We start from the raw sequence: 72,089 nt of genomic DNA, 5'->3' as shown, positions 1-72,089 counted from the left end.
TTAGACCCTAACACGGAAGGAGAAAGACAGCAGACAAGACATCCTTAAGTAACCGCTTACAGTAGTCTCCTCCTTTCAGCCCAATACCATCATACCGAAATCACAGCAGGATTCCTTCCAGACCCCAACACAGTAGTAACAGAAGGACTCTACTAACCCCTTGTACAGTAGTCAACGCAACAACTCCTTTCAGCCAACCCACACAGCAGTAACAGTTTTTAATGGGAGGAAGAGATCGAAACAGGATGCTGAAAAACTCTGCTTGCAAAACTTGAGAACTACTGGTCTAGATTGCATGTAAAGGACTAAGCTAATGAATCTCATAAATCTTAGTTACTGATAGACTGTTACAATGAGTTAGGGGTACTCTAAGGGCTCGTTCACACGGGGCAAGAGGGAGTATCTGAATCTGAATCCACCTCAGAATCCGCCCCCTCACAATAGAGGTCTATGAAGACCGCTAGCCCTGTCTTCAGGTGGATTCCGCAGCTGATTCAGCCCCGACATCCGCCTTGCGAGAGCACCCTCCGGACTAGGCCCATTCATTTGGGCCTACTCCTAAGCGGAAAGCCGCAACAGTCGCGGCAGGCGCATTTTGGTCCTATTCCGTATCAAAATCAGGACCAAAATACACGGTCCCATGCCCCGTGTGAACTAGCCCTAAGAAAAGCAAGTGAAGAACAAGGTGGTCATAAGGTGGCCATATACATTAGAACAATAACATATGTAGCATAAAGTGGCACTACTGAAATATGCACTAGCCAAAAGCTAGTGGTGATATTGTACGAAGTATCAGGGTGGTGCTCACAGTGAAAAAAAGTCCAAGTAATATCAAAAAGTAGAAAAACTAGGCGCTCACCCTTAAAAAGTCCAAACTTTATTGCAGATATCCAAGTAAAAACATACACAGGAGGAGGCACGCTCAGTGAGGAGCATGCCTCCTCCCGTGTATGTTTTTACTTGGAGATCTGCAATAAAGTTTGGACTTTTTATTGTAAAGTTTAAGCGTGAGTGCCTAGTTTTTCTACTTTTTGATACATTAGAACAATGATGGCTACATCTGCCATTCACATCAGGACTAGACAACGCTAGATAACAGGTAAATGAAGGATCAGGCTGTTGGATTTCAGCACACGTGATCATTTTTGTTCTCAGAGCCAAATATGCCAGCAGCAGTACCTCTCTCCATTTAGAACCTATGCATGTACACCTATGCCAAGCATGCATGTGTATAGATGGGTCAGGAGGAATAGCTGTCCGCTGAAGTGAAGTAAATGACTCGTTTTATTCCTTGCTCTTCAAATAGGCAAATACGCATTTCTTTGCTCTGAACAACGTTTCCAGGACCAGACTTTAAGCTCTAACTCTTTTGTCTGTAGACTGTTTGCATAAATTCTTGCAGTATATTACAATAAATGTACACAATAGATGATGATAAAGTCTAGAAGTGAAATGAGTTAGCGCACTGTGTGACAAGCTGCTATTTGCTTCCTTATGCTTTTATCTTACAAGTAAATGTAGCCTTATCTCTATAGCTAGGAAACAGTACCAAACACACATTTTCTATTGCTGTTTTACATATAGTACTAGAACTCTAGTTACAGGAGTATTACAGTCTCCACACAGTAAAGACATTGCTGTTCTACTTTTGTGAAGTGTTTTCTCCAGTTTGCAATAATAATCTTGCCATAAATCCATAATGCATAGCTAAAATACCTGCAGTATCCATTTTCGTTTTCTGTTTTCTGATTATAACTAGAGATGAGCGAACAGTGTTCTATCGAACACATGTTCGATCGGATATCAGGCTGTTCGATGTGTTCGATTTGAATCGAACATCACGTGTCAAACTCCAAAAAAATTCGATTCCCCTCCCACCTTCCCTGGCGCTTTTTTTGCACCAATAACAGCGCAGGGGAGGTGGGACAGGAACTACGACACCGGAGGCATCGAAAAAAATCGGAAAAAGTCATTGGCTGCCGAAATCAGGTGACCTCCATTTTAGACGAATAGTGGATTTCAAATCCGGGTCATATGAGAATGTGAACTTTGTGACTAAGAGACAGGGATAGCTGTACAGGCAGGGATAGCTAGGGATAACCTTTATTTAGGTAGGAATGTTATTAAAAATAACTTTTTGGGGCTCTATCGGGTGTGTAATTGTGATTTTTGTGACATAAACTTTTTCCAATAGGAATGCATTGGACAGCGCTGATTGGCCAGAGTACGGAACTCGACCAATCAGCGCTGGCTCTGCTGGAGGAGGCGGAGTCTAAGATCGCTCCACACCAGTCTCCATTCAGGTCCGACCTTAGACTCCGCCTCCTCCGGCAGAGCCAGCGCTGATTGGCCGAAGGCTGGCCAATGCATTCCTATGCGAATGCAGAGACTTAGCAGTGCTGAGCCAGTTCTGCTCAACTACACATCTGATGCACACTTGGCTCTGCTACATCTGATGCACACTCGGCTCTGCTGCATCAGATGTAGCAGAGCCGAGTGTGCATCAGATGTAGCAGAGCCGAGTGTGCACACTCGGCTCTGCTACATCTGATGAAGCAGAGCCGAGTGTGCACACTCGGCTCTGCTATATCAGATGGGCTGACCGGCACACGGTGTAGTTGAGCAGAACTGGCTCAGCACTGCTACCAATAGGAATGCATTGGCCAGCCTTCGGCCAATCAGCGCTGGCTCTGCCAGAGGAGGCGGAGTCTAAGGTCGGACCTGAATGGAGACTGGTGTGGAGCGATCTTAGACTCCGCCTCCTCCAGCAGAGCCAGCGCTGATTGGTCGAATTCCGTACTCTGGCCAATCAGCGCTGGCCAATGCATTTCTATGGGGAAAAGTTAGCTTGCGAAAATCGCAAGCTGACAGGGATTTCCATGAAATAAAGTGACTTTTATGCCCCCAGACATGCTTCCCCTGCTGTCCCAGTGTCATTCCAGGGTGTTGGTATCATTTCCTGGGGTGTCATAGTGGACTTGGTGACCCTCCAGACACGGATTTGGGTTTCCCCCTTAACGAGTTTATGTTCCCCATAGACTATAATGGGGTTCGAAACCCGTTCGAACACTCGAACAGTGAGCGGCTGTTCGAATCGAATTTCGAACCTCGAACATTTTAGTGTTCGCTTATCTCTAATTATAACTCTTCTCAGGCTACTCTGTGACTTCCTTACCATGTATTGGAAAGCTGGAAGAATATTAGTAATGAGATGGAATTGAAAAATATAATTTTTTTCCTTTTTATTTAAGCTTTTCAGATTTTGGTTTTCATAGTGTACAGTTATTTTTTTGTACCCAGATCATATAAAGTTTTCAAGCACGCATTGCATGATGATTGTCAATGCAGATATATTTCACTACCTGGCAATGTGTTTGTGCAAGTAGTTGGGGAGGGGATTGAAGTTATGGAGGGGGAAGTAACTGTGCATGGGTGTTGTATGTGCAGGGAGATTACCCTGAAGTGGCAGCTCAGTAAGACTGGTTCACAAAGAAAAATTTGCCACTGATTTGAGGGCAGATTTTGCCCCTGAATCAGGGGGCTGGTTCCTGGGAATCAGTCTCCCATTGTTTTCAATGGGAGGCAGAGATCTCAGCAGGATGCGAAAAAAATAAGCGCCCTGTTCAATGTCGCAGACCGCGGCTGATTCAGCCACAAAGTCCGTGGCTCAAGACTCCTTGCAGATTAGGCCCATTCATCCAGGTCTATTCAGCAGTGGGATGCTGCAACGGACTGCTGATGCTGAAAATGCCATGAATGTCTTATTATCTCTTTCTGTTACATAACTATTGCCCCTATATTTATTTCAATATACAACACAATAATCCCTGCTGTGATTCTTTTAGCACATTGTGCTATGAATTTACCTCTATCAGACCCATCAGATGATTTAATAAAAAGCCATCCTCCCAGTTTATTCCATGAAGTATCATCTCAGGTCGTCTTATGGAAGACGTGCCCCTGCACACTAGTCAACATACTCAGCATTATCACAGACCCATCCGAGACGAAATCTCATCCTACCGGCATATCGCATGAAAAAATGTGTAATGCTTGTGATATCATTGCACCATTCAGGAATGATCAGAACTTCTATGTTGGTTCTCTGATCAACAGTGTTTACTCCTTCAGCTATTCCCTCCTTTGTCTCCTCTAGTCACCACCACAATGTTCTTATATCTAGTGACCCACTTCAGGAAATAATTGACTATCCTGGGCCAAGGGAAAATGTTTGTTTTGGTACTGTGTTAGCCAGTGGTGATAATATATAAAAAAACAAAAAAAACTTTGCAAGTCTTCAGTAGGTGATACCTTTTTTAATGGCTAACTCATAATGATGACAGAATATGACGTTTAGAAGCTTTCCTCTGAGCTTCTTCTTCAGATATAACTAAAAAACACTCTGTAGAGGCTGCATATTTATAACTGGACACAGGGCTAGAATTACAGGAGGGAGGGGGGGAAGAGGCTAGTTACTATATACTTATAACAACAAACAATCAATTGCCAGATCCCCCAGTTCTTATCTTAATGGCTGTCTTAATGATGTGTATAAAAAGACATAAACCCACGTGAGATGTTCATCCCATTGTCCAACGTCTGGACAGCCACCAAACCTCAGGAATATGATTATTAGCAGCTCTCTGTCACCTCCAACTAACAAAGGAACATTCCCATGTGGACAGAAGAGGTGCAAAACCTGCCCCCACATACTGACCACTGACAAGATAGAGATACCAAACTCTAACAGGGAATATAAAATCCCAGGTACGTTCACCTGTAACACACCTAATGTGGTGTATTTGATCATTTGCACCAAATGTTCCACTGAAAATCTGTATGTTGGAGAGACTGGTCAGAAACTCAGAATGAGAATTAATTCACATCGCCATACAATCAAACAACAGAGAACTGATCTTCCCGTGCCAAATCATTTTTGCCAGGAACACCACAGCATCATCAATGACATGAAAATCTTGATCTTAAAAGGGAACTTTAAATCAAGGAAACAGCGACTGATTTATGAGTACAAGGCCATGACCCTATTCCAGACGTTGGACAATGGGATGAACATCTCACGTGGGTTTATGTCTTTTTATACACATCATTAAGACAGCCATTAAGATAAGAACTGGGGGATCTGGCAATTGATTGTTTGTTGTTATAAGTATATAGTAACTAGCCTCTTCCCCCCCTCCCTCCTGTAATTCTAGCCCTGTGTCCAGTTATAAATATGCAGCCTCTACAGAGTGTTTTTTAGTTATATCTGAAGAAGAAGCTCAGAGGAAAGCTTCGAAACGTCATATTCTGTCATCATTATGAGTTAGCCATTAAAAAAGGTATCACCTACTGAAGACTTGCAAAGTTTTTTTTTGTTTTTTATATTTTATAACCACTGGCTAACACGGTACCAAAACAAACATTTTCCTTTTACCAAATGGAGGATACCAGAATCTACCGGAAATTTAAGGACCTGAAAACACTTCTGAAGAAACGGGCACAGCTGGACAGCGATCTCTTTTTCCTATCTAATTGCAGAAAAGAGAAATTAATTCCTAAAGGACTCAGGCTCACAAACCCCATCGCATCTACATACAATACTCACTATGCACAAAACTTGTGTTATAGAACTTCAGAGAGACTGCGGAATCACCTCATACATCACTTCTACAGCATCAAGAGTAAAATCCAAATGGAGATTAAAACAAAATGGAACAATATCGAGGAGAGCTCCAGGATAACATTACTACAATACTATGAGAAACTGCAGAAATCTCTGATCCTCAATAAGCGAAAGAAACTCCACAGACTGAGACTTGCTGCAGGATTCTACAAAAATACACACAAAGCAAAATATATATCTAACAACAACCGGGACCACTCACACGTGGATTTGGAAACACAGAACTGTGTTATCAATCTCTCCACCTATGAACCCACCAAAGCAGAATTTGGGGTACTCTCCAGGGGACTCTCATTTTGTCCTTCTAAAACCATGGATAAAATTGAACTGTGCAGCGACATGGAGGATTTTTTCAGGAGACTGCGCCTGAGAGAATATTTTCATGACACAGATGACACAGAGGAGACTCAACCTACCCCTTCAGAGATTCCAATCTTAGCAAAAAAGGAGACATCTGATTGGACACCTCCAACTGGACGAAATTTTGATTTGGATAATTACATAGACTGTTTCAGACACATGGTCAAATCCACTATACTGGATACAAATAAAGCACTGCCATCTAACATCACTGCCCAGGAAAGAAGGGCCATAAAATCCCTGAGAAATAATAACGACATCATCATTAAACCAGCGGACAAGGGTGGTGCTATAGTCATGATGAACACATCAGACTACATACAGGAGGCACACAGACAGCTGAATGACACACACTACTACTCCAAGTTGGATTCAGACCCCACAGTGGAGTACTCCAAAAAACTAAAAAAGGTTATCTCCGGCCTATCTGATGGAGCAATAAGCCTAAGCAGCCTCATACCAGCAAGCCCTAGGACAGGGACTTTTTATATGCTTCCAAAACTGCACAAACCTGGGAACCCAGGGAGACCGATCATCTCATGTGTTGGGACTCTCACTGAACAGATCTCTGGATGGGTGGAGGGCACTCTGAAACCCCTAGTGAAGGATACAGCCAGCTACCTACAGGATACTACAGACCTATTAAACAAACTATCCACTATAGGTCCCCTTCCAGATGGAACCATCCTGGCCACCATGGATGTAGAATTCTTGTACTCCAACATCCCACACCAGGACGGTATAAATGCCTGCCAGTTTTTCCTGGAAAAGCGAGGTATGAACGCTGAATCGGTGGTGAAACTGACAAAATTCATCCTCACTCACAATTACTTCTCCTTTGGTGACTGCATCTATTTACAACGGACCGGCACCGCAATGGGGAGCAAAATGGCGCCACAGAACGCTAATCTCTTCATGGCCAAGCTGGAGAGTGACTTCCTCTCCACCTGCACCATTAGGCCTCGGGCCTACTATCGCTTCATTGATGATATCCTAATCATTTGGACCGGGTCTGAGGAACAGCTGAAAACCTTCCATGAACAGTTCAACCAGTTCCATCCCACCATCAACCTGACGCTCAATCACTCCTTCTCCGAAATAAACTTCCTGGATGCAGTCATCAAGATACAGGACAACAAAATTGAGACATCGCTGTATCGGAAACCAATTGACCGCCCTACGTACCTAAGATGGGATAGTTTTCATCCTAAACACATAAAGAACTCCATTGTATACAGCCAGGCCATCAGATACCATCGCATATGTTCAAACCCTGCAGATAGGGACGAACACCTTGGGGGCCTCAAAAACACATTCTTGAGGCAGGGTTACCATCCAAGAACAGTTGATAACCAAATCACCAGAGCCACCAGGATACCAAGATCGGAGTTATTAAAATACAATACCAAACAGGAGAACACTCGGGTACCCCTGGTTGTCACATACAACCCACACCTGGAGACGCTGAGAGGAATCACACGCAAATTACATCCACTACTGCAAAAAGACAACCATCTAAAATCCATATTTTCTGACCCCCCTCTCCTGTGCTACAGACAGCCTCCAAACCTCAGGAATATGATTATTAGCAGCTCTCTGTCACCTCCAACTAACAAAGGAACATTCCCATGTGGACAGAAGAGGTGCAAAACCTGCCCCCACATACTGACCACTGACAAGATAGAGATACCAAACTCTAACAGGGAATATAAAATCCCAGGTACGTTCACCTGTAACACACCTAATGTGGTGTATTTGATCATTTGCACCAAATGTTCCACTGAAAATATGTATGTTGGAGAGACTGGTCAGAAACTCAGAATGAGAATTAATTCACATCGCCATACAATCAAACAACAGAGAACTGATCTTCCCGTGCCAAATCATTTTTGCCAGGAACACCACAGCATCATCAATGACATGAAAATCTTGATCTTAAAAGGGAACTTTAAATCAAGGAAACAGCGACTGATTTATGAGTACAAGGCCATGACCCTATTCCAGACGTTGGACAATGGGATGAACATCTCACGTGGGTTTATGTCTTTTTATACACATCATTAAGACAGCCATTAAGATAAGAACTGGGGGATCTGGCAATTGATTGTTTGTTGTTATAAGTATATAGTAACTAGCCTCTTCCCCCCCTCCCTCCTGTAATTCTAGCCCTGTGTCCAGTTATAAATATGCAGCCTCTACAGAGTGTTTTTTAGTTATATCTGAAGAAGAAGCTCAGAGGAAAGCTTCGAAACGTCATATTCTGTCATCATTATGAGTTAGCCATTAAAAAAGGTATCACCTACTGAAGACTTGCAAAGTTTTTTTTTGTTTTTTATATTTTATCCTGGGCCAGAAACTCGTGGTTGATTTTAACAGTTTTCTGGATGCAAAATGCCCAACACACTGAGTAATTGGAATGTTCCATCCACTTTGTGCTAAAAACTGGCCAATCACAGCCTGACACATTTCACCTTCCCTAAAGTGCATCCAACGCTTATGGAAATCAAGTGCTGCTAACATAGAAGAAGGGATGTTCTACAACAAGAGTTATGTGAAATAAAGAGTTAAATTGTTAAAGAAGAAAAAAAATCTGCTTCATCCATAATCACTGTTATTGCGCCAATTACAGAACCCCAGGTGTGTACAGTGTGTGCTAGTTAGTGGTAGGAGACATGTGCTACTCATTACTGCAATTACAAACTGCTTACAGTTCTTCAGTAAAAAAAAACCTATCCTCGTATCACAAAAACCGTAGATTTAAAGGGAAACTACCACCAACAAAACCCTCTTCTAGACCCCTTACATCCTGTTGTATGGTTTGTTAGTGACATAGTGGACATATCTTACATTAGTAAAAGTGCCATCTTACTATTGAGACATAAACTTTTATTCCAGATGCAAATTAGCTTTGTGGCACACATGAAACCATGGACCGCGGTGGCCGGAGCACTCATTTTTATTGTGGACATTTATGGGTCACTGCAGGGTGGCAATGACAAACCAAACTGGATGCATTTCTCAAAGAACAAAGAACCCCCTTCAACAGCAAACTAATGGTTTAACCCCCTGACAGTTTTGAACGTCTCCTGATCAAGGTTTGCACAAAGTATACAACAGTTTACTTCTTTGGGTAAAAATCCAGCTTCAACCGAACCACAAGATATTCCAACGAATGTAGTATAAAATTCAATTCTTTATTCCATCCAAAAGTTAAAATTGGTCACATATCAGCTCATCAAGATAAGGCAAATGGCCTTATGTTGATGAGCTGATATGTGACCAATTTTAACTTTTGGATGGAATAAAGAATTGAATTTTATACTACATTCGTTGGAATATCTTGTGGTTCGGTTGAAGCTGGATTTTTACCCAAAGAAGTAGTTTCAGTTTGTCTTGAAGTCCGCAAGGCTTCCGTGCTTCCTGGACACAACACTCAGATTTACGGATATATGTGGTGAGCTGGATATATAATTTTTTTTTTTTTTTGTGGTTATACAACAGTTTACCAGCTGTGTATGCATTTGAGGCTTGAAAAAGCGCTCAGGTGAGTGCGAAACGGCTGTTGCCTTTTTCCACGTCACATATGCTGTCTCTTCCCTCCTTATGGTTGCTGTTTTTTATTGAAGCTTTTTCCAAATAAAGGATGCCTTTTATATGAAAACTCGTCAATGGGTGAGTGCCCTTCCTGCTTTCTTTTCTACTTCGTTTTAGGTTCCTAAGAGTGTTCTACACTATGTTTTATAGATAGGTTCCTAGGAGCCCTGAAAGTATTCTATACTATCTCTTATCTCTTCTCTTATATATAGACATGACGTCTGGTCCATCATTGAAGATGGCCGACATCAGCGGGGATGGGAAGTAACATTGTTTTTTTAAGTTTGTATCCTCCCCGGGTCTCTGATCATTATACTCTGGGGTCTGAAAAGATATAATAATTGTTCATGGGTGGTCCACAATGGGGCATAATACTGTGTGCATGGGCCACTATGGGGCATAATACTGTGTGCAAGAATGCGGTTTGTGTGTATGAGTGTGTGTGCACAGGGGGAGGTTGGGTCGGTTGGGTTGTGGGAGGCCATGTCAAAAGTTCACCTTGAGGCCCAGCCATTCCTAGTTATGCCACTGTGAGTTTTTGTTAATTACTTTTTTGGAAGGATGCTGGATGTTTTTAAGCAAAAAAGCATGTTTTTTTAGATTCACAGAAGACATAAGGTCATAGACTTTAGATTTTTTGGATATTATTTTTTGTTTGATTTTACCTTTTACAGATGGATTTCTGGCAATACGATGGGTTCACAAGGTGAGCTCGCTGTCTGCATACGACAACTTATTTCTAGGTTGGTGGGAATAGGTAGCAAAAACAAAAAGTTGCAACAACGCTTTGCTAGTTCAAAGAGCATTACTGGAAATACCTACTGTACATAATGATACAAATAAAAATGAGGGTCTTGGTACTTTTTACATATTGGTCAAACTGTAATTGTAAGCCCAGCTGCCCCATCAAGGCAAGGTGGGCCCCTACAATAAAATGACTCGACTCTCTTAGGGCTTTGGTCTCCCAAGAATTAAGGGTAAAGGTGTTTTGCCACACACCACAAACAGCCTCTCTGAATGAATAGGGGAGTGTAGTTCACCATATTATGCTTCAAATAAAATCGGCCTTGGACAGATGGGTGGTGTGCAGGAACCAAAATGGAGGCTAGCCGCAGCCCTGAAAACGCAATAAAGTCAGAAAAATGAGTAACACTGCCAATGTGAATATCTAAGCTTATAAAAAAACATTTTGGCAAATGTAAATGTACCTGATGTAGTCATGGTGGGCCGCACTTCAGCTGGCTAGTCATGGTCCCTGGTAGTTATTTTGGCGCTACCTCACACCCATAAGGCATACGTGACAAGTTTCGCCATGGCAGCCGGCCATAACTACACCCACACAGGATCTCAGGCACAGTTAGGAGTGAGGTGGGACCTGCTGGTGTGGGGAAACTTGTACATGTGAAAAGGCGCTGAAATAACCGCCCAGAGCGCAGGACTAACCAGGTGAAGCGCCGGCCACTGTGACTAGCTCAGGTACATCTACTAGTACTAGTACATCATGTACATCTGCTCACACCAAAAAAGGTTTTTAAAAGCTTAGAACTTTGGGTTTTTTGCTCATAAAGCTGACTGAAGGACAAGACTGTAAAGTGCACACCCTGATGCAGCAGCTGATGGGGGTAGATAAATGGCCCTCTAACTGTGCCCAACTGCACCGTGTGCACACACCATTACAGCCCACCACAACCTATGTGAACACATGACCCCTCCAGCTTTTCCCCTGCACTTTTCCACTACCGCCCCCTAGCGTCCCAGCGTAGTATGCTTCGCACTCTCTCGTGTCGCGTCCTCCCCCTGTTAACCCCTCCCCTCCGGCAATCCATGCTGCTCAGTCACATGCACAACGGGATCTTCTTTAGAGCAAATGTTAACTGATAGATTTCCCGACCAATCAGCGCCTCAGAGTGCCTGTGCCCAGCCAATCAGCGCCTCACAGTGCCTGTGGCCAGCCAATCAGCGAGGTCGCCGAGCGAGTTGTTCCCACATCTTGGCTGCTGTGGGCCGAGTGGTGCTGGCTGCAAGGAATGAGCGGTCAGCTGGAGCGGGGGAGTCTGCAAGCTACATGTCTCCGCTTTACTGGGAGCAGCTGCCATAAAGCTAGCAGGTAATCTTCCGTCTTGTCCTTGGCCTGTTCACCTCTCTATTTCCTGTCGGAGGGTGTGACACTGCGCTGCCCCTTTAACCCGGGGAGTCCAGGTGTATGTGTACTGTGTGTGCAGGCTACACAAAGCCGCAGTGTGTGATCAGTGTCATAGTGTACTGCAGGTAACGGTATCCGGAAAGTACTATGGGTCAAAGAGCTAACATTCTGCTCAGTCACGTGACAGTTGTATTGACAGTCAGCTGATCGGTGTCCTCCTCCCACTATGACTGTCCTGACATGGAGCCCTGGCCGCTCTCTGGAAACTTTGCACTTCCTCTTCTTGCTTAGTCTCTAGTAAGTTTTTGTATCATTGGAGCGGTGCAGTGGTTACAGCAGCAGCTGCCGCCTGTACTTGTGCTGATACTGTAGGTGAGTAGCACAGCCCATAGGATGAGACTGACAGCCGCTGTCACATGACTGCATAATAAGACCACATATCACATCATTTACCCCTGCTATCAGGGGATTGTAAGGGTACGGGGTTACGTGCGATATAACTAGTGCAACTTGTCAGCAACTGAATTGTTGTGCAATTGTTTTTTTTAGAGCTGAGACTTCGCCGTAAAGACACTGTAGCAGTTTTGTGTAACTTCCTTTGTAGTTTGGTTAAAAAAGTTGTTTGCAACCTTTGGATTTTCTGCGACTATCACGTTGCAGTCACATTATTCTATATGTCATAATGGGACGTTTAAATTCATGTTATGGGATGTGTTGCCAGTAACCCTAAGTGTTGGACATCGGGTATCTTCAGGGGATAATGCTGGCCCCACTGAATATACCAATGACCAGCACTGATCCTGTTGGGTTAGCCTACAAAATGCCGTCACATGACCACCATGGATATTGACAGTCAGAATCAGTATGGGGACCTCTTTATCCTCCCAACATCTGCCATTGGGAGAGAAAGAGGATGTTTGGATTTCAACATTTCCTCTCCCTTGTGCTATGAGGAGTGATCAGATGTTTCTGACTGTGACTTGTTGCCTGCCCACTAATGAAATATACATGCATGCTCTGTTATTTTGTGTATAATCCTCTTAAGGCCAGGGCCACGTGTTTCGAAAATGCAGGGTATTTTTGTTGCAGATTTTATTTGAAGCTCTTATACTTCTCTCTTCTGCTCAATCCACTCCTGGCTTTGGATCAAAAAAACACAGCAAAAACTGCAACAAAAAACAGCATTTCCACAACGTGAGGTCTTAGCCTAAAGGGATATTCTTATTTTAGACATTTATAACATCATCATGATTTTGCTGGAACTGATCCTTGGATCTGCTACCCATACTTTTGTTCAGAACAGACGTCTACCAAGCTCCTGTCCTGCCTGCTGCTATGAACAGAGTGGTGGACTTTTCCCTTCACTTCTATGGCAATTTTGAATATACGTGAAGAAATGTGGATGTGTCATAAATGTCTATAACTAGAGATGAGCGAGTACTATTCGAAATGGTAGTTTCGAATAGCACGCTCCCATAGGAATGAATGGGAGCGGCTGGCACGCAGGGGGTTAAGCGGCAGGATGCCGGCCCCGGCTGCGTCCATTCATTCCTATGGGAGCGTGCTATTCGAAACTACCATTTCGAATAGTACTCGCTCATTTCTAGATGTAACCCATTGATGCGCTAAGTAATCCAGCAAAACCCAACACAGTGTGATAACCGGCTGGCATGAATGAATGGCTCGGGGGACATATGGATGTCATCTGTGTGCCAGCCATGCTTCTGCGGCCTTTTCGTTCAGTGAATGGGAGCAGTGGAAGTAGGGCTGTGAAATCGTACAGGAATAGGACCTGTTCTATATTTTGTGGCCTGGACTGTCGGCCCGCACACGTGACCGTGAAATTCACCATCATGTGTACAGGCCCATAGAAATGAATGGGACATTGTGCTGTCCGGGGAAAACCCAAATGCACACTGCCCATTGATACGGTCGTGTGCAGGGCAGCTTACAGCAAATACTAAGAAGGGGTCTGTTACTGCTGTCTAAGGGCTCGTTCACATCTGTGCGCGGTCTCCGTTCATACAGGTTTCTGTTTCCTGCACAAAACTGAGCAGGAGACGGAAAGCCGCGGGACTCTTTCAAACACATTCATTTGAATGGGTTTGAAAGATGTCCGGCCGTGAGCGCCAGTGAGTGTTTTATGCTCTCCGCTGCGAAACCATTTTTTAAAAATCTGGTTAAAAAAAAACGGGTTTGCGGCGGAGAGCATAAAACACTCACCGGCGCTCATGGCCGGACCCGATCTGACAGGTTTCCGTCTTCTGCATGCCGAAGATGGAAACCTGAAAACGGAGTCCGGGCGCTAGTGTGAACCCAGCGTAAGCAGATCTATCTCCCCATACCTGTGAGTTCTTTTTATGTAATATAGAGCTGTGTGTGTCATGTTGCAGCTTTGCTACTGCTGATGGATATAGTCTTATCAATATTGGGGGGAACTTATTAAGATTAGTGCAGTAAATGCCAGTCTTAAAGACACTGACAGGCGCAAAATGCACCTGAATTATTGCGAAGCGCCCAAGTCTTGGTAAGTCAGGCACATACCCATGTGCCAGAATAGAAATCTACACAATCTAGTGAAGATCTGGTAGAGATTTCCTATATAATGCATGCCAGTTTCCTGTCAATAGTTATAATAAATGTCAGGCCAAGGTGTGCTCGGCCGACTAACCCCTGCTCGGCCCACTTGGATAGTATATGGCAACAGAGCTCCACCATTTTTTGAAGATATGGTTTCTCTTGCTAATATTTACAAAGTGACCTAATGGTCTGCCCCAGGGCTGACAAAATGCTAGATGGCTGGGATGACTAGAATCTGCTATTGCTATGTAAATATGTTGTCCTACAGTAGTAACGTATCATTATTCCTCAGCATAGAAGATACGGGTCTATCAGTCCCCTGGTAAACCCTTCCTGCCATGTAGACATTTGAATGAAAAGATGGTGGCGTGCATACTGCTGCCCGTTCTGTCTCTATAGGAGTACAGACCTTGTTTCTTTGTTACTTCCCTAGTCTTTGGGTAGAATGGCAGACTCCATGTATAATCAATCATCACTCCATTTGCATGGGAACATAGGACCCCTTTCTTGTTATTCATGGGGACCTCCAGCAGTCAGACCCTTATCCACTGCTCCATGGATAGGTGTTAAGTTGTTAGTGTGGAACTTCCTTTTTTGCCTAGGGACACATGGGCAAGTTTACCATTGCTAACCTACAGCTATTTACTGCAACAGTGTTGTGGATGAGATGTAAAGAAATTTTAGATATAGCTTTGAGTTTATGGAATTATTTCTTTGCAATACAAATGCAAAGGTTGTCAGCCCAGATGCATGGGATTGGACATGTGATAACCAGGCAAATATATTAAGACTGGTGCAGGAAACCGGAGATTTTTAGAGGCTGTGCCCTCTCCATAAATTTGTTGGACGTCCTGGTGCCAGAATGGAAACTTATGCCAGGCCTCAATGTCATCCCTCTAGTCCACAAAACTGGTGTGGAGGAAACAATGAATTCTCCCATTATAAATAAGCTGGTCTGCAGTACTAGTGACCACAGCATGCATATGTATATCCCTGTGTCTTGACCATTTTATTTTGCATATCAATGAGGTTTCTGGGTCTGGACCCCCACCAATCACACCACTCATTTAGTCTATCCTTAGAGGTTAGCCAAAATGTAAAATCCTGGGAAAACCCCTTTAAATGGTCTGCTTTTCTGATCCCCACACTTGTCCACAGGTTGTGGAGAATGCCAGTCCTTAAGTCTCGTAGTAATTTACCCACTAGATGTGATCTGTTACTACAGTGTTTTTATTAGGACTCCTAGAAGGTCTTGGTGCATTAATAATGTAAATGAAGCAATTGACTTATAAATCTTAGTCGCGGATCGTTTTTTGGCGTCCTTGCTCTTTGTACCATAATTAACATTGGAATATCCAAGCTCTAGAGTCCTGACTATTGCATCTTCTATTTCTGCTTCATGATGGAGGATGGCTGAGACGGCCTGTTCTGCAGTGGATGTCAGAATCCATTATACTAGGCTTGAAGCCATGCCAACTTGCATATGCAGCATTGAAACAGAACATATGATGCAAGTGATTCATTGCAGTGTCAAATGGTTCTGAATTCACTGGTTTCCTGCAAGAAGATCTTCTTGTACTTCTGCAGAGGTGAACAGACAAATACTTTAAGGCATGGGGTGTTCATACTAACATACGCTGTTTCCCTGGAAGGATGGTTAGCCACCTAAGTGTTATAAGTCTGACTTATTTGCCATGTAACTTTTTGGGGGAGGGGTTACCCAACCTTTTTTTTTTTTTTTTTTTTGAAGTCACACAGTCTTGAGTTACTACTGGTTTCTGCAACCTAAAAGGCAAGTAGAATTTATTGCTTATGTGATGAGCCCAAAAGTTTGTACATCTAAGATGTTGTTCTTGTATATAATCTGATTCTGATGTTGTTTATGACAACACAAAACTAATATAGATATTGTATTATTTCTATATGTTGTGAAATAGTTATAAAGTAGGAATCGGAATTCAGGACAGAATTGACAGATTATTATGGAAGAAAGTGTTACGTATTTGTTTTCTTTTGTTGGACAATGTACAAATTTAGCAAACTTTTATCTTAACACTGGTTTGTACATTTTTGGGTGTGCCAGTCCGTGGATATTATTTGTAAGGCGCCTGGAAGTGCTGTATTTATTTTCTTTCTTTTTTTTTTCCATCTAAAAGATTCACTGAATTCAAGACACTCCCGAGTCTGATAAATGAAAGCACAATAAACCTTTCCTTCAGGCTATATGTTTATAAGCATTTTACAACATTTCCAAGTATGGTCATATATCATCTTGTTGTGTTTTTTTTTTTTTTTTTATTAGATTTTTCTTGCATAACATCAACATATTCCACAGCACTGTACATAGATTGTCAGCCACTGTCCCATAGAGGGCTCACAATCTATCTCCTTATCTGAATGTTTTCCCGCGCAAACATGGGGAGAATATGCAAACTTCTTGCAAATGTTGTTCTTGGTCAGAGTTGATCCTAGGACTCCTTCACTGCAAGGCCATTGTGCTAACCCCTGAGCTAAAGCATCGAGTGCGAGTGGCAGTGTCTTGACTCTCTGTAATATAAAGGTTGAGCTGTTGAATTTCAGGTTAGTGTCCTAGACTCCAATTCAACCAAGGACAACATCTGCATGGAGTTTCTATGTTCTCCCCATTTGCGTTGGTTTCCTCCTGATATTCCAGTTTTCTCCCTCATGGCAAAGGCCCTGCTGATAGAGAATGTATACTGTGAGCCCTATATGGGACAGTTTTGACATTATTGTAAAGCGCTGCGGAATATGATGGTGCTCTTTAAGCCTCTGCGGAGCTCTCTGTGTCATTTTATTGCTTTTCCTTTCACAACACACATGTTCATTGAACCAAGCATCCATGTGTATAAATAAAGGTATCTGAAGAGAGATTCTGGAGAGCCATTGACAAATGCTACCTAGTGTGTGTTTGGTACACCTTGGAATAGTGTGCAACAGATTGAAGTGGCACCATTACCTACAACTTTAAGGAGGACTTTTTACCACCTCCACCAGTTCTTAGCTTTTGTTGATAAGCGCTGCTCCACTAATTCCAGCACAGTTGGACTATTCTGTCTAGCTTCTACCATTCCTGTGCAGCTAGTTTTGGTGCCTGATGTGCTATTTAAGCTTTGTAATGTCAGTAGGGCAGGGTCAGGCAGGGGTGTGTGATTCAGAGCTCCAGTCAGAGGCAGCCAGTGTCAGAGCTCAGAATCACACCCCTTGTCTGCTCCTGCCTGACATCGCCCTTCTGACAATACAAAGCCTGAATTGCATATCCGACACCAAACCTACCAGCATTTATTGCTCTGGAAAGGTGGGGTCTAGTGAAAAAAATTCCAACTGTGATTGCATCAGAGGAGCTGCACTTATTAAATGATGTAAAAAGTTGGATATGGTGAAAGATCTTCTTTAATGTCACCAGGCATATTAATGGAAGAAGAAATGACTGGTGCAGCTTGCAGTAATGCTACAATTTTACCATGAATTGTAGCAGCTCTTTGTGACAGTGAATTATTGGCTGCAATGCTTATGCAAATGGAGGCACACAAAAACCCAATGAAGCTCTGTAAAACTGTGCCATAGACACTATATACTGACTAGCAAAAGAGTAAGAACATTTTGACATTCAGGCTCAATATATCTCGCCATCCACTACAGCTTGGAACGTGGGATTATCATCATTTATAGACAATCCTCTTGTCTATCTCTTACATAAATCTGACTTTTTATATGCAACTATGTAGTATATAACTAGCTATGCAAATTCTTCTAATGTAACTGTATTGTTACTGTTTTGCTGCTGATGGTGGAAAAATCTTTTTCTTCTCGTATACTACAAATTACAACCTAAGTGTGTTATTAGATTGAATCCCAAGTGAAAGATCACTGGTTCAAATTAAAGATCATCCATGAAGTAGATTTCTCAAGAAAAGAGAAACCGCATCATCCAGCTCATCGATAGTGGACTCTCTGCCAAGAAAATTGCCAAACTGCATCATGTGAGGCCATGACATTTGGAAGTAAATGAAATTAAGTCTGTCCATCCATTGATTCAAAAGATAAGAGATGGATGTTCAGGAAAAATATCAGAGTCACGAAGTTATCTCATCACAAGGTCTGTCAGTTCTGGTGTAACAAACAGGGCAGTGGGGGGCTCATATCCTTCGTAATAGTGAGATCACAGATGTCCATTTAAGCACCGTGCGTGTGACGCGCGTTGTCGGGAATGCTGGCTTTAAATTAACTAGCCTCAACTCCAATATTGTCATAAGAAGCAGGATCAGAATTTGGTCGAGACATGCTTGAATCTGATCAAGAGCAGGCGCAGAAGGATTCAGACATTGTTGAAAGCCAAAGGTGGATTTACAAAATACTAAAAATTAAAATTTACATTTTTAGGAGCAAAGCAGTAATACTGCAGTTACATGATAAGGATCTGCATAACTAATCATATGCAAAAATAATGGTAGTCTCACGTTCAATGCTGTAGTGGATGGTAAGATTTGGAGTCTGAAAGTCTAAAGTTCACGACATTGTTACCCTTATGCTGATCAGCGTATGTGCTGCTGAATAAGGGGGCGTTCACACTACCGTCTGTGTCCACTGCTAATATCCGTTCAAAATCTTGTACGGACACTAGCTGTGTCCGTGACACTTTGCATTGATTTAAATGGACATCGGGTGCGTTCCTTTATTGTCTGTGGGTGTCCTTAACTGTCCGTTCACAAAGATGTCCGACTTTTCAAGCGGACAGCAAAACTTGACATGTAGGTTTTTTCTGTCCGCTTGAAAAGTCGTACATCTTTGGAAACGGACACTTAAGGACAGACACGGACAGAACGCACCCGACGTCCATTTAAATCAATGCAAAATGTCATGGACAGAGCTAGTGTCCGCACAAGATTTTGAACAGACATTAGCAGCGGACACTAGCTGTCGGACACCGACTGTAGTGTGAATGCTCCCTAAGATAAGATAATCCTTTAATAGTCCCACAGTAGGGAAATTTCAGTATGTTACAGCAGCATAGTAATACAGATACAGGATAATACACAGGAATATATTACAGAAGTAGACACACACATGCTGAGAAAAAGATGTACTAGGAGTCCATAGCAGCTAAGGAAGAGAAGAAAGAAGGAAGACTTCAGAGTCATATAGTTCTCTGTGCGGAGTGATCTTCGCTTGGTCTGATGTGGATTATGTAGCCTGATCGCAGTTGGGATGAAGGACCTACGAGAACGCTCTTTCTTTCACTTGGGGTAAAGCAGACGGTCACTTACAGTGCTACCAAGTGCCATCAAGGTCTCATACATGGGGTGGGATTTATTCTCCTGCATGGAGCTCACCATGGACAGTATCCTTCTGTCACCCACCACCTGTACTTGGGTAATAGCACCTCTGTAGAGTGTTGTATTAGAGGAAAATTACTCCTACAAGTAATGAAGCTTGGGGGCATCTGATGAAATATAACACTTTTTGTTTTTCATAAAGAATCTGTCAAAAAAACCAAAACGTCTATCTGAATTTTTCTTTTTTTCTTTTTTTGAAACCTGAATACTTTGAAACCTGAATACTGAGCCCTTGGAACCTCTGGCACATCTCCTCCCCCAATGCACTTGAGCTAAATTTACATATTTATAAAAACTTCTTTTTCAAGGAAAAATGTAATAGCAATGTATTGCCACCTCGTATACACTGTAGCTGGTTTAATATTGAGATTTCTGATAACCGCCTCCATTTAGTAAAACAGCCAAACTTCCTCCATATTTTTGCAGGCACGTGATTCTACAGAGTGTGTTGGAGTCAAAAAAAATAAATATATTTTATCAATTTTGATAATTAATGTGAACTTATCAAGTGATGACTGAAGTATAACATTTATGTATTGTATACGTTATATGTGTGTTTAAGCTAAGTCCACAACTGCGACAGAGTCTCCATTGGAGACTTCAGTGCACAAACTGATCCTGCATAGAGGACTCTTCTCAGCTGCTTTACAGAACCCATCTAGTGAACCCTATTATAGTCAATGGGGTCTTCCGCTTTGTGTGTGTAACCACTGTCTCAGCAGTCCGGTTCTCCAGTGTTGGGTTCCCCCAGTGAACCCAAACGATGGAGACCATGACGCAGCTGTGAACTTAGCCTAGCTGGTAATAATAAAAAATACTTGCATCTTTATATTGTTCACATATGTGTGAATAGCCTTTAAAAAGGCTATTCAGGCACCGCTAAAGTTATATTAAACTACCCCCCAGTTTTAAAATAAAACCCTAAAACAGAATATGATCTACTTACCCATCGTGTACGGTGGGCGGGCATTCAGGGTCCGCCGTCTTCTTCTGGGGGGTAGTTTAATATAACTTTAGTCTCAAGCTTCTATATTAAACTATATTAGAAGTACATGAAAATCCTACTAATATTATAAATGTGAAAGTTTGTGTGTTTGGATGTTTGTGAGTTTGGATGTTTGTTCCTCAATCACGCTAAAACGCCTGGACGGATTTGCGTGCAATTTTCCACAAACATAGTTTTCCCTCAGGATTGAGTCACAGGCTACTTTTGGTGCCACTAAACAACATGGCTTCCTAGCAGGAGACTCACAAAAGCAGGACTCCTAGCCCCAGCTATAGACTCACACACACTGCCTGGCATTTCCTGCCTCAACCTGCCTGCACACTCCTTACTGTTACCTCAGGAGTAGCCCTCACTCTTCTCACTCACATTTACATATAGCTTTCCACTATATAACACATCACATTGTCTGTATCACTACATACACAATACAACACATCACATTGTAATTACATGTATCTCCTATCACTGCTATATACTAGAGATGAGCGAACAGTGTTCTATCGAACACATGTTCGATCGGATATCAGGGTGTTCGCCATGTTCGAATCGAATCGAACACCACGTGGTAAAGTGCGCCAAAATTCGATTCCCCTCCCACCTTCCCTGGCGCCTTTTTTGCACCAATAACAGCGCAGGGGAGGTGGGACAGGAACTACGACACCGGGGGCATTGAAAAAAATTGGAAAAAGTCATTGGCTGCCGAAATCAGGTGACCTCCTTTTTAGACGAATAGTGGATTTCAAATCCGGGTCATATGAGAATGTGAACTTTGTGACTATGAGACAGGGATAGCTGTACAGGCAGGGATAGCTAGGGATAACCTTTATTTAGGGGGGAATGTTATTAAAAATAACTTTTTGGGGCTCTATCGGGTGTGTAATTGTGATTTTTGTGAGATAAACTTTTTCCCATAGGGATGCATTGGCCAGCGCTGATTGGCCGAATTCCGTACTCTGGCCAATCAGTGCTGGCCAATGCATTCTATTAGCTTGATGAAGCAGAGTGTGCACAAGGGTTCAAGCGCACCCTCGGCTCTGATGTAGCAGAGCCGAGGCTGCACAAGGGTTCAAGCGCACCCTCGGCTCTGATGTAGGAGAGCCGAGGGTGCACTTGAACCCTTGTGCACCCTCAGCTCTGCTACATCAGAGCCGAGGGTGCGCTTGAACCCTTGTGCACACTCTGCTTCATCAAGCTAATAGAATGCATTGGCCAGCGCTGATTGGCCAATGTATTCTATTAGCCTGATGAAGTAGAGCTGAATGTGTGTGCTAAGCACACACATTCAGCTCTACTTCATCGGGCTAATAGAATGCATTGGCCAGCGCTGATTGGCCAGAGTACGGAACTCGACCAATCAGCGCTGGCTCTGCTGGAGGAGGCGGAGTCTAAGATCGCTCCACACCAGTCTCCATTCAGGTCCGACCTTAGACTCCGCCTCCTCCGGCAGAGCCAGCGCTGATTGGCCGAAGGCTGGCCAATGCATTCCTATGCGAATGCAGACTTAGCAGTGCTGAGTCAGTTTTGCTCAACTACACATCTGATGCACACTCGGCACTGCTACATCAGATGTAGCAATCTGATGTAGCAGAGCCGAGGGTGCACTAGAACCCCTGTGCAAACTCAGTTCACGCTAATAGAATGCATTGGCCAGCGCTGATTGGCCAATGCATTCTATTAGCCCGATGAAGTAGAGCTGAATGTGTGTGCTAAGCACACACATTCAGCACTGCTTCATCACGCCAATACAATGCATTAGCCAGTGCTGATTGGCCAGAGTACGGAATTCGGCCAATCAGCGCTGGCTCTGCTGGAGGAGGCGGAGTCTAAGGTCGGACCTGAATGGAGACTGGTGTGGAGCGATCTTAGACTCCGCCTCCTCCAGCAGAGCCAGCGCTGATTGGTCGAGTTCCGTACTCTGGCCAATCAGCGCTGGCCAATGCATTCTATTAGCCCGATGAAGTAGAGCTGAATGTGTGTGCTTAGCACACACATTCAGCTCTACTTCATCAGGCTAATAGAATACATTGGCCAATCAGCGCTGGCCAATGCATTCTATTAGCTTGATGAAGCAGAGTGTGCACAAGGGTTCAAGCGCACCCTCGGCTCTGATGTAGCAGAGCTGAGGGTGCACAAGGGTTCAAGTGCACCCTCGGCTCTCCTACATCAGAGCCGAGGGTGCGCTTGAACCCTTGTGCAGCCTCAGCTCTGCTACATCAGAGCCGAGGGTGCGCTTGAACCCTTGTGCACACTCTGCTTCATCAAGCTAATAGAATGCATTGGCCAGCGCTGATTGGCCAGAGTACGGAATTCGGCCAATCAGCGCTGGCTCTGCTGGAGGAGGCGGAGTCTAAGATCGCTCCACACCAGTCTCCATTCAGGTCCGACCTTAGACTCCGCCTCCTCCAGCAGAGCCAGCGCTGATTGGCCGAATTCCGTACTCTGGCCAATCAGCACTGGCTAATGCATTGTATTGGCGTGATGAAGCAGTGCTGAATGTGTGTGCTTAGCACACACATTCAGCTCTACTTCATCGGGCTAATAGAATGCATTGGCCAATCAGCGCTGGCCAATGCATTCTATTAGCGTGAACTGAGTTTGCACAGGGGTTCTAGTGCACCCTCGGCTCTGCTACATCAGATTGCTACATCTGATGTAGCAGTGCCGAGTGTGCATCAGATGTGTAGTTGAGCAAAACTGACTCAGCACTGCTAAGTCTCTGCATTCGCATAGGAATGCATTGGCCAGCCTTCGGCCAATCAGCGCTGGCTCTGCCGGAGGAGGCGGAGTCTAAGGTCGGACCTGAATGGAGACTGGTGTGGAGAGATCTTAGACTCCGCCTCCTCCAGCAGAGCCAGCGCTGATTGGTCGAATTCCGTACTCTGGCCAATCAGCGCTGGCCAATGCATTTCTATGGGGAAAAGTTAGCTTGCGAAAATCGCAAGCTGACAGGGATTTCCATGAAATAAAGTGACTTTTATGCCCCCAGACATGCTTCCCCTGCTGTCCCAGTGTCATTCCAGGGTGTTGGTATCATTTCCTGGGGTGTCATAGTGGACTTGGTGACCCTCCAGACACGAATTTGGGTTTCCCCCTTAACGAGTTTATGTTCCCCATAGACTATAATGGGGTTCGAAACCCATTCAAACACTCGAACAGTGAGCGGCTGTTCGAATCGAATTTCGAACCTCGAACATTTTAGTGTTCGCTCATCTCTACTATATACAGTACCTGATACATATATATTCCTGTACACAGGCTGTATATACTATATAATTACATGTATTACCTATCACTGCTATATACAGTGCCTGATACATATATACTCCTGTACACAGACTGTATATACTATATAATTACATGTATCTCCTATCACTGCTATATACAGTACCTGATACATATATACTCCTGTACACAGGCTGGATAACACATCACATTGTCTGTATCACAACATACACAATATAACACATCAAATCACATTTGCTAGCCCACCAAACTTTTTAAAGCACTTTTAAAATTTCACACGTCTGTGTCCGCCCAATTCTCAAATCACCGCAGACGAAGTCGCGGGTAAAAGCTAGTATGTTATATAGGGGAGATAGAAAACCCACACAAATGGACTTCCTAGTGGTAAGATACGATAAATTAAAGAGGACCTTTCATAGGTTTGGGCACAGGCAGTTCTATATACTGCTGGAAAGCCGTTCATCTTTCCTGATCTGTGCCCTGGGTAAAGCGCTATCAGTTCCAGTACCGTAGCTCTTTACAGTCAGAAGGGTGTTCCTGACAGTCTGTCAGCTGAGGGAGAGGGCGTTCCTGCCCGGTCTCACTGTACAATGCGATAGGCGCTGCTGTGGAGAAGGACACTCCTGACTGACTGTCAGGAACACCCTTCTGACTGTAAAGAGCTACGGTACCAGCAAGATAGCTCTTTACCCGCGGCACAGATCAGGAAAGCCGACAGTGCGCTGAATTCAGCGCACTGTCGGCTTTCCAGCAGTATATAGAACTGCCGGTGCCCAAACCCATGAAAGGTCCTCTTAATACATAGTATGGGCCTATTGCTCCAATCATCAAAACTACCTACCCCAAAGTAAAACAAATACATAAGCATTAGTCAGTGTTCTATCAACTTACTGCAATAGTTAGTTTACACAAAAACACATATAGACACGTATATAAAAGAGGGGGTATGGAGACCGTAAATAATGACACCATACACAGGGAGTGTCATTCTCTGGTGTACATTTTTATATACATTTCCATGTATTTATTAATAAATTTGTTTGGTATTACTTTTCTGTGTGCTTTTTATGGTTTATTCAGAATCCTGTACAGAAGAAGCAACTAAAAGTATAACCTATAACCTGATCTGCCAGCTAGTCGTGCACAAAATTGAAGCGTCCCTTTAATGCTTAGGGATGAAAAACACTTTTTGAAGTTCTTCTAATGAGGCATCAGTGAAGGTCTGGAAAATAAGAGCTGATTGAGAAATTACATAACCTCTGACTAATACCAGGGAGTCTTTCACATAGATAAATCAGAAATCCTGTTTTTAGCCTTCAGCTGAAGTGACCTTGTGGAGCTGTATGTGTGGCACAGCTGGCACAGCTGGTGGGGCATTCATTCTCATTTACCCAGCTTAACGGGAACCTGTCAGCAAATTTCTGCTTCCCTAAGTACAGGCTGTATGACTAAGAAATACTTTTTACTTTGAAATGTCGCAGTGCTTCAGAGAAAACCTAAAGAAATTCATCATGGTCCTTACAGGAGTTCTGACGTTTCAAAAGTTGAAAATTTTTGTGCTGTACTGTTCTTAAAGGGGTTGTCTGGCCTTAAATTGATTTTTCACCCCCTCTCCTCCCACAGAACACATACTGATGACCCAACCACAGGATGAAAAATTAATTTTGGGCTAGGAAAACCACTCTAAGGTTAAGGCCCCATGAGACGTCCCGCAGCAATAAAGTGCTTCGGGAAAAACCACGGCGGGAATGCATCGCGGTTCTTCCCGCAGTGCTTTAGACAAAGTTTGCAGAGTTTTCCTCCGCGGATCTTCTGTTGCAATTATACATATGGAAAAATGGCAGGCATTTCCATAGGTATAATTGACTTGCTGCAATTTCCAAGACCGTACTGGTTTTGGAAACCATGGCGTGTCTGCACGGCAGTTTTTACGGCAAAGTGGGCATGGGATTCCCTAGAATCTCATCCACATTGCCTGTACTGTAAAACGCCACAATTTTTTCTGTGGCGTTTCTGCCACGGACAAATCGCAAAGTTTTATTTGTCCCATGGGGCCCCAGCCTTGCTACTCCCCTTGTAGGTTAAAAAAAAAAAAAAAAAAAGCCAGGCATAGGAATTAGAAATTTGTAATGCACTTTTGTTACTCAAAGTGCAGGGAGTATTGGGGAGTAAGGGAGTTAGTGGCCACTGTACAGGGGTGCATCACCAGCACCCACTAGGGGCAGTGTTGTTTGTTTTTTGTTTTTTTAATGTGTGTTTACAGGAAGTCAATTTACCTATTAGTATGTTTTTGGCAGGTGGGAGAAAACGCATGCAAACACAGGGAGAACTTACAAACTTGAGGTGTTGTGCCCGGTTAGGCTAGGTCTAAACACTGAGCCACTGCCCCTGTCCACTGGGTATCTCTCCTCAAGCTTCTTTTTGTCTGCATTGGCTCTTGACACGTCTTTCCTTATCTGCTTTTAAGGAGAACAGATGGAGAGTCATCCGACAGACATTTCTCTCCATTTTATGGTTTGTTTGTTTGGTTTTTTTTTGTCAAAACAGATTTCCCTGAATGCCGCATACAGAGTGTAACATAGGCGAGGATTGGTCAAGACTGTTGTATTGTGTTTTGTCTTAAAGGGGCTCTATCATTGGGAAAAGTCATTTTTAACTAATCAGACCTTTGCATAGCCTTTATGTGTAAACTGAATTTTATTGAATTTTCAAAGAAAGACAAAAATAACAAGGGACAAACGATCAAACAAAGAACAATACAGGGTATTACAATAACATCAAAAGAAAGCCAACTACGGGCACGTCCAATATTCTGGAAACAACAGAACAGCACCTGAAGTGGGTCAAATAGGACGGACATGCACCAAGAGCAAACAACCCCAGGCAACACAAGAGGCGCATCCACAGACTCAACACGGCCCCAATAGCGGGACCAACAAGACACAGAGCCGAGGTAGGACAATACGCCACACAGACAGGATACAAAAGGGAAGACAGACAACATCAAGAGACATGGACGTAGAAAGACAAACGACATAAAACAAAGAAAAAGAGTGAAAGAAAAAACCCCCAAAAGGGACAAGCTGAAAAGAGTTTAAGGAAAAAGGGAAGAGAACTCAGACGAATCCTGAAATATGATCCACGGCCGCCAGAGGGTCTCAAATTTAGAGGAGTCAACAAGGTCTTCCGCGACCAAAGCTTCCATCCTCCTAATTAGTAGGAGTTCATGAAGCCACTCTGACAAGGAGGGGACCACAGTGCTGCGCCAATGGTGTGGAATGACTGTTCTAGCAGCTGTAAGAAAGTGGCGTAACAAGTCGCCCTTTACTTTAGAAATCTTTCCAGGAATAACGGAGAGGAGGGCCAATTGGGGGGAGGGGGACACAGAACGACCACTGACCTTAGTGTACAGAGAGAAAACTGACGACCAAAACTCCTGAATCTTCGCGCAGTCCCACCAAATATGAAGGAGAGAACCCGCCGCGGATCCACAGCGCCAACAGTCAGCCGACACAGAGGGAAAGATACGGTGCAAAAGGGTCGGGCAACGGTACCAGCGAGACAAGATCTTATAATTTTTCTCCTGTGCATTACAGGGCATAGGCAGTTTGTGAGTCAACAAAAAGGAGCGTTCCCAGTCAGCAGCAGATAAACGAGAGCACAGGTCAGAGTCCCAGGCCCTAGTAAAAGGAGGTAGTCCCAGGGCAGAGGCCTGAAGAAGGATATCGTATAACAAGGAGAGGACTCCGGGATGGCGTCACGGGGCGAAGAAACTCTGTCTCCAAGGCAGTCGGGGCAGCGGAGAGAATGGGTTGTAGAGAAAACCGGTGAAGAAACGCAGCGAGCTGGTTATATTCAAGCCAGGAAAGAGTAAGGTCCGGAGAAGATGCCTGTAGTAAACTAAGAGAGGGCAGGGAGGGAGAACCTACAATAGACCCCAATCTGACATTGTCGCTAACAGACCAACAAAGAAATCGGCGGGCAGTCCGACCGGGAGGAAACATGTCATTCCGAAATAGGGGAGTCAGATGGCCAGGGAAAGAGAAGAGCGGACAGAATCCCAGGTAGACAGAAAGTGAGAAGAAAGAAGTGAGGCGCGTGGCAGGGCCGGTCGAAAATGAGGGGGGATCCACGGAAGAGAGGCGAGATGGGCAGAGAGAAGCGCAACCTCAATGGAAACCCATTGTTTACCCGAGGCCCGAAAACGCCAATCGAAAAGTCGTAGCAACACCGCTGAGCGAAAATACAAAAACGGGTCAGGAAGCCCCGCCCCCCCACAAATCTTACGGCGAGTAAGGGTTCGGAATTTAATCCTACTACGAGAGGAGCCCCAGACAAATTTACTGAACATTGATTGGAGGGTTTTAAAAAATTGCCTGGGTACGGGGACCGGAAGGGCCTGAAAGAGGTAAAGAAACCTGGGCATGATGTCCATCTTTAAAGCATTGATACGACCAAACCAAGATAATCCAAGGGACCCATACGCCCGCAAGTCTACAACTGTTCTCTCGAGCAGGGGAAGGTAGTTCAAATTAACCAGGTCAGCAGGATCGGTAGGAATCTGGACACCCAGATATTTAATAGAGCTGGGTTGCCACTTAAAGGGGAAACTGGCGGCCAACCGGAGGACCTCCGACTGTGCAAGGGAAATATTTAGGGCCTCGCTCTTGGAAAGGTTAACCTTGAAATTAGAGGCTTTGCTATAGCGCCGGAATTCCTCAAGGATTGCAGGGAAAGAATCATGCGGCTGGGCAACATACAGTAGTAGGTCGTCAGCGTAGAGAGCGAAACGAACCTGGGACTGACCCACCGAGAGGCCTGATATATCCGCGCGAGACCGAAGAGCAACCGCTAGATGCTCCATAACAAGGGCATAGAGCAAAGGGGATAAAGGGCAACCCTGTCTCATACCATTGCGCACGGGGAAGGGAGCGGACAATAAGCCATTAGCACGAACCTGTGCCGAGGCGTCGCCGTACAGGGACAGGACTTTATGCAAAAAGCCAGGGCCGATATTCACTTGTTCCAGGGTGGCTCGCAAGAAGCCCCAATGGACGCGGTCGAAAGCCTTCTCAGCATCAATAGATAGGAGACACAAAGGAGTGCCCCTGGAGCGAGCCGCCTCCGTAACCAAAAGAGTCTTACAAATGCTGTCCCTGGCTTCACGGCCCGGGATAAAGCCCACCTGATCGGTGTGGACCAGCCGGGGCATCAGAGGGGACAGGTGATTCGCCAGCAGTTTCGCGTAGAGCTTAATGTCTATGTTGAGAAGGGAGATCGGACGATAACTCGCGCAAATACGGGGATCCTTGCCCGGTTTAGGAAGAACTACTATCGACGCAGAAAGTGACTGGCTCGCAAAAGGGGTGTCCGCATCCAGACTGTTAAACACACGGAGAAGGAGAGGGGCCACTTGGGTCTTGCAGGTTTTAAAGAAGCGAGGGGTAAAGCCATCAGGGCCCGGAGATTTGCCCAAGGGGGTCGACCGAATGGCCTCCATGAGCTCCTCCTCAGTAAAGGGGGAGTCAAGGGCAGACCTATCGGCTGCATCCAAAGTACGGAGAGCAGTAGAGGCAACATATTCCCTTATCATAGCCAGAGCAGTCTCCGGGTCCAGGTCGGCATAATGCCCCTTCAAATTATATAAATCGTGGAAAAATGCGCAAAAGGCACTCGCAATAGAGGGAGGGTCATGCACCAGCCGAGCCGCACGATCCCGAACGCATAGAACGTAGGTCGTCGAGAGACGGGGATGAAGGCACCTAGCAAGGGGACGACTGCACTTATCTGCATGCTCATAAAAATGTCGCTTCAACCGATCCCGTTGACGGATAGAAATTCCATCGAGAAAGGAGCGGAGGTCCTCCCGGGCATTAAGGAGTTCATTAAAAATAGAGGGCGCCAAGGTGCGCTTGTGCTCAGATTCCAAAGAGTGGATGCGAGCCAAACGGGTCTTTGCATAGCCTTTAGAAATTCTATTCCACACCTACCTTTAGTAGGTAAATTGCCTCAGTGGTTTCTGAATAAGTCCGTTTTTATTCATATGCTAATTAGACTGGTGCATGATACATCGTGCACCCCCTTTGCTATTGTTTCCTATGCACAGGATGCTGCTGCTGATGACTCAGCTTCCTGTTTGCACACACACATAGGAGATGATAGCAGAGACAAGTGCTGCTGGGAACTTCCTGTGCTGGCTGGAAGCTCATTAGCATATGAATAAAAACAGACTTATTCAGAAACCACTGAGGCAAATTACATACTAAAGGTAGATGTGGAATAGCCTTTCTAAAGCCTATGCAAGGATGTGATTAGTTAAAAATGACTTTTCCCAGTGATAGAGCCCCTTTAACATTTAGTGCATCATGGTGAGCCTAATTCATGGTGACTGTGAGCCTGTGTGTTAGGCGCGTCCTCCTGGTAGCTGTGCATCTAGACCTAAATCTATGGCCAACCTTGCTGACATATATTTTGCCTTCATTTTCGCTACCTCTTTGATACAAGTGTGTGTGATGGCCTCCCTCATGCCCCTGCCCTGATCATTCCAACTTTGAGAAATAATGGGCAGTCAAATGCCATTATTTTAGTTATAAATTGGTTAAATAATTTGTGGTATTACTATTTTACATTTTTGCTTTTTTTGTCATTTGGGAGCTTCTTGATTTGTCATACTGCCTGCCTACATTGTGATAGGTTCCATTCAAACCAAATTGCCTTTTATAAGTCATATTAGAAAATCTTTAAAGGGGGTTGTCTCATCTGAAACAAGCACATTATAAATGCATACTGGCTGCAGAAGAAATGCAGTGTTACATGGCAGTCATGTAATACGAGGATAGCTCAAATGTGCCAAATCCGGATCTATGGTAGCAGCTGAATATTCCTGCGCATAAGACAGGGTCCTGATAGGAGTACCCCTCCCCCTTCCCTCAATCATAATTATGTCATATAAGGACTGGGATTGGCTTTGAGATATATTGAGAGATTGCTAGTAATGCTGTGTCCGGTTCATCGGACTAGCCCTGGCTAGAAGCCATTTACTGCACATATTGGTTCAATGCTAGGAATTGATTTTACTTTCCAGTATCTTGTATCTCAGAACGTTGACTTCATTTTGCATTAATAAACTATCATTTAATTGTAGGAAAAATTGAGATGCTTAACCATTTGTTCCGATGGTAAATGCTTAGTAAGTGGTGACCCAACTGTTACTGAGATGTACAATGCGTTCAGAAAATTGTCAATTTCACTTTTATTTTAGGTTGAGGCCTTGTACTAAAATGAAAAAATAAAATCAAGTATTCCCCCCATGTATCTAAACTTAATACCCTATAATACAGAAAAACAGAAGCTTAGAAATGTTTGCAAGTGTATTAAAAGGCGAAAAGTTTTGCATGGACTTAAATAGTCCAAGGAGAAGGGTGTTTGTAAGAGAGGTGACAAAGAACCCAATAGTAGGCGGAGCTCCAAGGCAGAAATTTCCAGTAGGTCATCCATTACTGCCAAACTCCACTAATATGGGCTGTATAGCAGATTGGCCAGAAATAAGCTTCTCCTCAGTAAAAGTCACATGAAAGTGACTTTTACTGTGATAAACAAGATACTCTTGTCTAATGAAACAGAGATTTGAACGTTTTGGCATCTATTCTAAGCATTCTGTCCAGAGGACACCAGGCAATGCTCCTCACCTGCTCACTACCATCCCTACAGTGAAGCGAGGTGGTAGCAGAATCATGTTGTGGGGGTGTTATTGAGCTGTTGGGATAAGAGGACTTCTCCATTCATCATTCCTTTAAATCTCTTCAAAGTGGTGAGATTCCTTATGAAAACCTGATCCAGAATGGACCTCAGACTGAGTCAAAGGGTCACCTTCCAACAAGACCATGACCCTTAGCAGGCAGCCAAGACAAAACAGGAGTGACTTACAGACAACTCTGAATGTCCTTAGGTGGCACAGCCAGAGCCCTGACTTGAACATCATTGGAGAGACCTGCAAATGACTGTCACCAACAGTCCTCATCCGACCTTACAGATCTTGGGAAGAATGGCAGGAAATCCCTAAATCCAGGAGTGCAAACTTTATAGCATCATAAGTAAGAGGACTGGAGGCTATAAGCCCTGCCAAAGGTGCCTTTTATAAAGTACTGGGTAAAGAGTCTGAATACTTAGGTCATTGCACAATTGTAGCTTTTTCCTTTTCAATAAATTAGCAAATATTTCTAACTTTGTAAGATGATGGGGTGTGTGGAGAGGAGAGGGGAACTATTTTAGCACAAGGCCACATCATAGGCAAAAAGAGTAGGGGTCTGAAGACTTTCTGAATGCATATTCTGGATGATAATGTGTTGACATTGCGCATTCCATAAATTTACAGGGTGCCTATCCTTTTCAGACGCAATCTGTGCGATAATGCTGCAATGGATCCCTCTTCTACCTTAAGACTACATTTACATGGGGTGATAATGGTCAGTAAACTAAAACCATGACTGCTGATGAGGTGGAGCCGAGTGTATTTGCATGTAGTTTGCAGCTGTGTGGTATAGATACAGGACTTCTTACTGTATCACCCCCAGCCAGCCAGATATCACGGCTGACCGGGCAGGGAACATCTCTGCTCATTAGGGCGCTACCTTGCTTCCTAATTAGTCTGCTGCTACGTTTACCTCTACTTAGCTGTTGCCTCTGAGCTGACAATTACAGCAGAAACACGTCAGGCTGATTCCAATGGTGTGTGTGAATGTTGCAGTTAGAATTTTTGAGAGTGTAATGTAGGCTCTCTAGCTAGTGTTGCAGTATTTAGCTCTAGACTGGTCAGATAGGATGGGGTGTGCGATGAAGGCTGGAATACTTTAGTGAGTCCATTACTGAAACATATTTAGGCACTGGGGTTCCGCTAGCTTTGTACCCAGTTGCCTGGGAGGACTTTATAGTTAATTTGTGCCCTGGATATTCCACTACCACCCTGCACCACCCATCTACTACTACTACACCACTAGTACTTTATTCAGGTCACCTTGGCACTAAACTCCATAGCCCTGCACACCTCTTAATATGGCAGTGTGAACTGCTTGGAGGTTTTTAGAAATCTTTTACTTTTTGTATATTAATAAAAATTATATTTTAGTGTACCCTTTCTTTTCTTTGTTTTAGTTCCTTGTATTGAGGGACATATACATTATTAATAATCTTTTTATATATAGCACCATTAATTCCATGGTGCTTTACATTTGGGGGTTACATACAGTACACAAAATATAATACTAACAATGACCGACTGGCACAGTGGGGTGGAGGGCCCTGCCCGTGAGAACTTACAATCTTTCATCTTTATTAGCTTATTCTTTTCAGAGACAGTCTGTGCAATAATACTGCAATGGATCCCTCTTCTACATTTACATGGGGTGGTAATGGTCAGTAAACTAAAACCATGACTGTAGTTGAGGTGGAACAGAATGTATTTGCATGTAGTTTACAGGTGTTTGGTATGGGTACAGGTCTCTTACTGTATCACCACCACCATGTTAATCCATTGGGATGTAGTATAGCCGTTTTGGGCCGGTGGTGGTATGGAGGTTTCATACTAGCAGCATCTGTCACAACGTGCTGGAATTATTTATTGTCTGGTTTGTACAGTATACAACAGGAAAAAATAAAAGCTCTGCATGAGTTTCGAGGAACGTTGACATACTCTAAAATGGATCTGTAATACAGCTCTGTGTCAGGTCTGTGATCAAATGGCTTTCTTTTTCCTCTTCCTGTTTCTTAAGAAAAGAAAAATGGAAGTAGGCAGAAGCATCTTTGTTGTTGTGGGTTTCATTTCCCTTCTTTCTAGAGAACAGTTTAGTAGATGTTTGGCGCATAACACCTACATTAGACTGGGATTGTGAACATATAATCCACTTAGAATTGTGCTGTATTTATTACATTTGTATGAAACAGACTAATTATAATAATTTGCATTACTAGACATCATTTCAGATCTATCTATCTATATATTAGTCTGATCATAATAAATGTAAACTACTTCTTCTAAGGTTCCTTGCACACGGGGCAATTCACAACTGAAAATTTGGTCCACAAATGAGCTAAATTTCCTGGTCTGAACCTAGTCAGGTGACAAGACTCCTTGCTTTATAATGATGTATTATGCTGGGAGGCCCTATCTCCTTGTGATTCTATTATCTGCATAATATACAGTGCTGGACAATTGAACCATAGGGATGCAGAGCTTTTCAGCACCATCCTATTAATATTATAAATGTGAAAGTTTGTGAGTTTGGATGTTTGTGTGTTTGGATGTTTGTTCCTCAATCACGCAAAGCCCGCTCGACCGATTTGGCTGAAAGTTTCCACAAACATAGTTAATACACCCGATTGCGCAATAGGCTACTTTTCGTCACAATAGCGCACATACGTTTGTGCCAGGACCCCCACAAAACCCAAATTCACACCACCATCTCTGCAATCTCACACACTTTGGACCATAGTCACAAAATTCATATTGCTCTCTACAGCCTTGCCCCTAACCCCACACAATCACATATACATATACTTTAACACTTTGCCCCTCACCTTAACGATACTCCAGGAGGCTCTCTTTAACGCTCTGGAGCAGCCATGTTTGCCGACCCCCACCGCTCTGACAATCCGCGACACCGCCCACCCATGTCAATACCCCTAGGAGGTCTAATAAATGCGAAAAAAAAAGTTTAAAAAAAAGTAACAAAAATATAAAAACAAATAAAAAGGATTAAAAATTCAAATCACCCCTCTTTCCCTAGAACACATATAAAAGTAGTTAAAACTGTGAAACACATACATAATAGGTATCCCCGCGTCCGAAATCACCCGCTCTACAAAGCTATACAAATATTTTTCCTGTTCGGTAAACGCCGTAGCGGGTAAAATGGTCAAAAGTGCCAAACCGCCGTTTTTTCACTGTTTTGATTCTGATAAAAATTTGAATAAAAAGTGATCAAAGCAATAACATTTCCCGAAAATGATAGAACTACAAAGTACACCCGGTCCGGCAAAAAAAAAGACGCCCTATACATCCCCGTACACGCACGTATAAAAAAGTTACGGCTGTCGGAATATGGCGACTTTTCAAAAAAAAAATTTTTTTTTTACAGTTTTGCCTTTTTTTACGGGGTCAAAATGTAAATAAAACCATAGAAATTTGGTATCCCTGGCATCGTAACGAAACACAGAATACAGGGGACGTGTCATTTTTTTTTTTTTTTTTCTCTGTGATGTTATTTATTTATTTATTTCTTTTCTTTTCTTTCGACATACCATCTATATGACCACCTTACCCAAAAGGGTAGGTTGGTCACAGTGAGATGTTTTGTTTTTTTTTCTCTGTGATGTTGTTTTATTTATTTATTTATTTATTTATTTATTTAGGGGACATGTCATTTTGGTTGCACAGTGAACGCCGTAAAACCAAAGCCCGTAAGAAAGTCGCAGAACTGCATTTTTACTTCAAATCCACCCCATTCTGAATTTTTTCCCTGCTTCCCAGTACATTATATAGAATAAATAATGGTGGCATCATGAAGAAAAATTTGTCCCAGGAAAAATTAAGACCTCATATGGCTCTGGGAGCAGAGAAACTTATACACACTACGAAAACCTTACCCACGCCTGTATATACCCACTTCTACAATCACCGCAGACGAAGTCGCGGGTACCAGCTAGTAATAATTATAATGCAAGGAGTCCTGTCTCCTGATTAGGTTCAGACTGGGAAATCCAGACAATGAATGGGTTAGATTTTCGTGTGTGTGTGTGTGTGTGTGTGTGTGTGTGTGTGTGTGTGTGTGTGTGTGTGTGTGTGTGTGTGTGTGTGTGTGTGTACACGTGTGTCCATAGGTATGCTAGTACAGTTCTGTACAATGTCATATAGAGGTTTTCATGTCTGATTTGTGTATAATATTCCCATGCATAGGTCTACCATATGCATAATGCCTAAAGAGCAGTACTGTGCTAAACTACAGCCATATATTTAGCCTTCTAAACCGGAAGTCCTCCTAGGACACTTGCTGGCCAAGTGGACAGGTGAGTATGCACTGTTTATTGTGCTAATTATTTTAATCTCTTAGGAAGCTTACAATAATAAACTGGAAGTTCCCTTTCAATCAAGTTTTTAAATAGGATTTTTTTTTTTTTTTAACGGTCTCATTTTGATGCAGTATTGTCTGTGCAACTCCTATACAGAGCTGGTTGCGCTGCAGCTTCTGATGTGATCCAACAGCACACTGTTACTAGATGCTGTATCTTCTCTGCTTTTCCACCTCTCTTCTGTGTATTCGATGTACCAGCAGGGGTTAGTGGAGTTTGTACAGGAAGATCAGTTTGTGTATTGGGAGAGAATCACACAGATTGTGTAAGTGTAGAGAGGTAACTATGGTAAAGATAAACTATGACTGACTATGCAGGAGTAGGGAGGAAGAATCACGCACATTACTATCTGTCAGCAAGACTGGAAGGAGACCCTTTACAAGGTGTAGATGGATAAGGGTCTCAAAATCAGCCTCCCATTAGAGTTCTATTGGGAAGCTTTTTTAGGAGATTGATTTTGAAGCGGATTCAGTGTCAAAATCTGGACCAAAAAAACCCTGTGTGCACTGACTCTAAATGATCTGCATTGAGGCATAAAAACTGCTACAGAAGATGGTAACATATTGGATGCATATACCTCACGTACCATATATTGCAGGAAGGGAAGACCACGTGAAAAAAGCCAGAGCTAGGAATGAATATTGCAACCTGAAACTTGGTGTACATTTCTTCACAAACATGGAAAAATATTTTTTTCTGTGTCCAAAGATATCCTTAACCTTTTAATATTCTCTCCCACTGTTTAGTCATCACAACTAATATGGCAAATAAAAACCGGTTGCTATGAAGATGTTTTTCAATTATAAAGCGGAATGAGATCTTTGAGAACAGCCAAAGAGTGGATAAACCTATATAAGCTGAACACAGACTTGTATATAACTTAGAGGTGTTTGCTAAGATGCTGATTTTCTCTGCTTTTGATTTCAGGTTGTGGACTTCAAAATGGAAATCTTGAAGATGTGTGTTTTGTCCGTGAGAAGAGTTAGTCTGTGGACAGTCCATGTCTTTGCCATCGCCTACCTACTACCTGTAAATGCTGATATCATAGCAGTAAGTGACCACTCTGCTGTCCAGACTTTTCAATACCACATAATTCCCACCTGTCGACCACCCAGTTTCCTTCTGTACACTGAACATATGAGGTGGGAGGAGGGGGCCATGGTACATAATGAATATGTGGAATGGCCAGGGACACAAGAAAGCAGCACCATTAAGTATACTCTGTATGGGGTTGTCACTATATGGCTGCGTCTCCACCCATTCTGCATGTTAAATATATGTAATGGGGCCTGAACACTTCAGCACTGTTCAGACCACTCCTCAACTGCTCGGGCTGTTGTCCTGCGTAATGGTGGGAGGTATGGTGGTAAGCAACGCTACTACTGTTATAGGGTGGGAAAGAAACACTGTTGAACATGCAGGACAACATGTTTAACAATGCCTAACGTTATACCTTCTCAGTAATGGCTGCATCACTAGTACTTTTGTAGAACCTCCCATTCCCAATAATCTTTTAACAAGTGGGCACCACAGTATCCTTCAACCCCCACGGTGTAAAAGTAACAGTAATACACACAGTCTTACAAAACCAGAATAATATTGGGTAAGGTTTTGTGCGGACACTCTGCACTTCTCTAGCAACAAACAAGGGAACCTTCCTGGATACTAGAGAGTGTTTTAGCGGTGTGTACCCCTTGTGGCATATGTATCACTCTTTGAGATCCACTGTAGTAGCTTCTGTGTGTCTCTATATCTTTGTTGCCATCAATAGGATTGTCTCTTTACCCATTCTTCTGGACATCAGAAAACCTATTGGGGGTCCATGCCTACAAAAGCTTTGTACGGATCCATAATATAGTGCTTGTACAGTAAGTTATCTGACAGGTGGAGAGAATCCCCTGTCCCAATCGATTACTTATAATATTGAAGTATTGTCTGCTTCTATAGCACATTGTGATCTTCATGGAATTTCTACTTACCCGTAGTAGGGAAATATAGGAACTACATGAATGAGCCGTGTATCTTAAATATTTGTTATTGGACTTCCCTAGTAAACAATTTCTCTGAAATCTGCCACTTTCTACCCTTTTTACTACCACTTTTATGCTACAGCTTGAAATTAAAAAAAAAAAGTATTTAACAAAATGATTTCTTTTTAGCACTCAGCTGACAATGTGTCGAAATCCTTTGAAGACCTTCCTGCACGTTTTGGCTATAGACTTCCCAGTGATGGCTTAAAGGTATGTGGAGAGAAGCACAATAAAAATGACAGGACCTCGTGGCCAAAATATCCTTTTTCTTTTGAAGTGTTTTTGATGATTCCTTCTTAAGTTCTTGTGCAAAATGTTATTGGGCCGGATGAATATCTGAGCAATCCAAGTGTTCTGCTTTATGTTTCGGGAATAGAGACTGTAATACTTTGCACACAGGTGGCCACTTTTTGGAGATTTTGTACATGTATATCCTGAAATAACTGAATGTATCCGGCGATTCATTATAGCAGTGAGTCACCATCATCAGTTGGGTACATTTTAATCTGCACAGATGGGATTTGTTTCTACAGTCTGTTACACTCAGAACAGTGGAATGAATGGAGAAATGTATAATTGCCTCTGAGATTGTTGAAGGTGGAGAACATAAGGAAGGTTTCCTTGTCTATACCTAACTGTGGGTATTGCTTGATACACAAAACTAGAAAATAAATAGATTTGAAAAAGGTATTACATGCCTATAAATTAAAGCAAACCAAATCGGGTTGGGTGAGTAATTCCTAACCAAAAGGCCATATAAAATCTTAAATAAATTCTTTATTAATTCCGTTAAAATAATTCTATATAAATTATTCTGTTCAAAAACAAGCAAGTATTTCCTACTGACCTTTACCCTCTGTCAGTCTTGCTTGTTTTTGAACAGAATATTTTATATAGAATTCTTTTAATCGAATTAATAAAGAATTTAATATTTTATACGGCCTTTTGGTTTGGAATTACTCGCCCAACCCGATTTTGTTTGCATTGCCCGATACCTTTTAATATATTCAATAACATTTACTCTGTGCTTAAAGGGTTATTTCCATCTTAGAAAATTGCTGCTGAGATGGGAATAACTTGTTTCCAGGGCGGAACATAGTTGAGCATCACTGTTCTATGCAGTTTCCATAACTCCCATAGGGAAATGGCTAAATGTGCTGCTCTTGTTGTGATGCACTTTTTTTCTTTTTGTAACTCCCCCGCAGCTCCTATTCATCCGTAGTAGTTAGGAGAATAATCTAGACCTGTAACGCTCACCTGTTTCAGTAAGTCCTGCCTTTTAGTGAGTATTTGTGACCAATTATTCCGATCTCGGCAATCATTTGCTAAATTTGGAATAACCCTTTAAGAGTGCAGTGACAGTGTGTACACTACTATCTGCTGCCTGAAAGGTGAAAATTACATGGGGAAAATGTTCACGTTTTGTTAGCAGACATCAGATTGCAGTCCATATAGATAGAAGTAAGAGCCAAGAGAAAAGATGGAAGGCTTTTTCACAGCTACAGTGTATACGCAGCGCTTTCAGCTGCAACAGGAGTGTTCTGCTGTGCTCAGCTAGCTCTATAAGTAAAAGTATAGAAGATGCAGTAAGTATATCTCTGTATATGTAGGGAAAGCACCATGAATGTGTACAAGGTCTTGTAGGCTAGGGGAAAATAAGATATGTAAATTATTGGGGGGGGGGGGGTATTTAAAGTGCATCTAAAACCACAGCAATCCTATATAGCCAATGTTCTGGGTTTTTTTTGTTTTTTTATTTTATATTGAAGATATATATGCTAAACCAAACACTTGCATCCAGAAACGTCTTTCAGAATGATGCCCACTAAGGCCTCTCGCCCGTCACAACTGTCCTCTGTTCTTTAGCGAATAACTATTGCCTTACTATGGCTGTCTGCAAAAGAGGGGCTGATAGGGCATATACCTAAGTAATATTTGAAGGCCTGCTTAATGGAGACCTTTCACTACCTTCTCCAACTCCAGTTCTTAGCATATGTTAATAGGTGCCACTCCAATGATGCCAGCACAGTTGGAATTGTTTTTCTTGCCCCCACTATTCCTGAGCAATAAGTGCTGTTAGATTTGGTGTCTGAAATTTTACTTAGGCTGACATGACAGAGAGCCTATCAGGCATCAAAACTAACATCACTTACTGCTTGGGAACAGTGGGGGCTAGAATAGAAATTCCAACTGTCCCAAAATTTGTGTAGGTAGATAGAATGTCAGCACTCCAGTAGTATGATTCAATAAAGTGATTTTAATGAAGCAATTCACAGACAATACAGAAATGACCTTCAGCCTGTCATTCCACTCCCCTCAGGCCCTTTATACCTAATTTGATTATTTTTAAGAAGTCAAAATTTCTCTGCCACAGAACCGTGGACAGCTATACAAAGACCTTTTTCTATACTGCGTCTCAAACCCTGTAAGGTCCTGTGTGTGTCTTTATATGATATTTTGTGCTAAGATCTGGACTTGGCAGAGGGAGTGAAAGGTTGGAAGCCGACGTGCTGCTTTCAGACAGGTGACACAATAGCACAGCTTTCTAATGGTACAGTTTTCTTTTACATTTATGATAACTTTAATATTAATGTAAAATTTGTCTCTATTTTTACACCACCACAGAGAAGGGAGATTGAGCAACTGTTGTCAAGATGCCTTTTGATTGAAGTTAGCAAGATGCAGTTGGTCAGATGTAGCGTCCACATGTCTCTTTGTAAGCAGTATCAGCTGCCTCCGTGTATACCATCTGACTAGCAAGCAGCATGAAAAGCCACTTTATAAATGCTTGTATAAAAGTATTATTATACCCCATGTGTTTGTCTATTCAGAACATTTATTATCTTGTTTATGTAGTTTTTATTCCTACTCCTAGATGTGTGATAGAATATTACCAGGACCTGCCCCAAATACAACATTCTAAATCGTATACATTTGATTGCCATGGTGCTTCCTCCTTTTTACCAAAAGTTATGGCCCTTGGGACTATATACATAACTCTTATTCACCAAGTGGGTGGTAACTTTTAAAAAAAATTTCTCAAAGAATTTAAAGCATATATATAAACTGATCAGGGCACAGTGACAATGAAATGATATGTCATTTAGCATTTTGTACTTGATGACAGGTCCTCTGTAAAGATCTATTATCTGTATGTGTCCTGCCCATTAATATACTATACATAAAGGCACTTTTGCTCTTGTTCCATACATGGTGTCATATTCCCGTCTCAACTATGAAGGAAATTTATATTATTTAAGGAAAAGTGCTCAGGCTTCTATTGGGCTTAAAGAGAACCTTTCATGTATTCTTAGGTAGGGACTGTTATATATGTTAGCACTGAATTCAGTGCACATTCAGCTTTGCCAGTATGTTCACTCCCTGCAGAGATACTGTGTTTCGATTACAGAGGGGCCAGCCACACAGCCCAGCGACATGAAGGGTCCTCTTTAAGGCTAAGGCCCCACATTGCAGAAACACAGCTTTTTTTTTTTTTTGTTACAGATTTCTGCGTGGTTTTGAGCCAAGACCAGGAGTGGATTGAGCAATCTGTAGAAGTATAAGAATTTCCCTTATATTTTCCATTCCTTTTGTAGCCATTTTTGGTTTTGGCTAAAAAAAAATGCAGCAAAATCTGCAACAAAAAAAAGCTGCGTTTCCACAAAGTGGGGCCTCAGCCTAAAGCTTGCCATACAGAATTTCGGCAGCCATGAAAATACTGTAAACTTCCACGTTAAACATTTCTGAACAGCAACTTTCTCCACCTCATTGGGGCAGATTCATTTATGGCGTAAAAAAACTGATAACCAGTAGCAGCTTCTTAACACCACAGGTGACTAAAATAGTAGCAAGTGGTATTTTTATACTTTTGCGGAAGCCAGATTCATTGCCATTTATTTATACATGATGAGCAGTGCGTCTCATTATGAATTAGGGACATTGTGTTTCAGTATAGGGAACATAAAGATTGACATACTGTACCCTACCGTGCTTTTGTGGGATATTTTAAACCACTATCCCATAATTGATTGGATGAATATTGAAGGACAACCACCAGGTCTGAGTGCAGCTCTTTACTACTTGTCAGGCTGCATCCCTGGGTCCATGTGATCTATATTAATCTATATGTTCTAAAAGTTGGGTAACTTTATAAGCTAAAATTGTGCTAGAAAAAGTGGGTTTACAATGGTAAATGGTTCAGAATATCTCAATCCCATTTCTTACCATCATTTTCTAACCAGGAACAATGATGTGAATCATAGCTCTGGTGATGTAAATATGAACTGGCTACAATGGGGAGGTATTGACGCCTTTTATTTCTTTGTCCACTAGATGGTGCTGTGCTCTTAGCAGCTATTCTTCTGCGCCCTGTAATATGCCCTAGTGAATAAATGCCAAGGTTGCAGAACTTCTTTTATATGGGGAATAAACTGGCTCAAGTAATGCAAAAGATCTCTGCTTGTAGACCTTGACTGGCATCCGTCATAGGATGTTTTTTGTTTTGTTTTTTAGGATGAAAACTTGTCCTGCTCATATAGTGCTCACACAGGTAGACATTTCATTAGTTATCAGAGCTCTCTTGTAAGGAGCCTTGCACCCGTGTGATCAGAACATTGACCTCAGCAGGTTTTCATCTTCTTGAAACAAACAATCCAGGTTTCCATTCACGGCAAGCAGACAAAGTGTAATAGAAAAGGTCTTCTTTACTGGTAGAGAAATACTTGCTGGTGTTTTGGTAGAATTTATACTTTATTGAATATTGAATCTTTTTTTGGCTTTATACTCTTCAGGGGTTTTTAGTGACATCCAAGCCAGAGAATGCTTGTGAACCCATTGCTCCCCCACCTATGCACAAGGACAACACCTCCAGCGTTTATATAGTACTCATCCGCAGGCTGGACTGTAACTTTGATGTTAAGGTAAGACCATTTAGCTCCTTTCTGGCATATGTTTAAGTATACCTATCCTCTTTTGGCATGTCCTAGTTGCATGTCTGCAGAAGATATAGGAAATATTACCAGGTCTCCTTAGAACAAACCAGAAAGAAATCTGTAAATGATGTGCATTATGTTCCTAGGATTAAGAAAAACGTATAAGATGAACTGCACCTGCTGAAATGCAAATTCAGTTTTTACTTCTAAACAAAGAAACCAAAACTGTATCCGTATGTGCACAGAGAGCCAGGAGCAATATGGAAGCTGGTTAAGTACAGATTGCTAAAAGTATTACAATTGATCAATGCAGTCATATGGCTAAATGTTCTAGCTGCTTTAAAGTGACCATGGCAAAGAAATCCTATGCTAAATTCTGCTCTTGTAGATCACCGCAGCCATTGGACTTGGTACATACAGGTATATGTGTCCCAAATGAGGGCTCAATCCCCTGGAAAGCAAAGAGGATTTTCTCTCATTTATATTTCAAGATTCCCAACTGCATGCCTGCTTCACCATAATGACGTTCCTACGAAACTTAGATTTGGGAGAATGTCAGGTTTTCTGTGTGTAGCACCTCTAACGCACAAGAGGTAACACAAGGAATGGATTAGTCTAGTAAAGGGAAGGCTTGTACAGTTTTGCCAACAACTTCTGACGCTAGGTTCACACCTGCGTTCAGCCTTCCGTTCTGTGCTTTCCGTCTTCTGCATGCCAGAAGACGCAAAGCACAGACCGGGTCCGGCCGTGAGCGGCGGTGAGCGTTTTAGGCTCTCCGCCGCGAAACCGGATTTTTTAATCCGGACACAGAGTACTGCATGTCCGACTCTGTGTCCGGATTATAAAACCCGGTTTCGCGGCGGAGAGCGCAAAACGCTCACCGCCGCTCACGGCCGGACATCTTTCTCACCCATTCAAATGAATGGGTGAGAGACTCCTGCAGGTTTCCGTCTCCTGCTGTGTTTTATGCAGGAAACGGAAACTTGCACAACGGAGAGGGCAACGCAGATGTGAACGAGCCCTGAGTCGTAAGAAGAAATGCAAGATCTGCCTCTCTGTAGGAAGCAGAAGTAGGTTAAACTGTCCCAACTCCAGACGTGGGACCTTGCCAAGTATCCATGAGGAAGTATTTGGGTGCAAGTGGGTTTTTAAAACTGAGCCGGAAGTTTATGAAGCCACATTTTCTATAGTTATTAAACAAAACTTATTCAGGACTTTAATGGTGTCACAACTGAGCTGATGACTTCAGTGACCGCATGTAAAGGTTGACTACAGATTGCAGTATCTGTACTGGAAATGCTGGATTTCCTATGTGATTGTGCTGTGCATCCAGTTTCCAGGGCTATAATATCCAGGCTTATCAGAAATTGATGGCCAATCCTAAAGATGAGTATGGGGCTCTCAGGATAAGATAACATTGGATGACTAACCCGTCTTTGTCACAGGCAGACACAGTTAAAGCAGCCTTCCAGTTTGATGACTTGCTGAATAACTAGTTCTGCAGTAATGTACTCCAGCAGTGATGTACTTTTAAAGAAATGGGCTAAATAGGTACAGTAATGCATTTTGGAGAACAATACTTTCCATAAAGCCTGGTAAAAAGACATCAAAAGTGTGAAACTGCTCATACACTCCTGGGAAGGTAATATGTGAAGGAGCTTTCACAGTAAAGACTTCCATTACGCCTTGTATTAAATAAAGTATCTATAGCAGCATGACGTCCTAAGTTTTTCCATCTCCATAGCAAGCATAAGGCCTTTTAGGCTGTGAAGAGTTAAGCCGAGCGCCGAGGCCACTGTGCCGGTGCCAGACACCAGGCCTTTTTAGGTAATCTCATTTGCATTGCTTAATGTAAGATTCCATTACCTGCATGTGAAGATCTTTCTCCATAGAGACTTGTGGTCAATAGCAGTCAGCCGCGTGGAGCTGGAGAAATGACTTTCAACAGGCAATTTCAGACTTTGTCTGTTTTACATTATCTCTCTTTATGTGCACTCAATCACCCTGGTTAGTTTGTAAATCCGGTGGCTCGAGGCCATTTATCTGAAAAAGTAATTTATGGACGGATGTCTTCAGATTTTATATTCCTGTGTGACAACTGCTCCCTAGTGCATGTGCCTGAATTTGCATGTCTGTTTTTGTTTAATGTCTACAGTTCACCTATATTTTTGTCAATGATCCCTCCATTTGCATTCGGATTGCCAAGAATAGGTTTTGGATGATAGCTGTATATGTAGTGTCTGCTTTATCCACAGGGTATGACAGCTTCAACTTCCATAATACTCTTCTGTCAAATACTTAAAGGGATCCTATCATTCAAACTCACTTTTTTCTCACTAACACGTCGGAATAGCCTTTAGAAAGGCTGTTTGTCTCCTACCTTTCGATGTCTTCTCTGCGCTGCTGTTCGCTTGAAATCCCGGCTTTTGTCGGTATGCAAATGAGTTTTCTCACAGCACTGGGGGCGGGCCCCAGCGCTCAAACAGCACTGAAACGTCCCCAATGCTGCGAGAGAACTCTCTCCAGCGCTGCCTCAATCTTCTTCAGCAACGGCCTCTTTCGCATCTTCTTCCGGCGCGCAAGCAGGCGCAGTTCGCGCTTTACCCGGTAGAACTACAGGAGTGTACTGCACATGCTCACGTAAGCGGCCAGAAAATAATGACCGCGCGCACGTTAAGTCGGCTCTGCCAGAGCCAATGTGAGCATGCGTTGAATTTTGCCCCCCCCCCCCCCCCCCCCTGCTTGCGCGTGCCGGAAGAAGACGTGTGATAAGGACATTCCTGAAGCAGATGGAGGCGGCGCTGGAGAGTTCTCTCGCAGCATTGGGGACGCCCCCAGTGCTGCGAGAGAACTTGTTTGCATACCAACAAACAACGGGATTTCTACGGAACAGCAGCATGGAGAAGACAGCGAAAGGTAGGAGAAGAATAGCCTTTCTTATGGCTATTCTGACGTGTTAGTGAGAAAAAAATGAGTTTGAATGATAGGATCCTTTTAAGTTTGAGCACCTTTAAAGGTGGTTATCAAAGCCTGGATATTTGTGACCAATACTTAGGAATAGGTCATCAATATCAGATCAGTGGGAAGTAAATGGTAGCTGTTATGCTGTAGCAGGGGTCAGCACTTTCTTGGGGAGCAGTATAGAGATGGTCTAGTCAAAGGGCAAGCAACTGTTTTTATATCTTGAAGCAAGTGTAAGAGTATACTATGGCATTCCTTCATTTCAACAAGGCTGGACAGATTTCCTTGAATTTCAACATATGTAAAGATTAGGCTATATAAGGCTCATTCCCTATTGTATGTAGACAAGTCCAAGTCGTTTGTTCATCTAAAAGTCGATTCCATCGCCAGAGAAGGATCACATTGGAATAAAAGATTAGTCAGCTATATAATGGGTTGTTGATATGGATTGCGTTATATGACTTTCATGTAGGACAGGATGGGATGATGACTTCATGCCACATTAGCTGGGTCCTGTAGAACAATTTTTTTATATTTTGGTAAAAATTATTTGATAAGTTTGCTCTGAGGATTTTTTTTTTTTTCCATAGATGCAGAGTCTGAAAAGTTTGGGGAAACGCTGATGTAGGACGTTGACATCCTTACAATTATTGCATGGCACACTGAGTAGTTTGCCATTGAGTTTTGTCTTCTACTAAGGATAGGCCATCAGTATCCAGGCTTGAACAACCGCTCTAAGGATTTTTTTTTTTTTTTTTTTGCCATGGCTAGATGAATTGCCTGTAACAAGCGATAGTGGAGAGTTTAGGAAGCCGATCAGTGCTTGTTTGCTTTTCTTTTGCTTGCGACTTACCAGGAGATGTTTGATGCAGTGATTGCTGTTTTGATCACTTGTTCATATCCCTCCTCTTTTATATGGGAAGGGAGTGGGAATCTGCTGTTGAAAACCAATTATCTGTCTATATAAGATGGGGTCTGTGATGAACAAGCATCTTGATGGCAGGACATGTTTGCTGAGCTGGAGGGAATGTTCCTTTGTTTGCTGGATCATCAACCTGTGCGAAAGATAAGACAGTCCTAGCTGAAATAAAATTTTAGAATCTCTTTATGGCCTTTAGTAAATCTTGTAGTGGTATATTGGGTAATGCCTGTGGAAATGGCTTTGCATCCAGATGGTTTTGCGGCTCTTCTCTCATTTAGTTGCTATGGAACTTTTTTTCTCCCTTTGGGATCTTACACCAGCACTTTGCCCTCTGGAGATATTAAGCTCTGTGTTACCTTGCATCACACATAATGTTGTTAAAGTGACCCCCAAAGGACATGAATTCACATGGCAGGAGCAATAATACAGTACATCCAAACTGCTATATGCATGTCTTTATCAGGTCTGGTTCATTGCATTGCTTTTCATTTTCTGGTGAATGTTACTATTCTAAAGACCTGAGTGGGTTGTACAGAGACCGAATGTGTAATGCCACAGATCTCTATGGGTACAAGACACTGTTAATCTGTTTCTATGGACACTTGTGCAATAACTACACCACTGCAGGCCTCCCTGTTGTAGGCTTTATACTATTTATATGCAAAGTTGTTTTAAAGGGATTCTATCATTCAGAAAACGCATTTTGAGCTAAGCATATGCCCAAATAGCCTTTAAAAAGGCTATTCAGGTGCTGCCTCTAGTTTTTCCAAAGTACTGTACGGACTACAACAAAATGGTGCTTGGGCATGCTCAGTACCGCTCAGAATGGAGCGTTACTGTACATGCACAGGATTTGAACCACTAGGACTGAGACAACAGAAGATCTAGGTGGTACAGCAAATGTGAAGGAGGAGGTCTTTTGAAGTGCAAGAAATGGAAGGGCGTTACAGAGGTATGACACAGGAGGTGCTCGCTGGTCCTGGGGAATGCCCGGGGTGCTCGCTGGTTCTGGGGAATGCCTAGGGCGCTCGGTGAGCCTCATTAGCATATAGTATTTACCTATTTCTACTAAAACCGGGGGGTCTTTGGAAGAACTGGAGGCAGCTATTTAGGCATATAATTACCTCAAAATGTGTGTTCTGAATGATAGGATCCTTTTAAGTGACTGAATATTTTACAAGGCCTCTTACTCATCTTATTGGTCTAAAGATGGATGAAATAATCTGGGAAGCAAAGTTAGAGGTACAGCCTTTAAAGACTTCTCAACGTGCCCTTTAAGAGAGGTGATGGCAGTGTAGGTGGTACCTTTAGTTCTAGATGTCAAATCTATAAAAGACCCCCTTCTGCATTGGTTGGAAACTTAAGGGTAAGTTCACACTACTATCAATTAATGTCTGTTGCTCTCATTCGTCACAGGATGAAAGCAACAGGCCTTAAATGACTGGCTCCTGACTCTTCATTCACAAGTCAGAGGCTTTCTTCCATCATGTCTTTTACTGTTCTGGCAGAAGAAATAGTCCTGCATGGAGGACTTTGTATCTGTTCCCATTGACTTCTATTGTAATGTAAGAAAGACTGTGCTACAGTTAATGTCTGTTTCTGACATCCTATGACAGATGACTTCAACTGACATTAAAGGTGTTATCCATCTTTCAAATATTCACTTCATTGTTTCGTTGTGCAGCCTTTGCTTGTCTTTATTTTACTTGCTGCTCCTTGTATCACTATTATTTACATGCATATATACTACAATTCCCATGCTTCATCTGCCTGCTCTCACTCTGTTTGATACATGGAGGTTGTCAGGCATGAACTTGCAAACCTCACATCCGCATGTGACCTCCGATGTGGGAGTGATTTATTACCGGTCACTTAACTGCAGGTGAGGGAGAAGGCAGTGGTACACAGGGAGTGAGAGCAGGCAGATGAATTATGGGAAATGTAGTTTGTCCACAGGGTTACTGCGTGTAAATAACCGTGATACATTGAAGTATAATAAAGCCAAGCAAAGGCTGCACAAGGGAACAGTGAGTATTTAGCACTTCTGTGGATGTACTTGCAGATAAGTTTTGGAATCTGGATAACCCCGTTAATAACAGTAGTGTGAACATAGCCTATGGAGTAGGCATTGATCCATGTGTCATGAAACAAGAGGGAAACCAACAACAGGCCTTTCTATGCAGGGTGATGAAACCCGGCACAATAATAGTAGTCATTTTGATCGCTATAGGTCAGTCTTGCACTTATGGCATATATCCATTCTATAAATCTGGATGGTATCATTTCTGCTCCTTATGCATGGAATTTTTACAGATCCAATTCGGATGTGTGCGACAGATTTGTGCCACAGAGATTTTCTGTAACGGAGGTTGCTTATCCTGAAGGAGCATTCTATTTTAGCACACAGATCTTTCCGATTTGTCTTTTCATATTGTACTGCCTTACTTCGTCCATAAGGCTTTAGTGTAGGGCTGTAGACGCAGTTTTTGTGCGGTGATGTTGTTTTAAAAATTCTTTGGGGTGGGCTGTCTTTAGGTGGGATGGTGTCCATCAGGCTGGCCATGGAATTTCAGGAATGCGGCCCTTCTCCACAAGCTCCTAGCCGAACACTCTCCTGAAACTGCTTTAACCATTTCATCGAGCTGGTTGCAAAAATGATAATTCTTTTTAAAATTAATACATTTTATGGAACAATGCTGATAAATATCCTTTTATTCATCGTGGTCCATGTACTGTGTAGTCAGGGTCAAACGATTGAAGACAAAAAAATATTTAATACATATTCCCATCACTGACAGTGAAGCAAAATAATAACTTTAGTGTTGCCTCATTTCGCTGTGTATTTTGCTCCAGATTTAGTTTGAGAATCTGCACCGCTCTATACTTTTACTAGTGATTGTCATGGCAGATGTGTCCAGGGTAGTTGCAGCTTGCTGTAGAATGCTGCTGGGGCCTCAAGTGCCCCCTCGACAAGGGAAGAGCTTCACTTATACTCAGTAAGTGGTAGGTAATCTGGCTTGTTTTGTCCATACAACCCAAAGGTTAATTTGGGGCCCAGGTTGCTTGCTTGTGTGAACCCCTCACTTGCTTATGTCACAACTTTTTATTAAACTAGAGGTAAAACCACTTTCTGAATTGTCGCCTGTGATGTATTGAGTTTAATGTATGAATATATTTATGATCATATATATATATATATATATATATATATATATATATATATATATATATATATATATATATATATATATGATCATAAATATATTCATACATTAAACTTATATTATTATATTATTATATATATTATTATATTATTATTATTATTATATATATATTATTATATATATATGTGTGTGTGTATATACAGCTGAGGGAGTAGAAATAAAACATAACTTTTATTTTTTAATATATTAAAATTGTGCCCATTATAGCATAAAATATTCCAATAGGGAGATTCACTAACCAGTAAAGAGATTAGGTAGATATAGCTTCTATCTCTTTGATAAAGTGAAACTCTCCCCTTTATCTTTCCAATTGGCAGGAAAAAATAGATAAGTATTCCATTTGTTCAGCAGGACTTGGAGGAGCAAGAGTTAATATGCAGCATTAGCTCCCAACAGTACTCAGAGGTCTGACCAGGTAATGATATAGCCAGTATACAATGGATAAGCAGCAGTCCTATCTATCCTCTGGTTCAATTTAAATGTATTGTAAGTCCCTGAACTATTACACGGAGAAAAAACTATTTCCTAATACCCTCTATACGTATTTCACTAGCTGATATTCTAGCTCATCAGGAGGTTTTTCTAAGGAAAGATGAAAGCTGCAGTGAAAACTGCACTTCCCACGTCCTTGGTGGTAGGACGTGGTGTTAGGTTAGGTTAGGGCAGTCTAACCTAATACCACGTCCTACCACCAAGGACGTGGGAAGTGCAGTTTTCACTGCAGCTTTCATCTTTCCTTAGAAAAACCTCCTGATGAGCTAGAATATCAGCTAGTGAAATACGTATAGAGGGTATTAGGAAATAGTTTTTTCTCCGTGTAATAGTTCAGGGACTTACAATACATTTAAATTGAACCAGAGGATAGATAGGACTGCTGCTTATCCATTGTATACTGGCTATATCATTACCTGGTCAGACCTCTGAGTACTGTTGGGAGCTAATGCTGCATATTAACTCTTGCTCCTCCAAGTCCTGCTGAACAAATGGAATACTTATCTATTTTTTCCTGCCAATTGGAAAGATAAAGGGGAGAGTTTCACTTTATCAAAGAGATAGAAGCTATATCTACCTAATCTCTTTACTGGTTAGTGAATCTCCCTATTGGAATATTTTATGCTATAATGGGCACAATTTTAATATATTAAAAAATAAAAGTTATGTTTTATTTCTACTCCCTCAGCTGTATATACAAAATATTTTGAGTAGAATACCCGTCAGTGAATTGAGATATATATATATATATATATATATATATATATATATATATATATATATATATATATATATATATATGTGTGTGTGTGTAAAAGATGTTTGTCTCCTTTTTATAAGGTTTTGTTCAATAAAGGCAGCTGTGCTTTGTCTATGTCTTTATGAGCTGTAATCCTATTTTTTACTTTCATACAAAAACCTTTCTAAATGTAACAACCGAGAATTGTGTGACAAACCCATTCTACATGCTAGTAAACTTATTTTCACCCGTGCTGATGTGAGAAATGGAAGGTAATGGGTTGTGCTTCCTCCTAGGTGTTGAATGCACAGAAAGCTGGATACAAGGCTGCAATTGTTTACAATGTCGACTCTGATGACCTTATCAGCATGGGATCCAATGATGGTATGCATGCCACTTTCTATCCTATCTAAATGCAAGTGGTTTTCAGCTATAGTTCTTACTAATGTATTCCTGCAGAGTGGAGCCAAAATGGATAGAAGAAAATCTGGAAGTGACATTGTATGTCTTTGTACAATTGTATTCTCTACGCAAAAGTTTATAAAGACTTCTGCTTATGGAGAGTGGTGGCTCGTGTGTGTGTGTGTGTATGTGTGTATATATATATATATATATATATATATATATATATATATATATATATATATATATATATATATATATATATATTATACACACACATACATACATATATATATACACACACACACACCTCTTACTGACCAGCTCCCAGAGGCAACTGGAGCAGCAGACCAGTGCTTGACCGATCCTCAGGATAAGCCATAGGTATCAAAATTGCCTAGGGACCTGAAGAACTCCTTTTCATATGCATCACCCTGAAACCGACTTGGTCATGAATAAAGTGCGAGTGTATTAATATTCAAATAGTTTTGACACACAGACCAACTCCATCCATTGGATTACATCTTCACATTACTCCGATATCTTAAAATGCCCACAAATAGATAATCATTGTCCAATATCATTCCTTTCCTTGAACTTGCTTATGTGTTGCTACTTGTTTTTGTTTTCATGATTTTCGTAAATTTATGTGGGAATGCGCTTATTGTTTCAATCCTGCGTGTTTTGTTTTTTTTTTTGTTTTTTTTGTTTTTGTTCGAGTTTTTGGTAATATTCTTAATTTTACAATTTAATAGCCATGTTTAAAAAAAAAAAAAAAAAAAAAAACACAATATTTTGTAATTCAGCTTTTGCCATGTTGTCACAATGGTCTGGAGTAGACCCTATTCACTTCTATGGGAGAGATTTCTAGCCATGCACTGTGACCTGTGCAGAGGTCACGGAGTAGACAAGGGAGTGGATAAGCTGTGAAATCTCCTATTGTTGCTGGAGGAAATGGAAACCTTTTAAAAACTCACAAAAAGCCTTTACAAATATGATTAACCTTTAAACCTGATTAAAAAACCTGGTTGTCATTTTCTGGAGACAAATTGCCTTTAAGTGTAAAATACCATTGACAATTGGTTTCAAACATAGGGCTAATGTTTCTGTGTGGCTTGCAAACTGTTATATTGAACAGCAAAAAGGTATAGGTACAAGTAAAATACCTAAAGTAAACGTCCTTGGGCATATGTATCAATTGTACAGTCATGGCCAAAAGTTTTGAGAATGACACAAATCTTATATTTTCTCATGATCTGCTGCCCTCTGGTTTTTCTGTGTGTTTGTCAGATGTTTTTATCACATACAGAAATATAACTGCAATCATATTATGAGTAACAAAAGCTTATATTGACAGTTAGAATGAATTAATGCAGCAAGTCAATATTTGCAGCGTTGACCCTTCTTCTTCAGGACCTCTGCAATTCTCCCTGGCATGCTCTCAATCAACTTCTGGACCAAATCCTGACTGATAGCAGTCCATTCTTGCACAATCAATGCTTGCGTTTTGTCAGAATTTGTAGGTTTTTGTTTGTCCACCCGTCTCTTGATGATTGACCACAAGTTCTCAATGGAATTAAAGATCTGGGGAGTTTCCAGGCCATGGACCCAAAATCTCTGTTTTGTTCCCTGAGCCATTTAGTTATCACCTTTGCTTTATGGCAAGATGCTCCATCATGCTGGAAAAGGCATTGTTGATGGCCAAACTGCTCTTGGACGGTTGGGAGAAGTTTATCTTGGAGGACATTCTGGTACCATTCTTTATTCATGGCTGTGTTTTTAGGCAAGACTGTGAGAGAGCAGATTCCCTTGGCTGAGAAGCAACGCCACACATGAATGGTTTCAGGATGCTTTACAGTTGGCATGAGACAAGACTGGTGGTAGCGCTCACCTCGTCTTCTCCGAATAAGCTGTTTTCCAGATGTCCCAAACAATCAAAAAGGGGATTCATCAGAGAAAATGACTTTACCCCAGTCCTCAGCAGTCCACTCCCTGTACCTATTGCAGAATATCAGTCTGTCCCTGATATTTTTTCTGGAGAGAAGTGGCTTCTTTGCTGCCCTCCTTGAGACCAGGCCTTGCTCCAAGAGTCTCCGCCTCACAGTGCGTGCAGATGCACTCACACCTGTCTGCTGCCATTCCTCAGCAAGCTCTGCACTGCTGGTAGCCCAATCCCGCAGCTGAAACACTTTTAAGAGACGGTCCTGGTGCTTGCTGGTCTTTCTTGGGCGCCCTGGAGCCTTTTTGCCAACAATGGAACCTCTCTCCTTGAAGTTCTTGATGATGCGATAGATAGTTGACTGAGGTGCAATCTTTCTAGCTGCGATACTCTTCCCTGTTAGGCCATTTTTGTGCAGTGCAATCATGACTGTACGTGTTTCTTTAGATATAACCATGGTTAACAGAAGACAAACAATGATGCCAAGCAGCAGCCTCCTTTTAAAGTGCCCAGTGGTGTCATTCTTACTTAATCATGACAGATTGATCTCCAGCCCTGTCCTCATCAACACCCACACCTGTGTTAATGGAGCAATCACTGAAACGATGTTAGCTGGTCCTTTTAAGGCAGGGCTGCAATGATGTTGAAATGTGTTTTGGGGGATAAAGTTCATTTTCTAGGCAAATATTGACTTTGCAAGTAATTGCTGTTAAGCTGATCACTCTTTATAACATTCTGGAGTATATGCAAATTGCCATTAGGAAAACTGAAGCAGTAGACTTTGTAAAAATTTAATATTTGTATCTGTCAGGATACGGAGTCGCCGCGGTCTCCTTGCTGCGCAGCGTCTCCCTGGGAGACGTGTTAGGAGTTCTATTGGATGTGCTTAGGTCATTAAGGGTTAATCTTTTCCTTGCTCTCAGTCTCCATGTCATTAGCCATCAGGTGTGTTCTCTGCTGCTATTTAAACCCCACCCAGGCATGGATCCTTGCCAGCCATTCACTTTGGGTTTCCTGGTCCCCCTGCTCAGTCTGTTTCCCTGTCTGTTCCTTGGTTATATACCTGGCTTGTATTTTTGACTATCCCTTGTCTTTTGATTTGGTACCTTTTATTATATCTCCTGGCTTGACCTCTTGCTCGTCTGACCTCGCCTTCTCTTCTGTGTCTTGCTGGGACTTGTGGTCCTCCCTGGTTCCATGCTGTTTAGTCTTTTGTTTTGCATTGCAGTTACACTGTGCTTTCTGTTTAGGTGTGACTCCAGTCCCTAGGACTTTCAGGGCCTCCTCTCCCCTTATCCTAGCCGCCGGGATAGAAGTGTAAGGAGTCGTGGTAGGCGCACTTCAATTAGGAAGTGCATTGGTCTGTCTCATCTCAGATATTACAGCATAGTTATAGCTGCAGGGCCTATGACCCCTTTTGTCATTAGTTGCACAGTGTTGCTTTCCCAGCTGTGTCACTTTGCACTGCTTGACCCGGACTCCAATCCTTACAGTATCATTCTCAACTTTTGGCCATGACTGTAGAATTTAAAAAGACTTGTGAAAAATATATTGTATTAATTGTAGTCTATCTTTTAGTTGACGTTCTCAAGAAAATTGACATTCCATCCGTCTTTATTGGAGAGGAGTCTGCAAAGATTATGAAAGAACATTTTACTTGGGATAAAGGGTAAGAGTGTCAATTGAACCCAGAACCGTTGCACAATTAGTTTTCCTGCTGATTTATAAAAACAAAAAGCCATAAAATAACAAAACAAGTGACTCTTGGGGGCAACACGGTGGCTCAGTGGTTAGCACTGCAGCCTTGCAGTGCTAGAGTCCTGGCTTCGAATCCCGCCAGGAACAACATCTGCAAGGAGTTTGTATGTTCTCCCCGTGTTTGCGTGTATTTCCTCCCATTCTACAAAGACATACTGATAAGAAAAAATGTACATTGTGATCCCTATATGGGGCTCACAATCTACATTAAAAAACAAAACAAAAAAACAAGTGACTCTTAACTCAACGAACCCCACGACTCCTGTGCCAAGGCTGTTCTCTCGCAACACAAGGAATGGTCAGTCAGTCACTAATACTATTTGCATATTTGGACTATGAAAATTGTAGATTCACACTGAAGGCATCAAAACTATGAATGAACACGTGGAATTATATACTTAACAAAAAGTGTGAAACAACTGAAAATCTGTCTTATATTCTAGGTTCTTCAAAGTAGCCACCTTTTGCTTTGATTACTGCTTTGAACACTCTTGGCATTCTCTTGATGAGCTTCAAGAGGTAGTCACCGGAAATGGTCTTGCAACAGTCTTGAAGGAGTTCCCAGAAATTCTTAGCACTTGTTGGCCCTTTTACCTTCACTCTGCGGTCCAGCTCACCCCAAACCATCTTGCTTGGGTTCAGGTCTGGTGACTGTGGAGGCCAGGTCATCTGACTTAGCACCCCAACACTCTCCTTCTTGGTCAAATAGCCCTTACACAGCCTGGAGGTGTGTTTGGGCTCATTGTCCTGTTGAAAAATAAATGATGGTCTAACTAAACGCAAACGGGATGGAATAGCATGCTGCTGCAAGGTGCTGTGGTAGCCATGCTGGTTCAGTATGCCTTCAATTTTGAATAAATCCCCAATAGTGTCACTAACAAAGCACCCCCACACCATCACACCTCCTCCTTCATGCTTCACGGTGGGAACCAGGCATGTAGAATCCATCCGTTCACCTTTTCTGCATCACACAAAGACACAGTGGTTGGAACCAAAGATCTCAAATTTGGACTCCTCAGACCAAAGCACAGATTTGCACTGGTCTAATGTCCATTCCTTGTGTTCTTTAGCCCAAACAAGTCTCTTCTGCTTGTTGCCTGTCCTTAGCAGTGATTTTCTAGCAGCTATTTTACCATGAAGGCCTGCTGCACAAAGTCTCCTCTTAACAGTTGTCGTAGAGATGTGTCTGCTGCTAGAACTCTGTGTGGCATTGACCTGGTCTCTAATCTGAGCTGCTGTTAACCTGTGATTTCTGAGGCTGGTGACGCGGATGAACTTATCCTCCGCAGCAGAGGTGACTCTTGGTCTTCCTTTCCTGGGGCGGTCCTCATGTGAGCCAGTTTCTTTGTAGCACTTGATTGTTTTTGCAACTGCACTTGAGGACACTTTCAAAGTTTTGCCAATTTTTCAGACTGACTGACATCCATTTCTTAAAGTAATGTTGGCCACTCTTTTTTTTTTTTTTTTTTTTTTTTTTTTTCTTTACTTAGCTGTTTTTTTTTCTTGCCATAATACAAATTCTAACAGTCTATTCAGTAGGACTATCAGCTGTGCATCTACCTGACATCTGCACAATACAACTGATGGTCCCAACCCCGTTTATAAGACAAGAAATCCCACTTATTAAAGCTGACAGGGCACAGCTGTGAAGTGAAAACTATTTCTGGTGACTACCTCTTGAAGCTCATCAAGAGAATGCCAAGAGTGTGCAAAGCAGTAATCAAAGTAAAAGGTGGCTACTTTGAAGAACCTAGAATATAAGACATTTTCTGTTGTTTCACACTTTCTTATAAGTATATAATTCCACATGATAATTCATAGTTTTGATGCAGTCAGTGTGAATCTACAATTTTCATAGTCATGAAAATATATATATATATATATATATATATATATATATATATATATATATTTATTTATTTATTTTTATAATAATATTACCACTTTTCAAAATGTCAGATAAATGTGATTTCACCTACCCCCTTCCCTCTTTCATGACTCTGTTGCAAAGATATTTATTTATTTCATAATATAAAATTGAGCAACGTGGAGCACCAAGGGCAATTCTGTTGCACCAAACTGACCCATCCTATGAGTGACAGGGCTAGATGAGAGTGGAGCGTAGCATTTCGGAGCCAGGGTGCTGTCCTCTGTTCCAGATTGGTCATTTGCATATTGTGAAATAATTGAGTATCTCTGTGACAGATGCATGAATTTTCATGGGGAGAAAGCATTAAAATCATCCTGACCTATCTAACTGTGCTGCTGGCTTAATATATTTCACCCTGGTTACCGATTCCATTTAAGCTTTATTTTTTTTCCCTGTGTTTTAACATTTATAGTTTTAGCCAAAGTAGCTAGAAATTTACAGCTGTAATATTATAGAACTAGAGAATATTCAGTACTAAGAGCACATATAGCATTAGGAATGTATTTTACTCACATAGGCAATAGGAACCCGTTGCTACAATGTAATGTCATGGACTCCCTTAAATTGTGTTTTGCAGATATATTTTATTTGACCTTTATCTTATTTTGCAAATTATTTCAAGATTTAATATTCTAGAAATTGGGCGTATGTGAACTGTGCCAACATGTCTGATGTGTTACTATCCCATTTATGTGTTCTGCTTTGTTTTGCACAGTGCATACATTGAACTAAAGCCTGATGGGAACCTGCCTTTGGAATACTACTTAATTCCATTTCTAATCATTGTTGGCATTTGTCTGGTGCTAATTGTCATTTTTATGGTAAGTAGCACAACTGTATACCTAGTATAGACAGCAGGGGCAGAAATTAGATTGGGAACAATTTTAGATATTAGGTATAAACATTAAATATGCATATTGAATATTGGATAGGAGAAAATCCTACATCCTGTTCCAAGTAACCAAGTGAGAAATTTGAGATGCGTAGACTGAGCCTAAAGCATTTATAAATGCGGACACTGCCTTGTGAGACTAATTCCCATGTACTGTATCTGAATTCTTTTTTACATAGATCACAAAGTTTGTTCAGGATCGACACAGAGCAAGAAGGAACAGACTGCGCAAAGACCAGCTGAAAAAACTGCCCATTCATAAGTTTAAGAAAGGTAAGATCACCAGATATGGTCAAATATGCAGCACTTCAGGGAAATTAAGAAAGATCATCTTACATTACAGTATGCATATTGCTCTTGTTCATATAGTTCTTTCTGTTATTCACAGTAGGCTCCCAGCCCTGGGTTTGATGCACTAAACACTCGCCCAGTCCCTTACTTATGCTCTAGTATTCAATGATAAGACCACTAGAATTTGCGTCAGCATCCGCGTGGAAATAACGTGTCCCATTGACTTCAATGGGTTCCGTTTTCCACATGGAACCCACGTAAATCCACGAGAGGATTTCTTGACGTCCCCCCAGTGATTTTAATGGGTTCCGCATGGAAAACGGAACCCATTGAAGTCAGAGAGGCTTTTTTTTTTTTTTTTTTTTCCGCTCGGATTCCGCATCAGAATCCACGCCAAAATACTCTGTCTGAATGCCCCCTGTGGGTGTAGGGAGGGTTCTTCCTGGGCACTTGTGAGTAGGAAATCGAGAGCGTTAAAATATGGTTGGTGCTTGCCACCGCCCAACATACTTTTACATTGTTATCCTAATCCTCCGGTATAATAAGAAGGTTGTCTTGCTTTCTGCATTGTGTATCTATACTACAGGCACAGTTTAAGGTCTAGGGAGAAATGCAAGGGAACAGCCGTGTCTCCTTGTAGGGTAAAGTTGGTGTAACATATCCAAATGGTGAGCAGCTTAAAGATGTGTAAATATTTAGATGCTGCAAGAATTTGTCTTCAACATCTGTAATGAATCAAAAAATATGGAACAAAGACAATGGAGTCCCGTGCAGGATCTATATTTAGCCTAGTGACTCCGCCATGTGTAATATCCATGTGTGTTTGTTTGCTTAATGTCATTGTGCAATATTCCACAAGCTTGCTCTTGTTATTGTTAACATGGTTTAATACTGTGGATTCTGCTTTGTATTACAGGTGATGAATATGATGTGTGTGCAGTCTGTCTGGATGAGTATGAGGAAGGAGATAAGCTGCGAGTGTTGCCGTGTTCACATGGTAAGAAAATCAGAACATATCTATAGATGTCTTCCTCCACAGATCAGGTTAAGACTTACACATGTGCCCTTAGGGGTAGGTTCACACTGCTGTCTAGTGTCCATTCTGATCAGTCAGAGGATTAGACAATGGACATAAAATTTTCCCTGATTGACTGGTGCAAATGAAAAACTTCCTGCTTGTCAGGGTTGATGCAGATAGAAAGTCTACTGTTCTTATCTGTCAGGCAGGCAGATCAGAAAAATCACCAAAGTTCATCCCAAAACTTACTACAACCACTTTTAAATGGTTAATAGCTTTTAAACAAGCCTTGCATAAATCAGTAGTACAAGTAATAATGCTTACATCTTCATGTATTAGACTCTTTCACTGCTCTTTCCTTCATTCCAGAACGAACATTCACTCTAGAATCTAGAGCAAGACAGACTGCAAGTCACAGATGTTTTGGATTACAAAGATGTCTATGTAAAGGGGAGGGAGGAGCACCAAGCAAGCAATGAGTGAGGGAGGAGTTATATAGGCACAGATGGGGCTTTTGGAGCTAAATAGGCAGTCTTTTTCTTACTCCAGCTACTTTATTGGTAGGACAGGACTTCCCTGCTCATGCTTGAGAGAGTTATGGAGCAGATTCTCCTCTCTAGTCACTGTGCAATGTATAGGAGACTCCACCTACCAGCTAAAAATTCGAGATGTAGCCTGCAGATGGGGAAAAACTGTACAACAATGTAGAATAGGGGCCATGCAATGGCTAGCAATACAGTTATTCCTTATGTATGTGCACTGTACTACAGATATATGCAAATGTTGGTTAGGCAGTGTGTCACAGGAGGAACACCATGATGTAAGGTTATTCTCACAAACAGACTATCCTGTATGTATCTTTGGCAGCCCAGTGGTTGAGTTGTAAACTGCAGCCTGTTAGAGAATTTGCCAGGATTTTACAATATATTATGGAATTCGGTTTATAAAGAAAATGGAGACATTAACCAATTTCAAGCTAATGGAGGAGTGGACATATCCATATATGTGCTATTTGAATCTACATGTTCAATCCTGTATTTCAGCTTGTACATACAAAGCTACTGTAGTCCTCCCAACAGGAGTGATGCATCCTCCTGGAGGATGGAGGTCGCTTTTTATGTTTGGATTATTTCGACATGGGGAGTCCACATTTAATATGGACTGCTCATGGAGAAAATTGATAAAGGTTAAATGGATTGAACAGGTATATGGAAGTAATGATATCCACCAAAGTCAAAGCAATCTCTAATGTTTAGCAATTGAGGACTGATCAAGTTCTTCAGCCCATTTCTTCAGTGCTAAAGAGCTATTCTTGTTTTCATGACTTGATTTATTTGTGTAGAAAACGGCATACCATACACTTCAGTCATATGTCCCATGACATCCAGATAAATGTCCATAAAATAGTAGTATATTGAGGAGCAGACACAAATAGTATTACTACAGCATCATCTCTCCATCATGTCTGCATCTTCTGTTTGGTTTTTCTTGTTAATATTAATATAATAAACATGTGGGAACAGGTTCTATAGGCAAGTTAAAAAAAAAAACAAAAAAAAACAGAAAACACACAAATATATATATTGTAATTATGTTACTTTTCCAAACTCTGCTTATACAGAGGGGGAAGAATATTGTAGAAATGCTTAGTAATACAGTGTAGAAGAGAGAGGATGCAAGTGTAATAAGCATTAGCGGTAATTGGATACACATGACATTTTGCACACAGAACTGAGATATTAGGGAAAAAAATCAGACTAATCCTATTAAGCAGTTAGAGAACAAAGCTCAGTAAATTTGGGTGAGAAATAAGTATAGGGAGAATTTGCTGGAAATGGATAATGTGCTCGGAAATTTCACGTTAAAATACGGCACCTGATAAAGCATACTGCCTCAAATAACAGAACGGTAGCTCATCTCTCAGGATTAAGTGAAAAAATAAAATAAAATGGAGGAAAAACCATTAAAAGAAAGCAGAGTTGTTATTCTAGTTCCAGGAATTAAATTAAACTTGGCCATTATTCTAAACTTTTTCTGATCAACAAACCAGTCGGAAGTTCCAAATCATCATAAATCTGAAGTTCCTAAATTGGTAAATTTTCTGGTGACACTCAGAGATCACCTGAATGGAATGGTTGCCAAGCATGTGTGCCTCCACTCCTTGCAAGAGCTATGGGACTGATGAAGGTAGCAGAGTACAGCTCTTGGCTATCTCCATCTGGCCCATAGACCTTCCAAGGAGTAGTAGGGTGGATGCTTAATATTGGCTCCATCCAAACTCCTCCTTACTACACAACCACAGTAAGGAGGCCTTCAAATGAGGCCAGGGTTGAGCATTCACCCTGCTGCATGGAACCTCATATTAGTCATTGATGTGGGGCCCCCAGCCATTAGATTTCACCTCTCCTCTGCCTAGATGATAAATGTCATGTCATATCATTACAAATGTCAATTCTGGAAATAGCCCTTTAATTGTGTGTAGTTTTGTTTTATTATTTTTGTAATGTTATAAATATTCACACCCTTTGTCAAGATGCCTAATAGATTTTCTCTTATCAGCCTATCACTGCAAGTGTGTTGACCCATGGTTAACAAAAACCAAGAAAACCTGCCCTGTCTGCAAGCAAAAAGTTGTTCCATCCCAAGGAGATTCTGAGTCCGATTCAGACAGTAGCCAAGAAGATAATGATGTTTCAGAAAACACTCCTTTACTGCGACCTGTCCCATCTGCCAGCACACAGTCATTTGGAGCCATGTCCGAATCGCGCTCACAGCAGTGCATAGCGGAGTCTTCTGATGAAGATGACGATGATGATGACGACGCAGGTGATGATGATGCAGATGACAGTGACAGCAGTGATGAGGAGCACAACCCTGGAACTGTGGTGGTGCAGCTACAGCACAACCTGGAACGAGATTCTCGAGAAAGGAACACCGTTTGAGTCTCCAATGGCACCACTTGTGCTTGTCTCCCGTGATGCTTTGTCATACACTTCTTTTTCACCACAACAAAAGGTCTTTAGCAATGAACTAAATGCTGCCACTTGTTAGGTCTTGAGGTTGCAGTCAAACTTAAAGCGCGATGTACAGAATCTATAAATAAGAAAAGCTGCTAGGTATTCAATGCTTTAGTACTAGGACTGGACACTAGTGACAAGACATGGACACGACCAAACCGTAACTGCATGTGTTTTATCTTCTCTGCACTGAAACATCTCATTGGCTCTTAAGCACAGATTAGAGATGCAGCATCAATGTATAAGCTTTGCTATGCACAATGGATAGACTTTTAAAGACTGCTCTTTACTAGGTATGCAGGAGGCGGTATGCATGACATGCTGTCAAGGAAGTGACAAGTATGGCTCTGTGCGGCATGATCCACAAAGCCACAATACCAGTTTCTAGGTAAATCGAGGGTGCACAATGTAGATTATTACCAATACAATAGCAATTGTTCTTTTAATTATTTATTATGCAGCCTAGTTATTTGCTGCTACAGCAAAAAAATAAAAAAGTTAGTGCTTACAATAACATAAGTATTTTGTTCAATAAAATAAATCTCTCCGGAAGAGAAAAGTATATTTTATGGCTTTCAACTTTGTATAATTTCTCTGGATTTATGCACTTTGGGCAGAAGCTTATAGTCATGAATTTATCCACTCTACTATGAGGATTATGTGTAGAAGGCAACATACTTGTGTAAACATTTTTATATCACACAATGTAAAGTCTCAAAATAAAAGCTTGATTTCCCACCTAATCCATCCTGGTTTATCTTCTGGTTTTTCGAGGCTGATTTCAGATGCAACTTATTTTTCAAAAAAAAAAAAGAAAGAAATCGCAGCCATTTGTGAAGTCAGAAGTGGATTCAGCATGAAGCCCTGCCTTTTATTATTTCCCAATCCATTTCAATCCAATTTTGGCTTTGGCTAAAAATATGCGTAAGAATAAACTGATTTGTTTTCCTTTTGTGTGAAACTATCCAGAGGCTAAGGCCACACATTACAATAGCACTGGAGGATAACCAGCTGAGAAATACAGGACACATCTAGTGGAAGGGGTTTAAACACACAATGCAGAAAAAGGGTTTTGAGCTGCAGGTTTTGCACACGCAGCATGTCAATTATTGCTGTGTGTTCGGCTAGCTGCACTAGCATAAACCTGATGGTTTTTTTTTTGTTGTTTTTTCTCTGCAGTTAAGTCTACTGCAAACTCACAGAGCGTGGCCTTAGCCTACAAGAGACTTTGTTCTGGTTTACAGGCTTGCTTTTCTATTGTATATTTTACATGTATATAGTGAAAATAGTTTGCTTCTCCCATGCCTTGTATATTGTGGTTATTAGGTATGGGAGAAGAAATTTAAAAAAATCACGTGTATACCTATTGTTAAAAAGCTGCAGCCACATACCCCTCTTTCTTGTTTAGCCTGTGTGACCTATAGCTCAGCCCCACATGGTGCTGTGTTTCAAGACTGTTATTTCTGGATTTACATACAGAGAAACTGATCAAGCACTGTTTTAGGCCTTAACACCCTCCTGATAGTTTCCATATTATTATGGCGGATGTCGGGTATTCAAATATGGTGGCCACTCTGGAGTTGAGGGGATGTCATAGCCGCTGGATCTTTGCTGTATTTATACAGTAAAGACCCAGCGCTGATGCCTGTAGTCAGTGTCCCACTGATCTTGGGCATTAAAGGGGTTGGCCATTTCCAGACCAATATAGAAAATGTTTTTGTATAATTTAAAGGTATACAATTTTCCAATATACTTTCCTTATCAATTCCTCATTTTTGTCTAGATCTCTGCTTGCCGTCATTAGTTCTGTTACTTCTAGTGGATACAGTTCTGAGCATGGTCATGTGATGTACACACACAGGTTCACATCTTCTTACCCAGTAATGTCTGATTACTGTGCTGTGACTATAACAAGCGTCACCTGTGTGTCCATCTCATGACCATGGACTGTATATCACATGACCATGCGCAGAAGTTCATCCTCTAGAGGTATGCAGAATGAATGACAGCAAAAAGAGATCTAGAAAACTGTAAGGACTTGATAGAGAAAGTATATTGGAAAATTGTCCAACTTTTTATTATACTTCCAATAATATTTGTCTTACAAAGTTGGTCTGAAAATGGCCAACCCCTTTAAGGCTTCTGGCGCCTTGATCAGAGCTAACCGAGGGGCCATTTTTGGAGAATATTGCCGTAATCCGGAATGAGATCTGAGATTGGCAATCTGTTACCATGGCAACTGGGAGCCTATTAGAGGCTCGCCAGATTTTCTCAGCATTTGCAGCCTGTAATAGAAGTCTTGGTATTTTGCAATGCATTAGCATTAGTAATCAGAACCCTGGTAGTCAAGAACCCTAGGGGGTCTGGTAACTTAAAAAAAAAAAGACATATTTAGTTATCCCTGTGTCAGAAAACACCCGGTCTGCAAACTTAGAAAAATATTTTTCTTGTACAGTGAATGTTGTAGCAGGGGGAAAAAAAAATCCAAAGTGTCAAACTGCCTCTTTTTGCTGTTTCACTTCTGATAACAAATGTGAATAAAAAGTGATTAAAACAGTAGACATTTCTCAAAATGGTATAATTAAAAAGTTCACCTGGCCCTGCAAAAAAAGGTGCCCTATGCATCCCTGAACACGGAAATGGAAAAAAGATATGGGTGTCAGAATATGGAAACGCTAAGAAAAATTCATTTTATTTTTTTTTTCCTTTTTTACAAAGTTTATTTACTATTATCTTGGTGGCACAATGAATGCTGTAGCAATAAAGCCTGTTGTTTTTTTTGTTTTTTTGTTTTTTGGGGGGGGTTGGTATACTTTTTGTATTTTATGGATATGTCATCAATCAATATGATACACCAATTTGAAAACCCCATTAATGCTTTGCAGTGCTGACAAACTACTTCATTGGTCATCAATCGCAGTGAAGAAAAGGAGGGGGGGGGGGGGGGGAAGCTGACTGGGAACAGTGACTGACCATCAACCCAACCACTGCTTCTAGATAGCAGAGGTGGTCTGAAACCTCAGTAACCAGCTATAAACACTGAAGACACACATTCAGCTTTACTGTCAAACAAAGGAAGATGCATAAGCTATAACTGAAGTGTTTTACCCAATACATTGCTTTAAGCTGCAAGTGTAAATATGATTCTGTTCAAAGGGGTTATGTAGTATTTTATATTTGATGAAGGGGAGGGGAATGCTTGTATGTGGGCGGCAGGCTGAATTGTACTTGTAATAGCCATACTTTTCATATACAACATACATTTGCCAATGGATCGACAAGATCCTACAACCTTTGGTTACCCGAGTCCCGGGTTTTGTAAAAGATACCAAGGACCTTTTGAGGGTCCTAGATGGGTCTCAGTGGAGGAGTGATTATGTTTGGATGACCTGTGACGTTACTTCTCTGTACTCTTCCATACCGCATCCAGTGGCCTTGGAGGCGTTGTCTTTTCATCTATCCAAATTTTCTAATTTTTCATCCATACTTTGTGAATATGTTCTTAAAGTGGTAGATTATTTACTTTCCCATAATTATTTTATGTTTAATAAAGAATTTTTCATTCAGACATGTGGGGCGCCAATGGGGGCGACGTTCTCGCCCTCATTGGCGAACCTCGTCATGGCATATTGGGAAAGCATTTATATTTCTAGTACACATAACCCTTTTGGACAGTCACTGGTGTGGTTTGGAAGATACATTGATGACATCTTGATCATTTGGGGAGACAGTACAGCCAAGATACCGGATTTCATCTCTTACATCAATAGCAACAATTTTAATTTGAGATTTACACACCACGTGGAGGTTAGTAACATCAATTTTCTTGATGTTACCCTAATTGGTAATAAAGATACAGGTACTATCTCCACTAATATGTACAGGAAACCTATGTCAGGGAATACCCTTTTACATGCAGGGAGTCAACATCCCAGGCATACTATTAATTCATTGCCAGTTGGCGAATTTATCAGGGCCAGGAGAACTTGTACGGAGGAAACGTCTTATAAAAGTAATATTGTTGCTATGGAACAGAGATTTCGAGAATGTGGATATCCACAGTGGACTCTGGATAGAGCCAAAAATATTGTTTCACAGATTGACAGGAAATCTCTGTTGTCTTCAAAACAAATGTCCAAAAGGAATTTTAATAACATCAGTAAGAGGTATATTTTTCGACTGTGTATAGTAGTAATTATAAACAAATTATAAATATAATTACAAAGTACCTACCTATTCTCAATCAAGATGAGATCCTCAGATCGATACTATCTGAAAAATGTCAATTTATTTCAAAAAGGGGCAAGACACTTGGAAATTTTCTTTCTCCAAGTGTCTACACGAGTGATCCAAAACCCAGTACTACATGGATGCACCTGTTAGGTTTCCATAAATGTGGTACTAGTCGTTGCAATGTGTGCAAGTATACGGAAAAAACCTCGGTTTTCAAAAATTCGAGCGGGAATAAGCAATATGACATTAGATATTTTCTTAACTGCTCTAGTTCTTATGCGGTGTATATGATATCTTGCACCACTTGCAATCTTAACTATATAGGTTGCACCAGACGCACTTTGAAAACGAGGATTTCGGAACACTTGTACAGCATCACTAATAGCAACTGTACCAAAAGCACGGGAGTCTCGCAACATTTTATCCATACACATGGTGGTGATGTTGCAAGTTTCCGTTTCAAAGCTATAGATCAGGTTAAGAAACCTTTACGAGGTGGCAATCGGGAACGCTCTCTCAGATTGAGAGAAGCGTCATGGATCTTAAGATTAAACACACGGTCACCTAATGGGTTAAACAGGAGGAATGATTTATCTTATATTTATTAACGATTTATTCATTTATCATTCCTCCTTGTGATATAGGGTCCTTTGTATTGAAAATTTTGACTTGTATTCCTTAGTAATACCTTAGAATATATAGCTATTGGTTTATTATACATCACTTACCTTGGATCTTTGGCTGTGGCTTTTCTATTTATTCGGCCTGAGATGTGTGTGCATCTTTATCCTCTATCTTCTAGGGGCACACTTTGACTTACGGACTGATGTGGACATGGTCGGTTTCCGTAGTTGTGGGATCCTTTGTTCACGCATGCGCATGCAACATGCAACCATCTTTGTTCAGGGATTCCTTTGATGGTGGGACTCCTTGTTTACGCATGCGTACTTACCTTATAGATCGTTCGTACAAACATCTTTTTCTGGGGAATCCTTTTCTCTTTTCTTATGTACACGAATCGAGGAATTATATGTTCAGTGTGGAAGGTTAACCCAGAGCACTGGATTGTCATATAAAAGGTAAAATCAAATTAGGAGGTGTACATATATATGTATTATTTAGTACGGTATGGGTTTTATCATCACTCTTCACCATGTCATGTTAGTGGTGATCTCTTTTTGTATGTGACTATTCTTGTCTGTCTTTTTCCTCTATAGTTTATTTGTTTCATTTTTTGATTTTCTTGAAATCCATTCTTTATCATAAATGAACTCATGTATAGAGTATTATTGCTTAGCGTGTTTTACTTACATATGTTTTAGGTGTATTTCTTTGTATACGTCATCACGGGTCTCTGTAATTATGTGAAGTATCTACACATGATTTTCATGATATATAAGAACCAGTGGATCCTTGAAAACACTAGACTACGAATAAGAACTTTTGTTCGAAACGCGTCAGTCTTTTTGTTTTTCCGCTATGCATTATATCCAGTCATCCCGTTGGACAGTTACTATTTTTAAATGTGTATCTCAATAAAGAAGAAATATTTTTAAGGAAGAGTATTGCTGGATTATCCTTTTTGGTCAGTTTTCCCATACTTTTCATATAGGAGGGTCAAGATATTGCAGGTAGCAGTAGAGTCACAATTATTGATACCATAATGTATATTTTATTATAACAGGTTCTCCCATAAAATTAAACAACCAAGGTGGCCTTTTAAAAGGGGTGACATGATGGGCATCCATGTTAGTGACTGTGGGAGACTTGGCCTGCACTTAGACTGAGCGCTGTACTCAAGCACAGAAGGAGGACCCCTCATTTCTGCCTCCCATAGAGTGACTTGACAGCATGACTCGATACTGCTGCTTAAAGGGTTATCTGGTTTCTAATATTGATAGCTTAGGCTATCGGCACCCCACAGGTCACTGGTATCCTATCCCACTGAAATCTATACGGCAGCATTGCAGTACCTGCGACCTGGAAAAGCGATTCCTCTGCCCCACCCCCTGTTTAGAGCTAATTAGCATAGGGCGAGACTTCAGTTTTAGCCAACAGCATGCTTAATGCAGGACAGTATAGGCAAACTTGTGACTTTATCCTGCATGTGCTGGGACCAGTAATACATTGGAATAACCACCTGACTGGTTCCCTTTAAATATATTAGATACAAAGGCCCTCCAATATAAGCTTGCTGTCCTGCTGGCTTATCTGCAAAGCTACACAGGGGCACACTTTTATCTTATATACTTTCTGTGAAGTTTCTAACAATCTGAAGATTTAACAACAGGATCTAGAAACAAAGGAAACCTGGTCTTTATGTTTCATATGCGGCAATTTAATTTTAGAATTAAATAAAGACATTTACTGTGTTTAGAAAGGGAATAAAACAACAGCTGCTGAGTGCTTGCACACACGTGAGCAATAAACTAGCTTGTTAAGTCAGTGGCATCTGCTGATGTATTGTACCGCCACACGTTCCCGCACTGTGGGGCCTTTGTGCCTTTGTGCACTCCTGCCCAACCACTGGTTACCTGCTACAACTATGGGGATTGGTGTCTTTCCAGGAAATACTGCAAGATTATATAATTTACATAATAATACAACTTAGAGTGCTTAAAACTCTGGCCTAAAAGTAGTGATCTGTATTTAAAGGCATCTTGTCAGATAGGTTTAGATTCCTAAACTGACCTCAAGTAATGACTTTTTTTTCTATGGTGCTCCTCACAAAGCTTTCTGTCGTTGAAAGTCGATTTAGAATTTAGGATCGGCATATGTAAATTTACCTTCCCCAGCGATGAGGTTGGAGAGCACTACATCATACCCTATGAGGCTGGAAGTTAGGCAGGGTTGAGGTCAGACAGTGAGGAACATGTCTGCTACGCTACGCCATGCATACCTCCCAACTTTTGAAGAACCGAAAGAGGGACAAAATGTGCGGCGCGCCGCGGCAAATTTAGCCCCGCCCACTTTTGTGTTGACCCCGCCCACTCGTTAATTTTTTCATGTGCCCGCACACAGTATAATCCTCCTACAGTCACCCGTAAATTATATGTCCCCCTCTATCTCTCCCCCAGTTTCATATACACCCTTCATCTGCCCCAGTTTCATGTCCCTCTTCCATCTCTGCCCCCAGATTCATGTCCCCACATCTCTGCCCCAGTTTCATGTCCCTCTTCCATCTCTGCCCCCATATTCATGTCCCTCCATCTCTGCCCCCATATTCATGTCCCTCCATCTCTGCCCCCAGATTCATGTCCCCTCCATCTCTGCCCCCAGATTCATGTCCTCTCCATCTCTGCCCCCAGATTCATGTCCCTCCATCTCTGCCCCCAGATTCATATCCCTCCATCTCTGCCCCCAGATTCATGTCCCTCCATCTCTGCCCCCAGATTCATGTCCCTCCATCTCTGCCCCCAGATTCATGTCCCTCCATCTCTGCCCCCAGATTCATGTCCTCTCCATCTCTGCCCCCAGATTCCTGTCCCCCATCTCTGCCCTCAGATTCATGTCCTCTCCATCTCTGCCCCCAGATTCATGTCCCCCATCTCTGCCCCCAGTTTCATGTTCCCTCCATCTCTGCCCCCAGATTCATGTCCCTCCATCTCTGCCCCCAGATTCATGTCCCTCCATCTCTGCCCCCAGATTCATGTCCTCTCCATCTCTGCCCCCAGATTCCTGTCCCCCATCTCTGCCCTCAGATTCATGTCCTCTCCATCTCTGCCCCCAGATTCATGTCCCCCATCTCTGCCCCCAGTTTCATGTTCCCTCCATCTCTGCCCCCAGATTCATGTCCCTCCATCTCTGCCCCCAGATTCATGTCCCCCCTCCATCTCTGCCCCCAGATTCATGTCCCTCCATCTCTGCCCCCAGATTCATGTCCCCACATCTCTGCCCCCAGTTTCATGTCCACTCCATCTCTGCCCCCAGATTCATGTCCCTCCATATCTGCCCCCAGATTCATGTCCCCTATCTCTTCCCCCAGATTCATGTCCCACATCTCTGCCCCCAGATTCATGTCCCCACATCTCTGCCCCCAGATTCATGTCCCACATCTCTGCCCCTAGATTCATGTCCTCTCCATCTCTGCCCCCAGTGTCATGCCGTCCTCTCCTTTATCTGCCCCCAGATTCACGTTCCACCTCCACATTAAACTTACCTTCTCCTCCGCTCCCTCGCCGCTCTCTGCCCGCCTCTCTCGCTGACACATGCGGCTGAAGGAAGGAGCTGACACAGGTCAGCTCCTCGCTTCGCCGCTGCCCGCCTCTCTCCCTGACACACGCGGCTGAAGCTGCTCGCTTCGCCGCTGCGTCTCTCTCTCTCTCTCGCTGACACATGCGGCTGAAGCGAGGAGCTGACCTGTGTCAGCTCCTCGCTTCGCCGCTGCCGCCGGCTCCTGGCTTGTACATCGCGTCTATAAGCCTGGAGCCGGCGGCAGCGGCGAAGCGAGGAGCTGAGGGCTAGTTCACACGTGAGTATAAGGGGAGGTTTTTGACAGCGGATTTCGCGTCCAAAACCTCCCCTTATAATGGTGGTCTATGGAGACCGCCGGGCTTCTGTTCTCCGCTAGCGGCGAGCTGCTGCTAGCGGAGAAAAGAAAGGACATGTCCTTTCTTCAGGCGGAAGCCGTGCAGGCTCAGCCGCGCGGCTTCCGCCCCCGGCAGCTCCCTCCTATGTCGGCTCATTCATTTGAGCCGACAGCAGAGGGTTAAGCCGCGACAGCGATGGTCGCGGCGGGCGGGTTTTGACAAGAGAGAGACGCGGCTCGCCGCGTCTCTCTCTGTGTCAAAACCCGCGCGGGCAGTTCACGTGTGAACTAGCCCTGACACAGGTCAGCTCCTCGCTTCAGCCGCGTGTGTCAGCAAGAGAGAGAGAGACGCAGCGGCGAAGCGAGCACGCGAGCAGCTTCAGCCGCGTGTGTCAGGGAGAGAGGCGGGCAGCGGCGAAGTGAGGAGCTGACCTGTGTCAGCTCCTTGCTTCAGCCGCATATGTGTTCAACTCAGATCTGCGTCCTCTGGATGCAGATCTGAGTTGAAATCGGGACATATCTCCCTCCAACCGGGACCGCGGGACATGTCACCCAAATCGTGACTGTCCCGCGGAAATCGGGACGGTTGGGAGGTATGCGCCATGTAGCACAATGACTGTATGAAGCTGCTCTCCGCCCCTGTCACCACTTAGTGTAAATTTGTATGTGCCAATCTAAGGTGCTATAAGCTTATAA

At 42.2% G+C, this 72,089-nt stretch overlaps 1 protein-coding gene across 2 annotated transcripts; it reads left to right on the top strand.

The window, feature by feature from the left end:
* The first annotated feature begins 11,601 nt into the window (after nucleotides 1-11,601).
* Nucleotides 11,602-63,173, top strand: RNF13 (ring finger protein 13). 2 transcript variants are annotated; one of them, XM_075268821.1, is made up of 10 exons: nucleotides 11,602-11,744; nucleotides 37,014-37,136; nucleotides 38,246-38,326; nucleotides 42,907-43,035; nucleotides 51,682-51,769; nucleotides 55,305-55,395; nucleotides 58,130-58,235; nucleotides 58,486-58,579; nucleotides 59,514-59,594; nucleotides 62,175-63,173. In XM_075268821.1, the coding sequence occupies exons 2-10, from the start codon at nucleotides 37,029-37,031 to the stop codon at nucleotides 62,555-62,557; spliced, it is 1,161 nt and encodes a 386-aa protein (XP_075124922.1). In that variant the 5' UTR covers nucleotides 11,602-11,744; nucleotides 37,014-37,028; the 3' UTR covers nucleotides 62,558-63,173. The 2 variants fall into 2 exon arrangements, with proteins under 2 accessions (XP_075124922.1, XP_075124923.1); XM_075268822.1 differs by lacking the exon at nucleotides 11,602-11,744 and adding an exon at nucleotides 12,001-12,152.
* The last annotated feature ends 8,916 nt before the right edge of the window (nucleotides 63,174-72,089 follow it).

This window comes from Leptodactylus fuscus, chromosome 3 (assembly GCF_031893055.1).
Source record: "Leptodactylus fuscus isolate aLepFus1 chromosome 3, aLepFus1.hap2, whole genome shotgun sequence".
In the NCBI taxonomy this organism is placed as follows: domain Eukaryota; kingdom Metazoa; phylum Chordata; class Amphibia; order Anura; family Leptodactylidae; genus Leptodactylus; species Leptodactylus fuscus.
Note: the sequence above shows the minus strand (reverse complement) of the source record. Positions and strands in the feature narration are given on the sequence as shown.

Bases quoted from the DNA above. Each gene is read 5' to 3' on its own strand.
- RNF13 (XM_075268821.1), top strand. From the start codon at position 37,029: ATGGAAATCTTGAAGATGTGTGTTTTGTCCGTGAGAAGAGTTAGTCTG. The intron at 38,327-42,906 runs GTATGTGGAGAG...TATACTCTTCAG, and splicing joins TTCCCAGTGATGGCTTAAAG to GGGTTTTTAGTGACATCCAA. The intron at 55,396-58,129 runs GTAAGAGTGTCA...TGTTTTGCACAG, and splicing joins CATTTTACTTGGGATAAAGG to TGCATACATTGAACTAAAGC.